Source organism: Eumetopias jubatus, unplaced genomic scaffold (genome assembly GCF_037043125.1).
Source record: "Eumetopias jubatus isolate StellerSeaLion01/CBP00866 unplaced genomic scaffold, mEumJub1_p1.0 scaffold_15, whole genome shotgun sequence".
NCBI classification, from domain to species: Eukaryota; Metazoa; Chordata; class Mammalia; order Carnivora; family Otariidae; genus Eumetopias; species Eumetopias jubatus.
In genome coordinates, this window is record NW_028274821.1 from 65,910,915 (window position 1) to 65,983,003 (window position 72,089).

A 72,089-nucleotide genomic window follows, 5' to 3' on the forward strand; every position below is an offset into this window, starting at 1 on the left:
TGTGTTCTGTTTTAGAACACTAGGTTTGTGGTAATTTGTTATATAGCAATAGAAAACTAATGCAAGTTTATTATAAAAAGATCATTAGCTCATGAGATCTTAATAGATCACACACACTTAAGACGACAATGAGGGCAAGAGGTCATGGTGCAGAAGGCAAGCATTGCCAGCTGCCCAGTCATGATTTGGATCCTACTACATGTTGACAGAAGAAAGGCTTTGGGTACATATACTTTCATAAATGAGGTATATATTATGAAATACTAAACAAAATATTATAGATTTAGAAATCATATGTTGTTTGCTAAGACATCACTTTGCAGGAAAATGTCAGCATTAATAGTGTTAAGTCAGTGGATAACGAAGCAATTAAATCAGAGAAACCTGAATTACTAAATCACCTTAAGGAAACCTCCTACTCAACCACTCTACAACTTACTATGGTCTGAGACCTGAGACTAAAACTATCACTGAGTTAAAACCACTGAGATTTTTGTAGTTGATCTCCTACAGGAGCTGAAGTTTAATGAAACTATTCCTTAAGGGAAAAAAGAAAATCAGCTGAAATTCCCAAAAGGAGCTAGATAATGGCAGTATGTTCAAATATTACTCTATATAGTATTTGCATTCATCTGTTAGTGGGTTGGAGTGGTGGGTGTAGTAAAAATTATCTAACTCAGATCCATCAGTAAATTGATAATTTTAATAAGCACCTAGACTTCTTTAAAATTTTATTATCTGTGAGCAACACATGTGCTTAAGATGGGAAACTGTAAAAGGCACAAAGTTATGCAAAGGATTTAACAGACACATGAATATCAGATTACAACTGATTTTAATAGATGCTTAGATTCATCTTTTTGTTATATTAGTCAATAAATCATAAGTATGTGAAAAAAATCAAACAAGTTTTTTATTAATATGTAAAGCCAACTGTTATTTTTAAGCCACCAGTTGTATTTTGTCAATAATGAATGAAAGAAAACGCAAGTTTTAGACTAAATATTAGAGAACATTGAATACAAATAAAAGTGATTCCTCTTGTCTTCCCCTTTAACTCCCAGTGCTCTTGGCCTCTTTATGATGTCACCTCTCAACATCATTAATTTGAACTTACAGTGCTTAAGTCCTGGCAAATCATAGGTGGGGGAAATGTCTGTACCAAGATTGTAAGTCCTCTTGTCAAATTTTATGTTTTAAAATAACTGAAATGCTATAGCTAGCTTTATATTTACCCTCTTTAGTGTAAAGAGATGTTTGTTATATTATTATCATTCGTTATAAACAAGAGAGTATGTGTTTAGCAGACAAACATTCTCAAGCAGTATCAGAGGTTGTTTTGATATAAAAATTAACTAGTTTATTCACTTCAGTAAAATATAAAACATAGCTTTGGATAAGGCTTTTTCAATGTGATCCTTACCTCATGTATTTTTATCATACGGTATTTTTTTTTTTTACTTTTTTTACTTTTATTATGTTATGTTAATCACCATATACTACATCATTAGTTTTTGATGTAGTGTTCCATGAGTCATTGTTTGCGTATAACACCCAGTGCTCCATTCAGTACATCCCCTCTTTAATACCCATTACCAGGCTAACCCATCCCCCTACCTGCCCCCCTAGAACTCTCATACTGTATTTTCTAATATACAGAAGAAAATAATTCATGGTTCTCATTCATGGGAACTACCACCTCCTTAGAGATCATTTGGAAATTTATGAGCATTTTTTTTTTAAATGTCACAGTGACTGAGAAGTCTACTGACCTTTAGAGGGCATGGGTCAAGGGTGATAAACCTTCGGTAATAATTTCTTCTTCAGAAATACTGAGTAAGCAAAAGTACTTTGCAATGAAAAGCAGATTATCCAGACAAGGGAAGTTTGATGATAGTAGTTTCCTAATGCTTAATTTATGTTGTGTTGAAATGAAGTAGGGAAAGAAGACCTTCAATTATGTAAGCCTTTTTACCATGTAGGCTTAGAACAAAGGTGAAGGGATAGAACTGTGAAATAGAAAGGAAAGTGTCACTGGTTTTTCTTTGGACAGTACTTTTAAAGGAAAGATAAAGCACAAATCTTGAAAATAAACAAAATGGCCTTTATAGGCACTGGTGCCTACTTCATTATAATGCAATCAGTACTTTAAAGGACAATCATCAGTAAAAGGATTCAATGCATTTGTAATGATTAAAGCTGAAGGACTTGCTGGTAATTACAAAACAATCTGTACTCTGGCATACAGCATGACAGAATTATACTATATACTAATTACTTTAAAATGTACACATTTTATGTGTACATTTTAAGCACAATAAAATATTGATGGCATTACTATTATCATGAGCACTGCACGGCTTTCAGAGAAATTCACCAAGAGTTAAAAATTTATTTTTGGTTCTATGACTATTTCTTTATGTTGTTTTCTGGTATAATTCTAAAACTCTCATTTTATCATAGAAGGAAACTGGGTTAAATTCATAATCAAATGGCCTCAAGCATACACAAAAAAATTCTAATAACAAATTCTCATATTTATTTGGATTCAAGTGGCAACTTCCAGTTCACTTAACAGAGAATCTGAGATGAATAATTTCCTACTTTGTTTTTCCTCTGAATTCTATGACAGGACCTTAATTTTAGACTTAAATTTCTATGTCATGGCTATCAACTTAGAGTTGATAAAGAAAATGTCCCTCTTTTAGTTCAGTTTTCCCCCTCCCCACTTATTGCTCTTTAATACCCTTGTTCATCCAAATCTCAACAACTCCATTCCAGTGTTTCATCTCTTGCCTTTTCCTCCAACTCAGGTTGTGTCAGTCAACTCAATCCTTCTTTTTCTAATAGTGAATAGATCTAAGGTTTCTGAGGAAGTGGGAGAGGTTTTCACAAACACTGGGTTATCTAAAAATCAGAACTTTTTAAACTTCCAGTATGAGCTTCTGGATCTCATATCCACTGTAAATTTTTTTTTTTTTTGGTCCTTTGAGTTAATAAAGTCCTCTCTTACTATCTTGCCTAGGAATTCACCTTGATATAGAATAAGGTTTATGAGCCTTAGCACTACTGACTTTTTAGAAAGAGTAACTCCTTACTGGAGTTGAGGACTATGGAGAGGGCAGGGAAGTCCTCTGCCTTGTAAGTAGTTAGCAGCATCCTGGGTCTCTACCCACTAGATGCCACTATCAGCACTTGCGTGTGTGTACACCATCCCCTCCACACACACGAACACCCCAAAACATACACACAATTGTGATAAAATATCTCAGGCACTGCAAATGTCTACTGGGGTAAGGGATTCATAACAAGCCCAGGTTGAGAAACACTGCTCTAGAAAATGTTAGAAAAAGACAGGAAATCTCACCATACTACACATAAAGCCATCCCTCACCAAGACAATAACCATATGGCAGTTGACCTTTGCCTTAAAAAAGAGACCTCTACAGCAAATATGAATGACTCAGGCCCCAGTCAGTCCCTGGAAAATTTTCTGCCAAGTACTTTACGGCCTTATTTGACATATATCTGATGCAGAATCCAAAAATCCAAAATCAGCTGGCAGGATATCTATTATGATTTGTCTGTAGCAATTTTACTATTAAAATTAAACTTAATTGTGGAATGTTGGCTATCTTTCTGGTTTCTAAACCAGAAACAAGGCAAAAATGTTCATTATTTCTATTCAGCCTTGTACTCCAGACCCTATTTTGTTCCATAAGGCAATAAAACATTAAGATTGGAAAGGAAGAAGTAAAATTACCTTTATTCAGAGAGGATATGATTGAGTGGAATATCCAGTGACATCTACAAAAAATTATTTGAAACTACTAAGTGAATGTAACAAGATTATATGATACAGAATCTAATTATATAAATTTTATTTCTATAACTGGAAAATTAGAAAATATAAATTTAAGAAAACAGCACAATTTTCAATAACATAAAAAACTTTAGAAGTAAGTTTACTGAAATATATGCAAGACATATATAAGAAAACTAAAAATTTTCCTCAGGGAATTTTTTGAAGAAAATTGTTTTTCTTTTCTTTTCTTTTCTTAGATTTTATTTATTTATTTGACAGAGAGAGAGAGAACACAAGCAGGAGGAGTGGGAGAGGGAGAAGCAGGCTCCGTCTGAGCAGAGAGCCTGATGATGCTGATGCGGGGCCAAATCCCAAGACCCTGGGATCATGACCTGGGCTGAAGGCAGATGCTTAACCAACTGAGCCACTCAGGCGCCCCATAGAAAGTTTTATATACATATATATAAACATATATAGGTATAAACTGATATTTTTAACATCTGCAATAAATATACATCCTCTGATTCAATTTATACCCTTTTATAACTACTAAAACAGCTAAAATTAAAGATTAATGACACCAACAGTCAGCAACAGTGTAGGGCATCTGACATGTTCACCACTGGTGATGGGTGTAAAATGGTACAACCACGTTAGAATATCACTTGCTATTTTAAAAATAAAGTTGCACATACACATGTTATATGTATGATTCAGCATTTCCACTATAGCTTACCCAAGAGAAGTTCACAAAAAGACTGGACAAGGGGGGTGGAGCAAGATGGCGGAGGTATAGGAGACCTGGATTTTGTCTGGTCCCAGGAATTCAGCTGGATAGGGATCAAACCATTCTGAACACCTACGAACTCAACAGGAGACCGAAGAAAAGAATAGCAACAACTCTCTGAACAGAAAAGCGACCACTTTCTGGAAGGTAGGACGTGCGGAGAAGTGAATCCGAGGCGATATTCGGGAGGATAGATGACGGGGGAGGGGGCCTCCGTCGGCTGCTTCTGGCAAGTGATAGAGCCGTGGAGCACAAAATTGGAACTTTTAGAAGTCGGCTCCACTGAGGGACATCGCCCCAGTGGCTAAGTGGGGGGTGTAGGGTGGTGGAACCCTCAGGAGACAGTGTGGTCTCAGGACCCTCAGGGTCACAGAAAGACCAGGGATGCCTGAGGGCAGCAGAGCTCCCAGGTATCAGAGCAGGGAAGCTGGCTGCAGAGACAGAGCGGAGGAGTGGGCTCTCAGCGTGGGGATGCCATAAACCGTGATCCACGGCACAGTTGGGCCACTGCTCTTCCAGCAGGGACCCAACAAGTGGCAGATCCAGGGAGACTCCCCTTCCTCCCCCAGGAGGAGCAGCGCAGGAGCGCACTGCAGGGATCGACTGGGTTTGGAGACTCCATATGGGGTCATATGCCCGAGATAGAAACGCTCGGTCACAGGCTGGGTGAGCACAGAGTGCAGCCAGAGACCAGGGGGATGGGAGTAACTGACTGATTTTCTCTGGGGGCTCACTGAGGAGCGGGGCCGCTAGTTCTCGGCTCCTCCAGGGCAGAGATTGGGAGGCTGCCATTTTCACTCTTATCCTCCAAGGCTGTGCCAAAAGCTTGCAGGGTAACAAAAGCTCCCGAGAGCAAACCTGAGCAGATTACTTAGCCCGGACCCCGCAAGGGGCAGAGCAATTCCGCCTCCAGCAAAGACATTTGGGAACCATGGCAACAGTCCCCTCCACCAGAAGATCAGCAAGAACAGCCAGCCAAGACCAAGTTTACCAATAGGAGAACAGCAGAACTCCAGCGCTACGGAAATACTGCATATAGAATTCATGGCTTTCTTACCATGATTCTTTAGTCGTTCAAAGTTAATTTTTTTTAACTCTTTTTTTTTTGAATTTTTCTTTTTCCCTTTTTCAACCAACATCTTATCAATCCCTTTTTTAAAAAACATTTTTCTTTTTCATTTTTAGAGTCATATTCTATCCCTTCATAGTAGCTACCCTTATTTTTGCTATATATATATATATATATATATACATGTTGTTCTCTCTTTAAAATTTTGAGATACAGTTTCTTCTAACAGATCAAAATATACCCTAAATCTCTAGTGTATGGCTTTGTTCTAGTATCCTGCCTGATCACAGTCTCTCCTTTTTTTCTTTTTTTTTTAAATCCTCTTCTTTGTTCAAACAACTTTGTATCTTATCAATTCTTTTTATAAAATCTTTTACAATTTTCACTTTACAGTCATATTCCATCCCTTCATATTAACCTTTATTTTTGTACATTATAAGTTTTTCTATCTTTAAAATTGTGGGAGGCACTTTCTTCTAACAGACCAAAATACACCCAAAATCTAGTGTGTGGCACTGATCTATGCACCAGACTGATCATATTTGATCATATTCTGGTTTTTTTTTGTTTTGTTCTGTTTTTGTTTGTTTTTATCTTTTTCTATTTTTTTCTTTTTTTCTTTCTTTCCCTTTCTTTCCCCCCGGTTTCAGGTCTTTTTTGATTTGTTTAGAGTATATTTTCTGGGGACGTTTTTACCCTGTTAGCATTTTGTTCTCTCATTCATCTATTCTTCTCTGGATAAAATGATAAGATGGAAAAAATCACCTAAAAAAAAAGAACAAGAGGCAGTACCAACTGCCAGGGACCTACTCAATATGAACATTAGTATGATGCCGTAACTAGAGTTCAGAATGATGATTTTAAAGATACTAGCTGGGCTTGAAAAAAGCATGGAAGTTATTAGAGAAACCCAATCTGGTTAAATAAAAGAAATAAAATCTAACCAAGTTGAAATCAAAAAGGCTATTAATGAGGTGCAATCAAAATTGGGGGCGCTAACTGCTAGGATAAATGAGTCAGAAGAGAGAATTAGTGATATAGAAGACCAAATGATGGAAAATAAAGAAGACGAGAAAAAGAGATAAACAACTACTCGATCACGAGGGCAGAATTCGAGAGATAAGTGATACCGTAAGATGAAACAACGTGAGAATCATTGGGATCCCAGAAGAAGAGGAAAGAGAGGGGCAGAAGGTATATTGGAGCAAATTATAACAGAGAACTTCCCTAATGTGGGGAAGGAAACAGGCATCAAAATCCAGGAGGCACAGAGAACCCCTCTCAAAATCAATAAAAATAGGTCAACAACCCGAAATCTAATGGTAAAACTTACGAGTCTCAGAGACAAAGAGAAAATCCTGAAAGCAGCTTGGGAGAAGAGATATGTAACCTACAATGGTGGATACATTAGATTGGCAACAGACCTATCCACAGAGACCTGGCAGGCCAGAAAGGACTAGCATGATATATTCAGAGCACCAAACGAGAAAAATATGCAGCCACGAATACTATATCCAGCTAGGCTGTCATTGAAAATAGAAGGAGAGATAAAAACTTCCCAGCACAAACAAAAACTAAAGGAATTTGCAAACATGAAACGAGCCCTACAAGAAATACGAAAGGGGTCCTCTAAGCAAAGAGAGAGCCTAAAAGCAACACAGACCAAGAAGGAACACAGACAATATACAGCATCAGTCACCTTACAGGCAATGCAATGGCACTAAATTCATATCTTTCAATAGTTACCCTGAATGTAAATGGGCTAAATGCCCCAATCAAAAGACACAGGGTATAAGATTGGATAAAAAAAACAAGACCCATAGATATGCTGTCTGCAAAGGAATCATTTTAGACCCAAAGACACCTACAGATTAAAAGTGAGAGGGTGGAAAACCATTTACCATGCTAATGGACGCCAAAGGAAAGCTGGGGTGGCAATCCTTTTATCAGACAAATTAGATTTTAAACCAAAGACTGTAATAAGAGATGAGGAAGGACACTATATCCTACTTAAAGGGTCGATCCATCAAGAAGATCTAACAATTGTGAATATCTATGCCCCTAACATGGGAGCAGCCAATTATATAAGCCAATTAATAACAAAAGCAAAGACACAAATCGACAACAATACAATAACAGTGGGGGACTTAACACCTCCCTCACTGAAATGGACAGATCATCTAAGCAAAAGATCAACAAGGAAATAAAGACTTTAAATGACACACTGGACCAAATGGACTTCAAAGATATATTCAGAACATTCCATCCCAAAGCAACAGAATACACATTCTTCTCTAGTGCCCATGGAACATTCTCCAGAACAGATCACATCCTAGGTAACAAATAAGGTCTCAACCAGTACCAAAAGATTGGGATTATTCCCAGCATATTTTTAGACCATAACGCTTTGAAATTAGAACTCAATCGCAAGAGGAAAGTAGGAAAGAAATCAAATACATGGAGGCTAAAGAGCATCCTACTAAAGAATGAATCGGTCAACCAGGAAATTAAAGAAGAATTAAAAAAATTCAGGGAAACCAATGAAAATGAAAACACAACTGTTTAAAATCTTTGGGATGCAACAAAGGCAGTCCTAAGAGGAAAGTATATAGCAAATACAAGCCTTTCTCAAGAAACAAGAAAGGTCTCAAATACATAACTTAACCTTACACCTAAAGGAGCTGGAGAACAGCAAATAAAGCCTAAACCCAGCAGGAGAAGAGAAATAATAAAGATCAAAGCAGAAATCAATGAACTAGAAACCAAAAGAGTAGTAGAACAGATCAACGAAACTAGGAGCTGGTTCCTTGAAAGAATTAACAACATTGATAAACCTCTGGCCAGACTTATCAAAAAGAAGGAGAAATGACCCAAATAAACAAAATTATGAATGAAAGAGGAGCGATCACAACCAACACCAAAGAAATACAAACAATTACAAGAACATATTATGAGCAACTCTATGTCAGCAAATTAGATAATCTGGAAGAAATGGATGCATTCCTAGAGATGTATCAACCATCAAAATTGAACCAGGAAGAAATAGAAAACCTGAACAGACCTATAACCACTAAGGAAATTGAAGCAGTCATCAAAAATCTCCCAACAAACAAAAGCCCAGGGCCAGATGGCTTCCCAGGGGAATTCTATGAAACATTTCAAGAAGAATTAATACCTATTCTCCTGGAAACTGTTCCAAAAAATAGAAATGGAAGGAAAACGTCCAAACTCGTTTTATGAGGCCACCATTACCTTGATCCCAAAACCAGACAAAGACCCCATCAAAAAGGAGAATTACAAAACAATATCCTTGACGAACACGATGCAAAAATTCTCACCAAAATACTAGCCAATAGGATCTAATAGTACATTAAAAGGATTATTCACCGCGATCAAGTGGGATTTATCGCTGGGCTGTAAGGTTGGTTCAACATCCGCAAATCAATCAATGTGATACAATACATTAACAAAAGAAAGAACAAGAATCAAATGATCCTCTCAATAGATGCAGAAAAAGCATTTGACAAAGTACAGCATGCTTTCTTTCTCTTTTTTTTAAAGATTTTATTTATTTATTTGAGAGACAGAGAGCACGAGAGGGGAGAGGGTCAGAGGGAGAAGTAGAATCCCTGCTGAGCAGGGAGCCCGATGCGGGACTCGATCCTGGGACTCCAGGATCATAACCTGAGCCGAAGGCAGTCGCTTAACCAACTGAGCCACCCAGGCGCCCTACAGCATGCTTTCTTGATCAAAACTCCATATCATAAAAGCGATCTATGAAAACCCCACAGCGAATATCATTCTCAATGGGGAAAAACTGAGAGCTTGCCCCCTAAGGTCAGGAACATGGCAGGGCTGTCCACTATCACCACTGCTACTCAACATAGTATTAGAAGTCCTAGCCACAGCAATCAGACAACAAAAAGAAGTCAAAGGCATCCAAATTGGCAAAGAAGAAGTCAAACTCTCACTGTTTGCAGATGATATGATACTTTATGTGGAAAACCCAAAAGACTCCACCCCAAAACTGCTAGAACTCATACAGGAATTCAGTAAAGTGGCAGGATATAAAATCAATGCATAGAAATCAGTGGCATTCCTAAACACCAACAAGACAGAAGACAGAGAAATTAAGGAGTCGATCCCATTTACAATTGCACCCAAAACCGTAAGATACCTAGGAATAAATCTAACCAAAGAGGCAAAGGATCTGTACTCAGAAAACTATAAAATACTCAGGAAAGAAATCGAGGAAGACACAAGGAAATGGAAAAACGTTCCATGCTCATGGATTGGAAGAACAAACATTGTGAAGATGTCAATGCTATCTAGAGCAATCTACACATTCAATGCAATCCCCATCAAAATACCATCCACTTTTTCCAAAGAAATGGAACAAATAATCCTAAAATTTGTATGGCACCAGAAAAGACCCTGAATAGCCAGAGGAATGTTGAAAAAGAAAAACAAAGCTGGTGGCATCACAATTCCGGACTTCCAGCTCTATTACAAAGCTGTCATCAAGACAGTATGGTACTGGTACAAAAACAGACATATAGCTCAATGGAACAGAATAGAGAGCCCAGAAATGGACCCTCAACTCTATGGTCAACAAGTCTTTGACAAAGCAGGACAGAATGTCCAATGGAGAAAAAGTCTCTTCAACAAATGGTGTTGGGAAAATTGGACAGCCACATGCAGAAGAATGAAACTGGACCATTTCCTTACATCACACACAAAAATATACTCCAAATGGTTGAAAGACCTAAATGTGAGACAGGAGTCTATCAACATCCTAAAGGAGAACACAGGCAGAAACCTCTTTGACCTTAGCCGCAGGAACTTCTTCCTAGAAACATCGCCAAAGGCAAGGGAAGCAAGGGTATAAATGAACTATTGGGATTTCATCAAGATAAAAAGCTTTTGCACAGCAAAAGAAATAGTCAACAAAACCAAAAGGCAACCAACAGAATGGGAGAAGGTATTTGTAAATGACATATCAGATAAAGGGCTAGTATCCAAAATCTATAAAGAACTTCTTAACCTCAACACCCAAAGAACAAATGATCCAATCAAGAGATGGGCAGAAAACATGAACAGACATTTTTCCAAAGAAGACATTCAAATGGCCAAGAGACACATGAAAATGTTTTCAACATCGCTCGGCATGAGGGAAATCCAAATCAAAACCTCAATGAGATACCACCTCACACCAGTCAGAATGGCTAAAATTAACAAGTCACGAAATGACAGATGTTGGCAGGGATGAGGGAAAAGGGGAACCCTCCTACACTTTTGATGGGAATGCAAGCTGGTGCAGCCACTCTGGAAAACATTATGGAGGTTCTTCAAAAAGCTGAAAATAGAGCTACCATACGATTCAACAATTGCACTACTATTTACCCCAAAGATACAAATGTAGGGATCCGAAGGGGTACGTGCACTCCGATGTTTATAGCAGCAATGTCCACAATAGCCAAACTGTGGAAAGAGCCAAGATGTCCATTGACAGATGAATGGATAAAGAATAAGTGGCATATGTGTATACACACACACACACACACACACACACACACACACACACACACACAATGGAATATCATGCAGCCATCAAAAGAATGAGATCTTGCCATTTGCAATGACGTGGATGGAACTGGAGGGTATTAAGCTGAGCAAAATAAGTCAATCAGAGAAAGACATGTATCATATGACCTCACTGATAGGAGGAATTCTTAATCTCAGAAACAAACTGAGGGTTGCTGGAGTCGGGGTGGGGTGGGAGGGATGGGGTGGCTGCGTGATAGACATTGGGGAGGGTATGTGCTATGGTGAGCGCTGTCAATTGTGCAAGACTGTTGAATCACAGATCTGTACCTCTGAAGCAAATAATACAGTATATGTTAAAAAAAAAAGTAGAAGAAGATAGCAGGAGGGGAATAATGAAGGGGGGAAATCGGAGTGGGGAGATGAACCATGAGAGATGATGGACTCTGAAAAACATACTGAGGGTTCTATGGGGGAGAGGTGGGAGGTTGGGTTAGCCTGGTGATGGGTATTAAAGAGGACACGTTCTACATTAAGCACTGTGTGTTATATGCAAACAATGAATCATGGAACACTACATCAAAAACTAATGATGTAATATATGGTGATTAACATAAAAAAAAAACTCAGGAGGAAAAAAAAAAGACTGGATAAAATGTGTATAGTAGCTTTATTCACAATAAGCCAAAACTAAAATAACTCAAATGTCCATCAACAGGAGGATGGAAAAACTCAGTGTAGTGTATATCATGTAAAGGAATACTGCTCTGCAATTTAAAGGAATAAACTTTTCATATATGTAACATGGATGAATAAAAAAAAATCACAGTGAAAAAATCCAGGAACACAAAAGCATATACTGTATAATGTGATTTGTATGAATTTCAAGCATAGGCAAAGCTGTCTGTGGTAAATTAACGGCCCTTTGTGGGGGAGGGGCAGAGTGGATTGACTGAAAACTGGTACAGTGTAACCTATTACTGTGGTTGAAAATTCCTGTACTTCTTAAGGTTGGTTAGGTTAGGGTTAGAGACAAATAAATTTAGTTCTCTTTCATTTTCACTGGGAAGAGTTTATAGGACCCCAAAATAGCCATAATCTGAATACTCTAGTTCTCACTCCCTATGTATATTTACATGTCATAAGCAATTCAATACATTTAACCTTTTGGGAACAGATGGCATTTTTCCACTCTTTCACCTAAATTTGGTTCTGCTGGTGACAGACCTTTACCTCTCCAGGACAATCAAGAAATTTTCTAGACCAGGCTACATTTAGATTCAATTTTTGAAGTTTCTCATGAAAAATAACAACAACAACAACAAAAACATTGTCAGCATATGTTTTAATTTTTCTTTTAAGACTATTGTCTAATCTAATTATCTAAAAAAAAAACCTATAACAAGTCAAAAAGGTTGTTCTTTCTTGATATAACTAGTTTTTGAATTAAGGTTTCTGGATATATATATATATATAAGGAAACCTAATAACTAGTACTTCACCTTAACTAAGGTGAAATGGAAAACAGATTCCACACAATCTGCCTTCACTTCAGGTGCTGTGCACACATCCAGTCATTTCAATACCAATCTCAGTATCTCTGAGCCTTTTTTTTTTTTTAATCTTGGGATTCCTTTTTATTCTTTTAAAAATTTATTTTATTTGAGCATAGTTGTCAATGTTAAACTACTTTCAGGTGTACAACATAATGATTGGATAAGCTTATACATTAAGCTTTGCCCCCAACAAGTATAGCTGCCATCTGTCACCATAGAATGAATGGTATTATAGCACCAACTATATTTCCTATCCTATGGCTGTTATTCCATGTGACTTATTTATTCCTTAACTGGCTTGTATGTTCCACTCCCCTTCACCCATTTTGCCCATCCCCTCAATCCTCCTCCCCTCTGACAGTATCAGTTTGTGCCCTGTATTTATAGGTCTGATTCTGCATTTTGTTTTAGATTCCACATATGTGTGAACTTTACGTAACAAGTACCCATTGTTAACATTGTGGAATGTCATGTATTCATGACATAGAAAGGGAGCTGGGTTTAGGTTTTCCTAAATAAAAAGTTCAGATCCTAATGTAGGGAGACATGGAGGACTTTATTTTCTAGGACAAAAATCTATTTTTTTATTACCACTGGAAAAGGTTTTTTTTTCCTTTAAAGGAGTAAACATATAACTGCAGTTGTGGGTTTTTTTCTTCTTAGTCTGAAAAAATTTAATCTTATTACAGAATACATCTGCCCTTACTCTTGCTTTTAACTATATCTCTGGTACATTTTAAAATGTATAATAAATTTAAAGGCTAAAGACTCTCAACAATGTGGTATCTCCTTCAGTTTCACTTGAAATGGAGCAAGTATTGCCTGAAGACATTATATCCATTTGAGGACGATGTCTTTTATCCCTAGTTTTCTGAGTTTTTAATTATGAATGTTATTTTTTCAAAAATTCTTTTGCATATCTTGAAATGACCAGATGAATGTTATTTGTTATTTGGAATAATTACGTGGGTTGATTTTACATATGTTAAACTAATTTTACATTCCAGAAAGTAAATCTCAATAACTATGATGTCTTTGCCATTTTATATTATTGTTCAGTAAGATTACTTAACAAGTTGTTAAGGAATTTTTGTCTGTGTTAATGCAAGGTATTGGTCTATAATACTCATATCTGGTAACGTCTTTAAGAAGTTTTGGTGTCAGGATTATTTATACTGGTCTCAAAAATGAGTTGAAACATCCTCCTCTTCCTTGTTTCTGAAAAATTTGTGTAGAGTTAGTGTTTTTCCTTAATTTTTAAAAAAATTATTGGTAAAACTATCTGGGTCTGTGCTTTTCTTTCTCGGAAGGTTTTTGATAATGGATTCATTTTATTTAATAATTATGAGCCTAGTCACATATTTATTATTTAATCATGTGTCTGTTTTGCTAAATTAGTTTTACATGGAGCTCATCTATTTCACTTAAATAAATGCTGAATTTATTGCCATAAAGTTGTTAATAATATTCCCCATTATCCTTTAAAATCTATATAATTATAAAACTTGCATCAGTCCTGATAATGGTAATTTGTGTTTTCTCTTTATTTATCAGTCCTTCTAGGAGTTAATCAATTTTAATAATCTTTACAAAAAATCAAATTTGGGATTTTTTGCTCTAATTTATTTTCACTTTGACTCTGTCTTAAAGCTTTATTATTTATTCTAACTTTGAATTTATTTTGATATTTTCCTAATTTTAAAGCAAGGATTTAAAACACTGTTTTAGTGGCTCAGTTGGTTAAGTATCTGCCTTTGGCTCGGGTCATGATTTGGGGATCCTAGAATCAAACCCCACCTCAGGCTCCCTGCTCCGCCAGGAGTGTGCTTCTCCCTCTCTCTCTACCCCTACCCCCTGCTCGTCCTCTCTCTCTTTCTCAAATAAATAAGTAAAATAAAAAAAAACTTTTAATTTTTTTTTCTAATATAAGACATTAAAGTTATAAATTCTCTGAACTTTTTGCAGTATTCCATAATTTTAAATACTATGTTATTGTTTAGTTGCTTTTTTATAAGTGTGAATTGTGATTTCTGTTTGACCATTGGTTATTTAGAAAGAACTATTTTAAAAAATATTTGTGTATTTTCTATATAATTTTGTTTTTGATTTCTAATTCAATTGTTTGGTGATTAAAGAACATGCCCTAGGGATTATGCAAGGAATTAATGGATCATGCCTATGTACAATTTTTTAAATCTCAAATTTAATAATATTGTTTCATGAACCTGAAATATTTCCTCTTTCAGAGTATTTAAAATAGAAATGTTCATAACTATGGTTGAACATCAAAATTCTTCAGGAATGTATAAATGTACATTGGCTAGACCCAAACCTAGAGATTTAGATATGGTGAGGCAAGTAATTTTAATGAATGTTCTCAGTTAAAAAACAACAACTATGTGGATGGAGCTAGAAAGTATTATGCTAAGTGAAATGAGTTACGCAGAGAAAGACAAATACCATTATGATTTCACTCATATGTGGAATTTAAGGAAAAAAAAAACAAGTAAAGTTTAAAAAAAAGAGAGAGAGAGAAAGAGAGGCAAACCAAGAAACAGACACTTAACTACAGGGAACAAACTGATGGTTACCAGAGGTGAGGTGGGTGGGGGAATGGGTTAAATAGGTGATGGGGATTAAGGAGGGCACTTGTAATGAGCACCGGGTGTTACATGGAAGTGTGGAATCATTATATTGTACACATGAAACTAATATTACACTGTATGTTAACTAACTGGAATTTAAATAAAAACTTTTTTTTAAAGATTTTATTTATTTATTTGACAGAGAGAGAGGGAGAGAGGGAGCACAGCAGGGGGAATGGGAGAGGGTGAAGCAGGCTTCCTGCTGAGCAGGTAGCCCAATGCAGGACTCGATCCCAGGACCCTAGGACCATGACCTGAGCCGAGGGCAGATGCTTAACCAACTGAGCCACCCAGGCACCCCTTAAATAAAAACTTTTTAAAAAAACCACTGGACTAGACAACTTTTTAATCAATATATCCTAAATTTTATTCAATTAAAATCTTTTAATTTTTAAAAAAATATTTATTTACTTGAGAGAGAAAGAGAAAATGAGTGGGGGGGTGGTCTGAGGGTTGAGCTGGGAGCCCAACACAGGGCTTGATGCCAGGATCCCAAGATCATGACCCCAGTGGAAATCAAGAGCCAGATGCTCAACCGACTGAGTCACCCAGACACTCCCTATTTTTTTTTAAGATTTATTTATTTGTTTGAGAGACAGAGAGAGGGCAGGGCCAGAGGGAAATGGAGATACAGTTCTAAGCAGTCTCTGCACTGAGCATGGAGCCCGATGTGGGGCTGGATCCCATGACCCTGAGATCACTACCTTAGCTGAAACCAAGATTCTGGAGGCCTAACTGACAGTGCCACCCAGGTGTCCCAAAATCATTTAAATTTTTATAGAGTGACAAAAATGTGCCAAGTTTTGTGCTGGGAAATAGAGCCTAAATAATCAAGATATTTATTTTAATGTACTATATTCCTCAATTTTTTTTCAACTTGAGTATAGTTGACTTACAATGTTACACTAATTTCAGGTGTACAACATAGTGAATAGACTTCTCTATACATTATGCTATGCTCATCACAAGTGTAGCTACCATTTGTCACCATACGACACTATTACAGGGTCAATGCCTATACTCCCTATGCTTTGCCTTTTATTCTCATGCCTTAGTCATTCCATAACTTCAAGCCTCTATCTTTCACTCCCCTTCACATAATTTGCACCCCCACTTCTCTCTGTTTATGGATCTGGTTCTGCTTTTTGTTCGTTTATTCACTTGGGTTTTCTTTATTTAGATTCTACAATGGTAGAATCTAAATATGTCCAGCAACATAAAGGTGTTATGTTAGAAAGGAAAGAAGTAAGTAAAGAAAAGTAAGTAAAGTAAAGTAAGTAAAGAAAAAAGTACTTTTTTCTTAATAATTATGTAATGTCAAATAAGTAAAATACGATGTGAGCATGTGTGTTTGTATGTGTGTATAAGCCCAAAACTCACATGAGATCAACAATGGCTTTATTTCTGTAATGTAATAGGATGTTGTAAAATAATATTTCTCTATCAGATCTTAATATATGTCTCCATTACAAATAAATAAAATGGGATTATAAAATTCCTCTTTGTGAGAATAAACATGTTCACATAGTACTCAAACAAATGGAAACTTTTAAATGAAAAATACTTTACAACACAGTTTTGTCAGGTGTTCCCTAAAGAACAAAACATTTTAAAAAATTAAAATCCATATCAATACTTACAGTGCACACTGACACACACACACACACACACACACACACTTTCAGTCACAGACATACAAGTATGCCATTGAATGATTTGGACTTGCTTAAGTTTGAGAGTATTTTGAGGATCTGATTTTGCTTAAGCAGTGCTTTTAAAGTGATGTCTTTGCTAAAATTCAATTGTAAGAGAATCTGGAGCATGAGATAGAGAAAAATAATGCAACCACGAATTCACAATTTTTAAAAAAGTCTATTTCAGATATGGCAATTTGGTAATTTTTAAAATGTTTCTATCTACTTTAGTTATGCTTAAGTTTGTGCTAAAAACACATTTACTCAACTCTATTTCTTCTAGGATTAAGTAATCTTACATAATAGTAGAGAACTGAGAGTGCAAAATATTTCTCTAGGTGATGGCAAGTGCTTACACATAATAATGATCATTAAATACAGTGATTTTATATAAATTAATTAAAATCTTTCCCTCTTATTTTAATAGCCAAAAAATAAGCTTTGGAACATATGATAATTACATTCCAGGTAAGAAAGAATTCAATATTTATTTTTGAAATATGATTTTTAGGATTATGATTATTTTTAAGGATAAATGATTATTATCCTCTATTCAAGGTGATAAAGCAGTAGGTCATGGAATATAATTAAAAGTTAACTTTCTCATGGACTTGGCAACCACTTTCTAAAGATACTTTTTAAAAAATTTTTTTATTGTTATATTAATCACCATACATTACATCATTAGTTTTTGATGTAGTATTCCATGATTCATTGTTTGTGCATAAGACCCAGTGTTCCATGCAGAACATGCCCTCTTTAATACCCATCACCAGTCTAATCCATCCTCCTACCTCCCTCCCTTCTAGAACCCTCAGTTTGTTTTTCAGAGTCCATCATCTCTCATGGTTCGTCTCCCCCTCCGATTTCCCCCCTTCAATTTCCCCTTCCTGCTATCTTCTTCTTCTTCTTCTTCTTTTTTCTTAAAATATATTGCATTATTTGTTTCAGAGGTACAGATCTGTGATTCAACAGTCTTGCACAATTCACAGCGCTCACCATAGTACATACCCTCCCCAATGTCTATCACCCAGCCACCCCATCCCTCCCACCCACCCCCCACTCCAGCAACCCTCAGTTTGTTTCCTGAGATTAAAAATTCCTCCCATCAGTGAGGTCATATGATCCATGTCTTTCTCTGATTGACTTATTTCACTCAGCATAACACCCTCCAGTTCCATCCACATCATTGCAAATGGCAAGAATTCATTCCTTTGGATGGCTGCATAATATTCCATTGTATATATATACCACATCTTCTTTATCCCTTCATCTGTCAATGGACATCTTGGCTCTTTCTACAGTTTGGCTATTGTGGACATTGCTGCTATAAACATCGGGGTGCAAGTACCCCTTCGGATCCCTACATTTGTATTAAAGATACTTTGCTTTTGAATCCAACAAAGTTTAAGCAAATATGTCCAGCAACATAAAGGTGTTATGTTAGAAATCATACAATCAGATAATCTTACAGTTGAAAAGTAGTGTAGAAACTGGATAAACAATTCACCCATGTCCGCAATGACTTTTACTATATCTACCTTATAAATGGCCAAAAATTCACCAATCTGATGTTGAAGGACTTCATATACCGAACGATTTTCCCTCAAATATTGAGCTTAAATATGCCTTTCTGTATATTTTCTCATTGATACTGTTTTAGGAGATACACAAGAAAGTGTATTTTCTCTTACATGAAGTATTATACTGCACATGTTTAAATGAAATGAAAATCTCTCTCACTCCCATTGGTGCCCCAAACATCTTTAAACATTTCTCTTATAGTTTCCAGGTAACCTTTCCCTCTCAGTCACAATTCTGTAGGTACTCTTTATTTGTAGTTTACTTCATTAATATGCCACTTATCACAACAATGCAGTTCTTATGTGTATAACATTTACTCTTGTAGCTTGGAAAATTATTACTAACTAAATGAATCTTAAGCATTAGCATTTAGATTCAATCATATATTTACTGAATATTTTATAACAAGTACTGTCTGTGCTAAGTACTTTGGAGGCTACAGAAGTCGTTATCATATTTTCTGATCTCAAAAGAATTGTATTCTAACCAAAAGAATTTAAAGCAAAAGTCTAGACTGGGAAAGATAGAAGATTAAAAGAAAGCAGTCAAGATCTTTTTTGCATTTATATTACAGACCATATTAGTTTCACAATGACTGTATAGTTTTCTGTAAAACTGATCAAAATAGAAAATAAATTTTTATTTTATTTTCATATATTGATAGCAGAGAATTTCAAACATAACTAAATAAATGAAGCCATAATTTGTATCATCTGTTCATTCATGAAATCTATTATCTTTTTTCTGTAAAACTGATCAAAATAGAAAATAAATTTTTATTTTATTTTCATATATTGATAGCAGAGAATTTCAAACATAACTAAATAAATGAAGCCATAATTTGTATCATCTGTTCATTCATGAAATCTATTATCTTACTGACATTTAAGTTCTGATGAAATATTACTTACTCTAAAACATTTAATGTCTTCTTATTTTAGTCAGTGAATTAAGCAAAAAATCATGGAATCAGCAACACTTTGCCCTGGGATTTCCCAAACCACCAAGGCCAGGAAAAAAAAGGAGATCAAAACCATCCCAACTGCGAGACAATGTAATTCCTGTGAGTATTGGAAAGATCATATAATTTTACTAGTGCTAAACTTGTGAAATCATGTATAGTTATATGTGTTACAGATCAGCGCTGACCAATGGGATTTCTGTGATGATGGAAATATTTTATGTCTTTGCATTCCAATGTGGCTATTGAACATTTAAAATGAGGCTAGTGCAACTGAGGAATTGAATTTTACATCTCAATTCAATTCAATTCAATTCAATTCACTTGTGGCTTTTAAATACCATATTGGACAGCACAGTTAAAGGCAATTCAAATTCTACTACATGAAGGAAGTAGATCTGTTTTATTTGCATTTCACTATATAAATATTGTTCCCTTATTTCATATTAACTATTTCTTTAGCAACCCCACACTATAGAAAATATGTGTCCAAGAAGCACAAAAATCTGGAGATCCTAATGTGACAGTTAGTATGAACATTCAGAAAATGTCCTCCAGCTGGGGAAACTCCCTCATTAGAATCATGGCATTATATTATACCTTGATAAAGTGCTTCCTCATTTTCTGTAATGTAGCATTCAGGATTCTAAATATTAGAAGATAAGTATTTCTCAATGTTTCTAGAGTCATCATGGGATATGAAATGTTTTTTAAAAAGTTTTACAAGATAAAAATATCATTAACTCTTGTTTATTTTAGGGAGTATTTCCAATCAGTAGTGATCCTAGCTTATTCTGTCATCTCACACTCTGCCTTTCCTTTCTTTCTTTATTCTATTTATTTTTCCATTGTTTGTTAACATCACTTCCAAAGTTTGCTACTTTTCCAATTAAGATTTTGCAAATACTTGGTTAGGAGTTGAAAACAAAATGCATCATTCTGCACAAATTTATGTGCACCGAATGTTACAACTTTTATCATTGTAGTTTCCTATCTGATAATATTCAATTTACATCTTGCTAAGCAAGAGTTTCAGGTTTTTACTTTTAACTACAGGTGGCATTCCAAATTCCAGAGACTTTGAATGTGATAATAGAGACCAGGATATGCCTGAACATGAAACTATTACATATTAGAGAACAATTAGTTTCTGTGTTAGCCTAGGAATGGAAAGTGCTCCATGCAGAACGTGCCCTCTAAGAATTCTTGAGAACATTGAGAGACGGGGCGAAAAAGCCCTCTCCAGAATCAGAAGAGAGATTCTGGTATGTCATTAGTCAGTGAGGTTTCTACCAATTTTAACATAATATCTTGAGGGAATTATGAAGATCCTCTAAATTGAAATAAGGCCCACAATGAGACATGACTATCCATTTGTCCAAAAAAGAATTAAACTGGAAAAGCAGAATAAACTATGGCATCTACAAATTATCCACTATTTATCAAAACCTAAAATCTTTTAATGGTTGAAGTTAAAATGCATTTGGTATGTGGTAATAAAAGCTGTGTAACATACAAATTGTTCATTATTATTCTAACCAATATTCCAGATATATGATTCAGACAAAATAAAAGAAGGTCCCAAACGACCGTTATGGATGCACAGTTCTTTAATGAGAATTTCTGAGAGACCATCTGAATATTTAGCTGCCAGGAGGCAACCTCAATATAAAGCAACCCATCGCCCAAAGGAAGATGCTAAGGTAGCAGATGTAGAAAAACGTTTATCTCCAGAAACAGCTAAGAAAGGTAAAGAAGATAAGCAAGCAGACAAGAAGGACATATCGGAATCAGAAATAGTACCCACAGTTTTAAAGGAGCCAAAAATAACTAAGAGAGAGCCAAAGAAAGATAAGGATATAGAAACAGGAACTAAAGATGAAAAAGAGGCAAAAACAGATGCCAAAAAAGAAAGAAAAGATTCAAACAAAGGCAAAGAGTCAGGTACAGAATCTGAAGATGAAAAGAAAGATGCCAAGAAAGATGCCAAGAAAGAGAAGAAAGCTCCAAAGAAGGGCAAGGGGTCAGGTACAGAATCTGAAGATGAAAAGAAAGACATCAAGAAAGAGAAGAAAGCTTCAAAGAAGGACAAGGAGTCAGGTAAAGAATCTGAAGATGAAAAGAAAGATGCCAAGAAAGAGAAGAAAGCTTCAAAGAAGAGCACAGTGTCTGCTACAGAATCTGAAGATGAAAAGAAAGATGCCAAGAAAGATGCCAAGAAAGACAAGAAAGCTTCAAAGAAGGGCAAGGAATCTGCTACAGAATCTGAAGATGAAAAGAAAGATGCCAAGAAAGATGCCAAAAAGGACAAGAAAGGTTCAAAGAGGGGCAAAGGGTCTACAGAATCTGAAGATGCAAAGAAGGATAAGGATGGGAAAAAAGATACAAAGAAACCAGAGGAGAATGATGATCAATCAAAAGACAAGAAAGATGCAAAGAGAAAGGGGAGTAAAAAAGGTAAGAAAGAAGAAAAGAAGGCCAGTGGGACAGATATTGAATCAAAGGATGATGCTAAGAAGGATGCCAAGAAGGATGCCAAGAAGGATGCCAAGAAGGATGCCAAGAAGGATGCCAAGAAGGGCAAGTAAGCCTTGAATAATAATTCAAAAGCATTTGATAAACAATTTTAGGAGTCTGAAACTGAATATAAGTGACAAGGGGATTCAAAGAATTAATCAAATAATTTTTAAAATGGGGCAAAGAAGAATACAAAGAAAGATTCAGAAAAGCATCATAAAAATATAAGAAAGTTATGAAAAATTAAGAGATAATTCATTGAAGAACTTGGAGGATACTTATGCTAAGTTTGGGGATATGAAAGATTCAATGAAAGATCCTTAGAAAGGTTGAAAGAAGAATATTCAATTCAGGTTGTAGAAGTTAATGACACTGGATCTATGGATACAAAACAAATAATAAATAAATAAATAAAGGCTTAAAAAAAAATCCAAGGAGGCAGATGTTCAATCTATAGAATCAAACAGTCTGAAGCTGCATCCACAGGAGTAATGAGAGGCAGTCAAAAAAATTTCAGAAACTGTACTTTCAAATAAATGCAAATACAAATTAAAGGTAGTGTTCCTTAAAAAGAAAGAAAGAAAGAAAGAAAGAAAAAGAAAGAAAAAGAAAGAAAGAAAGAAAGAAAGAAAGAAAGAAAGAAAGAAAGAAAGAAAGAAAGAAAGAAAGAAAGAAAAAAGAAAGAAAGAAAAAAGAATGGAAGGAAGGAAGAAAAAAGAACGGAAGGAAGGAAGAAAATAAGAAAATATGATTTCCTTGTGAAACTATACCACCATCCCTGAAGTGTAAATAGCCACAACCAGGTTGATGGATGTTGAATGTTCCACTTCTGAGCTAAGATAAACATACCGTGGTAAGTTAGTTTTGTTTTATATTAAGTCAAATTGGATTAAACAATAATTGAGTCAATTTAAAGTTTGAATTGAAATCTACCATTCTTATAAAAGTCTGTGGAATCTGCTATGTTTTTACTGGAATTTGGCAGAATTTAGTAGCATTTACTTTGGGCTTTCTCATTAATAAGAAATTACTGATGAATTTGGCAAGAATACCACAGAATGAAGACTTTAAAAGTATCAGTGAAAAAGTTAAGTAGAATTATTTATCATGAGAGAGGAGACTGGCTTATGATACATGATAACTTTAACAATTACTTAAGAGGTTTTTTTTTTTCTTCAAACAGAAAATAGTAGCCAACTTCTCTCCATTTAAGATAGGATGAAAATCAAAATTTTCCAAACTACCAACATACATAAATAAATAAGGCATATTAAAGAGATGCCTGATAAACTGCTAATACATATACAAAACCAGATTCACCAGAATTCAAGAGTCTAACAGAGTGAAAACATCTATAAGTTATTTAGATGTGAAAACAAAAATTTTAAATCTTTACAACCATATTAAACTCCCTTGTGATCCTTAAGTCCTATTAATGTGAAGAAAAATAAAGAGCAACATAAAGCAAAATGCAAAACTCTTCAAATATCCAACTAGTAGCAATTAAATCTCTTCAACATTCTCTCAGGTAAACTCAACATTGTTGCAGAACTTGCTAAGTGATTTTCTCTCCTTTTTATCCCTCCCAATATAAATTCTGGATGCAAAATAAAGCTTCTCCTTGATACTCCTAGTTCCACATGTTTTCAAGAACTAGTTTTCTATGAATAATGAGGTATTGTCTTACCTGCTCTTTAAACACTGGCCCCTGTTACCCTACAACATCTACTGAAGGATTCATGGCCATTTGTAACTTGTGGTCTTCCAGGTGGCCTTATCTTGCATATCTGAATCAGCTGTAATGATGAAAAGTCAAATCCTGCCCCAATTTTCTCTCCCTCTTCCAAGAACTCATTCTTCCTCTCCCTCTGCTTATAAGTAAAATTCTATATTCAGATTTTCAAAATTTTCTGGAAATGTTAGCATCTCTCTGAGGATTTAGGGAATCATTTAAAATCCTCTATTCCTCTAAAATGAAGCCCTTAGATTATTTTCTAACATGGTATTCAAAAATCATGTTTGAGATTAAAATTTAATATGTATAGTGTAAGAATAATTGAGCTCCTACCTTTACTATTCTACTGAAATGCATGAAGGTCCCCCAACCTCTTGAAGTTCCAATTGCAGTGCCTTTTTATCCTAACCCCTCTCTTCTATGTATTTCTTTAAAATTAGTCCATTCCATTCCCGTGGCTTTAAACATCATTTGTATTCTGTTAAAAGCTACATTTTAAATCCAGTACTGATTTTTCCACTCAGTTCCAAAATCATGTGTCCAAATATTAAGTTAAAGCATCTGCTTGACTGTCTTCCAGACATCTCAAAATTAACATGTCCCAAAGAAAACTCAATATTTCTCCACCCAAACCTATTTTCCCCAGGTTTTCACCAACTCAGTAAATGATGATGACATCTAACTTGTGATTCAATCAGAAATTGGTGGGTCATTCATAATTCTCCTTTCTTTTTTTCTTTTTCACCAGGCTTATCTATTATTAAGTCCTGCCTGGCTACCACTGAAATATTTGAATTGGTCTACCTCACTCCATTTCTATCACTTCTACACTAGAAGTCTAATCAGCCATTATATTTCACTTGGAAATCCCAAAGCCCCCTAAATGCAGGGAAAGCCGCCTGCTTCATCTCTCACCACCATCCAACGTCCCATTCTCAACACAGAAATCATGTTCCTCTATTACTCTAAATCTTCTAGTGTACTGATGTTACATTTAACATAAGCTTTTCTTTGGCTCTAGCTTTAATAATCTGGCTTCTGACTACTTATCTGCCTTCATGTGGTAGCAAAATTGTCTACCATGCTCTTGTCACACTGGATTTCTTTCTATATTTAACTATACAGATCATAACAGTTTCAAGGCTTCAACCTGTTTCTTCTGCCTATAACCCAGTTCTAGGACTTCATATTGCTAGCTCCAAATTATTTATTTTCAGCTTAAATTTTGCCTTTCCAGACGTAATTTATATTTAGAGCATTTTTAGGTTCACAGAAAAATTGATGAGAAGGTGCAGAGATTTCCCACTTATGGTATGTACAGCCACACATGCATAGCTTTCTTCCCATTTATCAATATCGGCCACCAGAGTAGTATATTTGTTACAATTAATAAGCCTGCATTGATGTATCATTATCACCCAAAACACATAATTTATATTAGGTTTCACTCTTGGTGGTGTACATTCAATTTTTTTTAAATGTATGATGACATATATCAACTCTTACAGTATCATAGAGAGTAATTTCATTGCCCTAAAAATCCTTTGTGCTTTACTGTTTCATTCTATCCTTCCCTTTTATGTCTGGCAACCACTGATCTTTTTACTGTCTCCAGAGTCATATAACTGAAATCATAGAATAGGTAGCTTTTCCAGGCAGACTTCTTTCATTTAGTTATATGCATTTAATAGTCCTCTACATCTTTTCATGTCTTGATAGCTCATTTCTTTTTAGCACTGAATAATATTACATTGTCTAGATGTACCATAGATTATTTATCCATTCACCTACCAAAAGACACCTTGGTTAACTGTAAATTTTGGCAATAATGAATAAAGATGCTATAAACATTCATGTGCAGCTTTTTGCAAGGACATATGTTTTCAACTTATTTTGAGAAAATACCATGAAGTGCAATGGCTGGATTATATGATAAGAATATGTTTAGTTGTCTGACAAGTATTTTGTGCTTAAAAAATTGCTAAGAGGGGATCTTATGTTAAGTTTTTATCACACAAATGATGATAATACATTAAAAGGGTAGAGGGAAACTCTTGGAGGTTATGGATATCTTTATGGTATAGATTGTGGGGATGGTTTCACAGGTGTATATGTGTATACTTAGCTCCAAAATCATCACGTCATCAGGTTGCATACATTAAATTTGCACAGCTTTTTGAGTGTGACATCATATAATTATAGGTATAGATATAGCACACACATATAAAATAAGCTTTTAAAACTGTCTTTTATAATGGCTCTACCATTTTGTATTCCCACTAGCAATGAATAAGAGTTCCTATAGCTCCATACCTTCCCCAGCATTTTTTCTTTAATTTTTTATGTTAATCACCATATATTACATCATGAGTTTTTGATGTAGTGTTCCATGATTCATTGTTTGTGCATAAGACCCAGTGCTCCACGCAGAACCTGCCCTCTCTAATACCCATCACCAGGCTAACCCATCCCTCCACCCCTCTCCCCTCTAGAACCCTCAGTTTGTTTTTCAGAGTCCATCGTCTCTCATGGTTCGTCTCCCTCTCCGATTTGCCCCCCTTCATTCTTCCCCTCCTGCTATCTTTTTTTTTAACATATATTGCATTATTTCTTTCAGGGGTACAGATCTGTGATTCAACAGCCTTGCACAATTCACAGCACTCACCATAGCACATACCCTCCCCAATGTCTATCACCCAGCCACCCCATCCCTCCCAAGCCCCCACTCCAGCAACCCTCAGTTTGTTTCCTGAGATTAATAATTCCTCATATCTGTGAGGTCATATGATACATGTCTTTCTCTGATTGATTTATTTCACTCAACATAACATTCTCCAGTTCCATCCACGTCATTGCAAATGCCAATATCTCATTCCTTTGGATGGCTGTATAATATTCCATTGTATATATATACCACCTATTCTTTATCCATTCATCTGTCGATGGACATTTGGCTCTTTCCACAGTTTGGCTATTGTGGACATTGCTGCTATAAACATGGGGATGCACATGCCCCTTTGGGTCCCTACATTTTTTATCTTTGGGGTAAATACACAGTAGTGCAATTGCTGGATCGTATGGTAGCTCTATTTTCAACTTTTTGAGGAACCTCCATACTGTTTTCCAGAGTGGCTGCACCAGCTTGCATTCCCACCAACAGTGTAGGAGGGTTCCCCTTTCTCCACATCCCCGCCAACATCTGTCATTTCCTGACTTGTTAATTTTAGCCATTCTGACTGGTGTGAGGTGGTATCTCACTGGAGGTTTTGATTTGGATTTCCCTTATGCTGAATGATGTTGAGCACTTTTTCATGTGCCTGTTGGCCATTTGGATGTTTTCTTTGGAAAAATGTCTGTTCATGTCTTCTGCCCATTTCTTGATTGGATCATTTGTTCTTTAGATGTTGAGTTTGATAAGTACTTTATAGATTTTGGATACTACCCCTTTATCTGATATATCATTTGCAATTATCTTCTCCCATTCTGTCGGTTGTCTTTTCGTTTTGTAGACTGTTTCTTTGGCTGTGCAAAAGCTTTTTATCTTGATGAATCCCAAAAGTTCATTTTTGCCCTTGCTTCCCTTGCCTTTGGCGATGTTTCTAGGAAGAAGTTCCTGCGGCTGAGGTCGAAGAGGTTGCTGCCTGTCTTCTCCTTTAGGATTTTGATGGACTTCTGTCTCACACTTAGGTCTTTCAACCATTTTGAGTCTATTTTTGTGTGTGGTGTAAGGAAATGGTCCAGTTTCATTCTTCTGCATGTGGCTGGCCAAATTTCCCAACACCATTTGTTGAAGAGACTGTCTTTTTTCCATTGGACATTCTTTCCTGCTTTGTCAAAGATGAGTTGACCATAGAGTTGAGGGTCCATTTCTGGGCTCTCTATTCTGTTCCATTGATCTATGTGTCTGTTTTTGTGCCAGTACCATACTGTCTTGATGATGACAGCTTTGTAATAGAGCTTGAAGTCTGGAATTGTGATGCCGCCAGCTTTGCTTTTCTTTTTCAACATTCCTCTGTCTATTCAGGGTCTTTTCTGGTGCCATACAAATTTTAGGATTATTTGTTCCATTTCTTTGAAAAAAGTGGATGGTATTTTGATGGGGATTGCATTGAATGTGTAGATTGCTCTAGGTAGCACTGACATCTTCACAATGTTTGTTCTTCCAATCCATGAGCATGGAACGTTTTTCCATTTCCTTGTGTCTTCCTCGATTTCTTTCCTGAGTATTTTATAGTTTTCTGAGTACAGATCCTTTGCCTCTTTGGTTAGATTTATTCCTAGGTATCTTATGGTTTGGGTGCAACTGTAAATGGGATTGACTCCTTAATTTCTCTCTCTTCTGTCAAGTTGTTGGTGTATAGGAATGCCACTGATTTCTGTGCATTGATTTTATGTCCTGCCACTTTACTGAATTCCTGTATGAGTTCTAGCAGTTTTGAGGTGGAGTCTTTTGGGTTTTCCACATAAAGTATCATATCATCTGCAAACAGTGAGAGTTTGACTTCTTCTTTGCCGATTTGGATGCCTTTGATTTCTTTTTGTTGTCTGATTGCTGTGGCTAGGACTTCTAATAATATGCGAGTAGCAGTGGTGATAGTGGACATCCCTGCCATGTTCCTGACCTTAGGGGGAAAGCTCTCAGCTTTTCACCATTGAGAATATTTGCTGTAGGTTTTTCATAGATGGCTTTTCTGATATTGAGGTATGTACCCTCTATCCCTATACTCTGAAGAGTTTTGATCAAGAAAGGATGCTGTACTTTGTCCAATGCTTTTTCTGCATCTATTGAGAGGATCATATGATTCTTGTTCTTTCTTTTGTTAATGTATTGTATCACGTTGATTGATTTGCAGATGTTGAACCAACCTTGCAGCCCAGGGATAAATCCCACTTGGTAGTGGTGAATAATCCTTTGAATGTACTGTTGGATCCTATTAGCTAGTATTTTGGTGGGAATTTTTGCATCCATGTTCATCAAGGACATTGGTCTGTAATTCTCCTTTTTGATGGGGTCTTTGTCTGGTTTGGGGATCAAGGTAATGGTGGCCTCATAAAACAAGTTTGGACGTTTTCCTTCCATTTCTATTTTTTGGAACAGTTTCTGGAGAATAGGTATTAATTCTTCTTGAAATGTTTGGTAGAATTCCCCTGGTAAGCCATCTGGCCCTGGGCTTTTGTTTGTTGGGAGATTTTTGATGACTGCTTCAATTTCCTTAGTGGTTATAGGTCTGTTCAGGTTTTCTATTTCTTCCTGGTCCAGTTTTGGTAGTTGATACATCTCTAGGAATGCATCCATTTCTTCCAGATTATCTAATTTGCTGGCATAGAGTTACTCATAGTATGTTCTTGTAATTGTTTGTATTTCTTTGGTGTTGGTTGTGATCTCTCCTCTTTCATTCATGATTTTGTTGATTTGGGTCATTTCTCTTTTCCTTTGGATACGTCTGGCCAGGGGTTTATCAATCTTGGTAATTGTTTCAAAGAACCAGCTTCTAGTTTCGTTGATCTATTCTACTGTTCTTTGGTTTCTATTTCATTGATTTCTGCTCTGATCTTTATTAATTCTCTTCTTCTGCTGGGTTTAGGCTTTATTTGCTGTTTTTTTTCTCCAGCTCCTTTAGGTGTAGGGTTAGGTTGTGTATTTGAGACCTTTCTTGTTTCTTGAGAAAGGCTTGTATTGCTATGCACTTTTTCTTAGGACTGCCTTTGCTGCATCCCAAAGATTTTGAACAGTTGTATTTTTATTTTCATTTGTTTCCATGAATTTTTTAATTCTTCTTTAATTTCCTGGTTGACCGATTCATTCTTTAGCGGGATGCTCTTTAGCCTCCATGTATTTGAGTTATTTCCGACTTTCCTCTTGTGACTGAGTTCTAGTTTCAAAGCATTGTGGTCTGAAAATATGCAGTGAATAATCCCAATCTTTTGGTACTGGTTGAGACCTGATTTGTGACCTAGGATGTAAACTATTCTGGAGAATATTCCATGGGCATTAGAGAAGAATGTGTATCCTCTCCCAGCATTTTGTGTTACCACTGTTTCAGATTTTGGTCATTCTAATGGGCATGTAGTGGTATCTCACTGTTATTTTGATTTGCATTTCCCTGATGGCATATAATGTGGAACATTTTTTCATATGCTTATTTGCCAGCTGACTATCTTCTTTGGTGAGGTATCTGTTAAGGTGTTTGGTTTATTTTTTAATCAGGTGGGTTGTTTCCCTGATTATTGAATTTTAAGAGCTCTTCGTATATTTTAGATAACAGTCCTTTATCAGGTATGTCTTTTCCAAGTCTTTTCTATGATTGTGTGGCTTTTCCTTTGTTCTATAAACAGTGTCTTTCACAGAGCAGATTTTTTATTTTAATGAAGTTTAGCTAATCATTTTTTTCTTTCACGGATTGTGCATTTGCTGTTTTATCTACAAAGTCATCGACAAACCCACAGTTATATAGATTTTCTCCTATATTCTAGGAATTTTATAGTTTTGCATTTTACATTAAGGTCTGTAGTCCTTTTGATATAGACATATTTCACTTCCTGTTCTCTCATTATTCATTTCCCTATTACCAGTAACTTCTATCTTCTACCATGCTTTATTCTATGTAACATACACAACCACCTGTGTGTCTGTATCTATTTATCTATCATCTAAATCATGTATTGCATATTGCCTCTCTTTCCCACAAGAATAAAAGTTCCACTGGGAAAGGAAAATTATGTGACTTATTTACTGCTTGTACCTTCAGTATACAGAACTATCTCAAGCATGTAGGACAGAGTCATTAAGTATAGATTAGGTAAATGAATAAATACAATTTGGAGTATCTAGTGAAAAGTATGACTTAGTTGGATTGAGCCCTTCCAAAATCCCAACCTGAAACATACCACTCTCAGTAAAGTCAAACTAAAATAATTATTTAAAAAGGGGAAAGTCCCAAAGAAGGTAATTTTGATGGTTGGTGGCAATTTGGACAGCAGGCTGCAGTGTTCTCTTAATGTGATGATGTATGGGAAATTTTATGAACTATGTAGTGATTTTATGAACTATATGTATATATAGGCTACCAGAACTTCTTGTTTTTTGTTTGTTTGTTTGTTTTTATTCCTGATCAATCATGCTTGCTCGTTTGTTTTTGCACAGTTTAATTTCTGAAAATTGCAAGATTTCTAATCATGGGATGAGGATTTATTTATATTCTTTATTAAGGTGAGAACATGGATTTCTACATGTTATACTGTTTTATTTTCTTTAGAAACTTATTGTGGCTTTTTCAAATTTTTATAATTTGTAATGAGGACTTTTATAGTACTCATGCTGATGGGTTTGAATACTTTTTAAGAACTCTGTTTTATGTAGGGGGAACAAACATCACTTTATGCCCAATATAAAACAGACACTGATTTTGTAAAATTGTAAGAACGTTTAGATATTATCAGTTTCAGTACTTCTAATAAAACCACTATCAACAATAATTTTAACTACAAATAATAAATACTAATGTGAATAACAATTTGTTTTGCACTCAAAACAGTATTTCCCACCTGTGTTTCACAGAGCTAAAAGTGCCACTACTCTCTTTTATAGATGGGAATAGTTCAAACCTTGTCCTAGACTTTTGCTACTCCAGTTGAAAAAAGTCAGTGATGGCCTAAATGGGCGATATTAAGGAGGGCACTAGTGATGAGCACTAGGTGTTGTATGTAAGTGACGAATCATTGGATTCTACTCCTCAAACCAATATTGTACTGTGTGTTGACCAACTAGAATTTAAGTAAAAGTCTGAAGAAGAAAAAAATATATACTCATGGCTGTATTACAATCCACACTACAGCATGAAGTAGACATCTGGAGACTTACCTGATCTCTTATGCCATTCATTGTCTCCTTTCAGTTGTTAGTATTCATGAGATTCTTTCAAAGAGTCACACATTATCTTTCTACCTCCTCAGTGATATCCACGTTGCAGTATACATATTAGCTCCTTAAGAAAGGTTACTTTAAAAACTAATTGGATTATAAGCATTTTCTCCCATTCCATAAATTGCCTTTCAATCTGTTGATTGTTTTCTTTGCTGTGAAAGTATCTTTTGAAGTAGTACCACTGGTCTATTTTTGCTTTTATTGCTTGTTCTTTTGTTGTTAGACTCAAGAAAAGCATTGTTTACACCAAAGTCATAAATATTTTCCCCTAAATTTTCTTCTAGGTTTACAGTTTTAGGTCTTATATTTTAGACTTTAATCCATCTTAAGTTGATTTTTGTGTAGAGGGTAAGATAAGGTAATTGCCCATTTTCATTCTTTTGCATGTGAATATTATTTTTCTAATACCATTTGTTGAAGAGACCATTTTTTTTCCCAGTTGTGTACTCCTGACACCCCTTTCAAAGTTCAGTTGACTATATATGTTTGGATATATTTCTGGGCTCTCTATTCTGTTCTAATTGTCTATATGTCTGTTTCTAAGCAAGTACCATATTGTTTTAATTACTGTAGCTTTGTAATATATTTTGAAATCTGAAGGTTGATTTCTTCAGGTTTGTTCTTCATTAAAGTGGTTTTGGCTCTTTGGGGTCTTTTATGGTTACATATAAATATTAAAATTGTTTTTTCTATTTTAGTAAACAATGTCATTGAAATTTTGATAGGGGTTGCACTGAACCTGGAGACTGCTTGGGGTAGTATAGACATCTTAACAATGTTAAGTCTAATCCATGAACACAGAATGATTTCCATTTGCTTTTTTAATTTCTTTCATCAATGTTTTATAGTTTTCAGTATACATAATCTTTCTCCTCCTTGGTTATGTTTAAGTATTTTATTTTTTGATGCTATTATAAAGAGATCATTTTCTTCATTTCCTTTTTCAGATAGTTCGCTATTACAGAACACAACTGATTTTTTTTTTTTTTACTGAAGTATAATTGACATACAATGTTATATTAGTTTCAGGTGTACAACATATTGATTCAACAATTCCCTACATCACTCAGTGCTCACCATGATAAATGTAGTTACTATCTGTCACCAAAATTATTATAATATTATTGACCAAATTTCCTACGCTGTACTTCTCATCTCCATGACTATTTATTGTATAATTGCAAGTTACATCTCTTAATCCTCTTTATCTAGTTCATCCAACCTCCTACCCACCTCCCCTTGGACAACCATCAGTTTGTTCTCTGTATTAAAGAGCCTGTGTGATATATCTAAATATCTCATATAAATTTCACTTATATGTGGAATTTAAAAAAACAAATGAAGAAACAATAACACAACTGATTTTTATACGCTCATTTTATATCTCATGAATTTACTGAATTTGTTCATTAGTTCTTTTTTTCTGAGTTTACAATAAGTTTACAACAACAATGTAGTGTATTTATTACTACATGTAAATTGTATGGTACACATTCTATATGTAAAATTTATAATAACTTTATGTGTGGAACACATTTTTTTCCAGAGAGACAGTTATTAAACACTTATCAGCAAACCACTGCCTGTGCCTCACTCATATAGGGAGAGCAGGGGATTGGTCCTTTTTTTGTTAGTTTTGTTTTTACTCTTAGAGAGCACAGTTCTCTCTTTTTATTGAAAAATATCCAATTTCAGAACTCTGCCTATTGGCCCTTTGTTGTTATCTACAGTGCAAAGGAGCTTGGCTTAAGGGCTACTGCAAGGAAAAGAAGGCAGTGATCACCTATTTTCTTTACAATTAAAAGTGGCCTTTAAAGATGAATACAGTTGATGCTTGAACTGTGTGGACCACTTATATGCAGATTTTTTACAACACAGTTCTGTAAATATATTTTCACTTCCTTATGTTTTTTTCTAGCTTACTTTAAGAATACAGTATGTAACACAAATAACATACAAAAATATATTATAATTGACTGGTTTATGTTACTGGTAAGGTTTCCAGTCAACAGTAAGCTACGACTAGGTAAGTTTTGGGGAAGTCAAAAGTTATATGCAGATTTTCCACTGTGCAGGGGGGTCAGTGCCCCTACCCCCTATGTTGTTCAAGGGTCAACTATATGTATACACTGCATTATCTGTGCTAATAATCAAACTGACCCAAAACATTTTAGTTGTGCCTTTGAAATTGCTTTTATGAGTTTAAAAACGATTTATGTTTGTGATGTTTGGAAAGAAAATGACAACTTAATTTTTTTTCACTTTTTAAGAAACCAGTATGTACCCTGAGAACCAGAGTACCTACATTTTTAAATCCAGATCTGCAACCTACGAACTTTGTTATCTGCTTAGATAACCTTTCTACTTCAGTTTCCCCATCTGTGAAATGAACTTGATAATAGAATTTACTGCATAGGGTTGTTGTGATAATTAGATTAGTTAATGTGTATAAAGTATTTAAAACAGAAGGCTTGCCATTATAATTTCCACTGGTTTTACTACTACCGTTGCTCCTGCTGCACAAAGGAGTCAACATGTTTTGGGTTCTAATACTACAAGTTGTATGATCTTTAGTAAGTCACTTTTTCTGCACCAGCATGAATCTAAGGTCAGGACTCTTTACAGTTTACATTTAATATCTGTAAGTCAATGAGTTGACTACTTTGTTCATTAGTTCTATTAATATTTTTGTGGAATCTTTTAGGTTTTCTACTTAAAAGTGCATTACTATCTACAAAGATAATTTTGTTTCTTCCACTCTGATTTAAATGCCTTTTATTTTTCTTGCCTAATTTCTCTAGACTTGTAGTACAATGTTGAATAGGAGTTGCTAGAGTGGGCATCCTTGCCTTGATAGAGATCTTAGAGGAAAAGCTTTAGGTTTTCAGGGTTGAATATGATGTCAGCCACGGGCTTTTCATATATGGCTTTTATTATATTGAGGTAAATTCCTTCTATGTCCAGAGTTTTTATCATGAAAACATGTTTATTGTTGTCAGATGATATTTCTGCAGCTGTAGAATTGATCATATGATTTTTGTCTTTCATTCTGTTAGTGTGTGTATCACATTACTTGTTTGTATATGTTGAACTATCCTTGCATTAAACCCACTTAATCATGGTGTATGATCCTTTTAATGTGTTGTTGAATTCAGTTTACTAGCATTTTGTTGAGGAATTTTTCATCAATACCCATCAGGGATAGTGGCCTATAGTTTTCTCTTCTTGTAGTGTTTTTACCTGGTTTTGGTATCAGAGTAATGGTGGCTTCATAAAATGAGTTTGCAAGTGTTCCTTCCTTTTCTAATTTTTGGGAAAACTTTGGGAAGAATCGATGTTAGTTCTTCTTTAAATGTTTGTTATAACTTACCAGACAAGCCATCTGGTCCTGGACTTTCTTTGCTGGGACGTTATTGATTACTGATTCAAACTCCTAACTCATTATTAATCCCTTCAGATTTTCTATTTCTTCATGATGTAGTCTTGGTAGGCTGTATATTTCTAGGAATATAACCATTCTTCGGGGTTATCTAATATGTTGATATATAACTGTTCATAGTAGTCCCTTATGATCCTTTTTTATTTCTGAAGCATTCCTTGTAAATGTCTCTTGTTCCATTTATTTTGTTTGTATTTTGTTTTCTTAGTCTAGTAAAAGGTTTTTCAAGTTTGTTTATCTTTTCAAAAAGCAAGTCAGTTTTGATTTTTTCTACTGTACTTTTTGTTCTATATTTCATTTATTTCTGCTCTAGCCTTTATCATTTCTTTCTTCCGCTAGCTTTGGGCTTAGAATGTTCTTTTTCTAATTCCTTGAGTTGTAAAGTTAGGTTGTTTATTTAAGATCTTTCATCTTTTCTAATGTACGTGTTTACTGCTACAAGCTTTCCTCTTAGTACTGCTTTTACTCTGTACCATATGTTTTGGCATTTTGTGTTTTTGTTTATCTTGAGACATTTTCTAATTTCCCTTTTGATTTCTTCTTCGACCCACTGGCTGGTTAAGAGTGTGCTGTTAAATTTCCACACATTTGTGAATAAACCCATGCATGTACAGTCAATTGATCTTTAACAAAGGTACCAAAAATACACATTAGGAAATGACAGATTCTCCAATAAATTGTGTTTTAAAAACTGGATATCCACATTCAAAAGAATGAAATTAGACACCTATTTTATACCATATACAAAAATGAGCTCAAAATGGATTAAAGACCTAAATATAAGACCTGAAAGTGTGAAACTCCTAAAAGAAAATATAGGGAAAAACATCATGACATTATTCTTGACAGTAATCCTTAGATTTATCATCAAAACAGTCAACAAAAGCAAAATCAAACAAAAAACAAAACAAAACAAAAATCCAGACTATTTCAAAAACTCCTACAAGTCAGCAACAAAATGGTCCAAGGACTTGAATAGACATCTCTCCAAAGAAAATATATAATGGCCAACAAACATATGAAAATATGCTTGGCAACCCTAATCATTATCCCTAATCTCCTCACGCATGTTATCACAAAAACAAAAGATAGTAAGTGTGAGTGAGAATGTGGGGAAATTGGAACCCGTGTATATTGTTGATTTGAATGTAAGATAGTGCTAGCACTATGGAAGACAGTATGAAGATTCCTCAAAAAATTAAAAATAGAACTACCAAATGATCTAGTCTTCCCACTCCTGGGTATATATCCAAAAGAATTGATAACAGGATCTCAAAGAGACAGCTGCACTCTCACATTCACTGCAGAATTATTTGAATAGCCAAAATATGAAAACAACCTACATGTCCACCAACAAGTGAATGGATGAAGAAAATGGATAAATGCATACAACAGAACACTATTTGACCTTAAAAAAGAAGGAAATCCTTTCACATGCAACTACATGATTGAATCTGGAGAACATCACACTAAGTGAAATAAATATGTCCCAGGACAAATACTACATGATTCCACTTATCTGAGACATCTAAAGTAGTCAAGCTCATAGAAACAGAGTATAATAGTGGTTTCGGGGATAGAGGGAGGGGGAAATGGGGATTTGCTCTTCAACAGGTACAAAATTTCAGTTATATAAGGTTAACAAGTTAGAGAGATCTGCTGTACATCATGTATTAGTTAACAATACTATACTGTGTACCTAAAAAGTTTTTAAGATCACAGATCTCATGTTAAGTGTTCTCACCATAATGAAAAAAAAGGATTAGTATCTAGGATTAGATGGCTAACCTTGGAAGTGTTACCTACTCTACTAAAGAATCTCTTATTTGTACCTTTTTCTTGGAAAAGTACTTTTCTTGGCTTTTCAATCTTAAAATACCTTTTCTAGATGTATCAAATTTTCTAAACTTTCTAAAATTTGGATTTTCCACACTATGTAGATATTTTAACAGGTGAAATCTGAGAGATTATCCCTAATACTCATTAATAAAGAGACTGAGGTCAAATGAGATTAAGTAATATTTCAACTTTTTATTTTATCTCAGTGACAGAATTTGGGTGAGAATGCTGGTCTTCAAAGTCCCATTCCACTGCTTCTAATTCTGCCTACTAAGCAAAAATTTTGATTACTAAATTTATGTCTCTATTCACCCTTCTAACAAAGTTATCTCCAATCTAAGTTTTATTTGGTGGCTCTACTTAAAAGGAGAAATGGAATCAGTATTATCAGGCTTTCTTGGAGATAGAAAAAAAATTAATGTTCTAATCAAAACCATAGAAATATACGTATTTTAATTATCAGGAAAAATATATTTGACGTGTAAAATATAGAATTTCCTGGTAATAATGAATGTTTTTTAATTTCATCATTAACACAGGTTTAAATGTCCAAGAAAACTGACCTTATTCTTTTTTTTGCTTCATATACAGCTCATTTTTAGTCCTAAATATAAAAATTCTCATGAATATACTTAGAGATAGGGTCAGTATATTTTCACATAGACTGTAAGCAAAATGCATAAATTTAAATGAAGATTAAAACAATTTTAATTATAACAAATTGATCTCTAAATTTCAAGAGAAATAAGATTTTCTTGCAACAAATATGGATGAATGATACACTTTCTTGTTACCTGCATTTAAAATTTCTAGTTTTAAGGTAAAATGTTTTAGGTAATTAGGTTTGATAGGGGTTATCTGCTACCAAAGAAGAAAAATTAAGTCTAGTATTGTAACATTTCTGAAGACTGAAATTATGACAAAATAAAAAGGTTAAAATAAGCTACTGAAAACTAAAATGTTCTAACTTAGGCATCATCACTACTAAAATATTACATTCTTTGTATTTGAAAAAAAACTTGACAAAATTAAGCACTATCTCATATATACATATAATCTCAGTTATATATCTGTGTGCTAATGTATATGTGTGTGTGCAATCAAATTAATTCTTTCTTCATTTTTATGAATTTTTGCAGATATACTTCATAAATTACTCATGATGCATGGATATCCTATGACAAGGCCCTTAATTAAAAAAATTAAAAGTATTGTTATAGATCCAGGAACTTTCATTATATATTTATATATAAAACAATCATACAGAATAATTATTGGAATAAAATTGGCTTCAAATTCCTAAGTTCTAGAGTCAATAAATTATTTTCTTTTCACTAAATTGAAATGATTTTTGTATTACATAGACAATACTGTGAAAGAAAACATTTGCAGTAGAGACATTGTTTAGAAAGAGTAAAGTAATAAATACCCAAGGTACATCAAGTTCTAAATTTAGAAACAGAGATGTAGTTCCGGAGTTATAAATTTTTATTCCATTAACACTGGCTATAAACTCACCCCCAAAGGCAGTCCTTAATTCTATCTCTAAAATGCTCTATCATGTAGAAAATGTTATAAGAAAAGAAGATGCTAAACAGCATAGAGATAATTGAAAACATGAGCATGGGAAAACTAAAAAGGAAAGACATACATACAGAAAAAGGAAATCTTAAATATCCTACTGGAAGTACAACAGAACCTTGTAAATGAAGACTTTTCAAGGTTTTATTATTTAAGGTCTTATGATATGTACTGAATTTTAATTTTGATGAATTTTTATAATGTTTAATAGCAGGAGGGTATATGAGAAACTATCACTTAGCTCATATGTGATCCTTGCCTTCTGGGCATTCAAATTTCATCAAAATGTTCTCCGTCCAATCTTTGTGGACTATGCATTAGCTTTTGCAGTAAGTTAAAATGTCTTTAAATTATCAATTCAGTTTTCTAGATTTAGAAACATTTGTTATTATTGGTACTACAAATATTAATTAAAATGGTGAACTTATTTGCATGGAAAAATTTAATAGATTTTCCATTCTGGCTGTAATTAATTCATGCAACTATGCAGAGTAAAGATGGTCACATCATCTACCCATAAATATCTTGTATAGTCTACAGAAAGTAGAAGTAGCACAGATATTAATAAATCTAGATTTTATTACTAGATAATTGTCAGAATTTATGTTCCACTAATAAAAGGGGATTGACTCATATTTTCAGCCATTTTCAATTGCATATATAATTACATTTCCTAAAAAAAAAAAAAATGCATGAGTTCCCTTTAGCCACCCAAGTACTAATTAAACTTTATTTGTGCCTTTTGGTGGGATGTATGTCACATGGAGAAAAACAGAATTATTTAGATTCTAATTGTTATTCTATATTTTAAAATTTCTATTTCTCACACTATTATACCATACAAGAAGTATTAATTTATCAAAAGACTGCATTTAGTAATAAAACAAAATATTTTTCTCTATATGTTCAGTGTTGAACTTAATGTGAATCATTAAAAAGTATTATTAGGTATGAAGACAAAATTTCACATTCTGGAGGTGTGAATAAATGTCATAATCTAGTTGTTTGAAAAGCCCATTTATTTGTGCTTTATTAATTGAGTGCTAGTAAAAATTTAGGAAATCTATTTTTATATCTATGTCCTAATTCCATATCAGAAACAAATAATAATAATAAAATAAAGTTTAAAAATTAAAAAAACTGTTAGATATATTTAAAATATAAATCACTACTTATGCATGTATTCAATTTTATTTCTAGGAGGTATCAAGTACTATTAATGAAAAAAGCAAATAGCAATCACTGAAAAGAGACAGAAAAGTTAGAAGTCATCTACTAAGTGAGAAGTCATAGATCACATTACTGTACAACCAGGAAAATTCTGTAAAAGCAATGGCAAAATCCAAAAAATATTTCAATATTATAATCATGTTTCAAATCACTAATGAAATGCTTAATCTACAAAACCTTTCTAAATTGAAATAACAGCAATAGCAAAATCAACTAATATTTATTGGCCACTATTTGCTAAACACTTTTCTTGCATTGTCATTTAATCTTCATAAAAATCCAAATATGTCATCTCTGTTTAACTAAAGCAGAGAGGTTAAGTAACAGGAGTAAATTTTCACACTTAATGGTAAAACCAAGATTTCAATCTGAATTCAATCTGAATTTAAATCTCATTGGACACGACGATTTAGACCATGATTTTGTGGCTTAACTGTTCTGAGATTTGGGGGAATTTTCTTTAACACCGCAGCCTCAGTTTCTTCATAGCATCATTTTTGTTATCTGCAAAAATGTATAGTTATGCTAAAATTACATCATATGTGTAAAGTCCCCACTATATAATTTCTTAAGAAAGGCAATTGTTCAATGAATAATTGCTTGGCTCCATTAGTCTCAAAGGAATCTGTCCTGCTACTACTCTTCCCACTCCCTATATCCTTTAGTGTGTCTCTTCATAAATATTGCACTCTAATTAGTAAGTTACATGAAGTGTATTTGCAGGAATATACTACAGAGAAAAATATGGAAACTGAAAACTTGCATTTGAATCCTAGCTCATCCATTATGTAATCATGAAGGAGGGACAAGAAAAAGAATATAAAATACTAAACCCAGAGCAGAATGGAAAAATACTATCTCACATCCAAATAGCACTGATTCTAAAAAGCATGATAAAAAAATGAACTATGACTGAAGAAAAGGTAAAGGTAAAGCATCTATTTATCTCTCTACAATATTATTAAGGAGTCAGCTCTAACAGGATATTTTCCAGAATATCTCATGTTTTCCCCTTATCTTTATATGTCATCAAGAAGTACTTCTGTAATTCCTATTTTTTTACATTTCAATTAATCAGTTTACATTGCCTTAAATTCTACTAAGAATTGAATAGAATAAGGGAAAACTGATGTATCTAGTGTCATATAAACCATATAATGGTGAGTATAGATATAAAGGCCACTAGAAAACTGTTTCATGTATGATTTCTGAAAGTAGTGAATATTGATAACAGGCTAAATTGTTTTTGCATTTTTTTACTTTAACACTGATATATTTTTTAAAGATTTATTTATTTTAGAGAGAGAACACACCCTAACATGCAAACAAGGGGAAGGACAGAGAGAGGGGAAATACCCTAGTCTAAATTAGAAGGACTTTAGGCTGGTTAACTAGTCATCAGGAGAATGGAGTTTAAGTCTAAAGTTAATCTAGACAAGTAATTTGAATATTATTGGACTTCGTTTTTTTTTCCCTTTTCTTTAAGATTTTATTTATTTGAGAGAGAGAGTGAGAGTGAGAGAGAGAGAGAGCAAGCAAGCATGAGAGGGGGAGGGGCAGAGGGAGAAGCAGACTCCCCACTGAGCAGGGAGCCCAATGTGGGGCTCCATCCCAGGACCCAGGGATCACAACCTGAGATGAAGGCAGATGCTTAACCAACTGAGCCACCCAGGCGCCTCTGGGCTTCAGGTTTTCTTAGTAGTATAAAGGCACTGAAAGAAATTTTAATTTCCCAATAAATTAAATTGTATGGTTTTAAAACTCATTAATAAACTGAAAACAAATATTTTTTTATAAATGGCAAGTCATATCGACCAAAGTCAATCCTGCACTGTATGTGCTATTTTAATCCATAGTAATATAAAATATTACATGCCAGAGATATAAACAAAGAAAGAAAAGTGATTGCTTGTAATTCTTCATAATATCCATGTCAAACACTGGGAATTATAAAACAATAAGAAACACAATATTTCCAAAAAAGAAATGTTTCAAATACCAGATACTCAGATACTCTGCTGCTCTGACATTTTAGAAATGATACCCAAGATTTTATTTTTAAATGCCAGCATGCTATGTAAACCAGTTACATGCATTCAAAAAAAAAAAAGATGGAATTTAGCTTATCTTAAAGCAGAGCATAATGAAATAATTACAAGTTAAAATTAAATTAAGAGAAGCCTATGACTGTCTCATTTTACTACAAATATAGGGAAATATATTTTTCATCCATAATAATTTTATTACTTTAAAATATTTTCAATTCAGATGGTTTTACTCTTATTCAATACATGTTTTTTAATGCACTTTGTCTTCTCATTGTGAAGGCTATACATTTGAGGGCAATAGAAAGTCAGAAGTCAAGTGTTAATTATAGAAAAATAACTAATAAACTAAATTTCCTGTAGTAAATTCAACTATTTACAATGAGAAATATTAACAATTCTAAGAAATTTTAATGATAGTCACTAAAATCTCAATCTAAAAAATTGTATATTTGATTTGAAAAATAAACTGTAGATTTCAATATTATGCTTCTAAAATTTTATGAAATTAAGAAAATTTATGATGGATTTAACACACAGGAGTCATTATACACAGAAATACTTATTAAATAATTACTACATTGAACTTATCTTTTATTGTAAAAGGATATGAAACTAGTATTTTGTTCTACTTTTATGCAATGTAACTTTCATTAAAACTGATGGCATATGCAATGAAAAACATAAAATTTAGGTGATTCTATGTAAATATAGAGTATGTATGTAAGTATATGTTTGTGTATGTATATGTGAATGTATGTGTACATATGTGTGTTCTATTTCAGAAATGCTACATTAGAATTTTAGGTTGATTCCTTGGAATTCTTTATTCTAGACATATATAAGCTTCTCTAAAAAATTAAAAGCATATTTAAATCGACTTCTGAATGTGGGGGTAAACCCTGGCAGTAAGCTAGTAAGCTCTTACAGAGCAGATAAACCCATCACTCCAATATAAGACAGAATTACTCGGAATAAATTGTGTTTAAGTACTGTCCATAACTTCTTTAGAAATCCATGATGTGACAAGTTTAACCTCATTTGTTTCTGCAGTCTAGTTACTTTTCTCAGGACACGTGTGTTGAAATAATTCAAGACAAGTTGACAAACTAGGAAGTCTAACAAACATTAAAAATACTTTATGTAAAATTCTCTCTCCCTCTGTGTGTGTGTGTGTGTGTGTGTGTTTCTAGCTCTCTCTCCAACCCCCATTGTTCTTTCTATATTTATAATAGTTGTTATGGAATTATGGATTGGTAAAGACAGGGCAATCAATGTCTTTGGGTAGTTTGCTATACTTAGCAAATTAGAACCTTGAACTCCAAAAGAATGAGGGTGACACATCTGAATCCCAGGAGCACATTCTTGTTTTCCCTGCAATTATCAAATATAGTTTATGTAAACAAATAATCCAAAACTCATGAAAAATAGACACATTATATACCTCCATATTATTTCATATAAATGTTATGTTTTACACTAAACAATAAGCAGCCTATTATAAGTATTTTCCATATCAATAAAAACATATCAGTAAAATTTTATGAATAAAAATTAAAAATAATTATACAATAACAGATTTTAAAAACTGTAGATTAATACCAAAAGATCGTTGGTATTGACATTTTGAAATAAATCAAAAGAATCAGTAATGGAGAAATAAAAGTTTGAAATGAAAGAAGAGTCACTACCAATAACATGTTTCAGTTCACCAGGGAAATATGATTCTAATCTTTTATGCAACTAATAAAAGTATCTTAAAAATATAAAGCAAAAATTGACTGAATTAAAAGGAGACAGATCCAACATCCTATTGGGAAAATTTAATTCATCTCTCTCTGGAAATGATAGACAATAAATATCAGTAAGAATTTTGAAAATTCAATATAATGAACACCTAAATATACTAGATAAATATATAACTTTATACCTAATAACTAAGAAAACATATGCCTTTTTCTCCAGTTTGCAAGGTCCACTTATGAAAACTGATCTCATTCAAAGCTCTAAGGCAAGACTCAAAAAATGAAAAAATAAAATCTGGTCACAAATTAAGTTAAAAATCAAGAGTACATATAATTTAGGAAGATTATAATTGTTTGGAAATTAATAACTATCCTTATACAAATCAAGGAATAACTATCCTTATATAAATCAAGGAATCCTTATATAAATCTGCTTTAATAAAAGCAGAAAGAAAAAGTAATGACAAAACTGTATAATAAAACTTGTGGATCTAATTAAAATTGCAGTAGAGGGGTGCCTGGGTGGCTGAGTCAGTTAAGCATCTGACTTTGGCTCAGGTCATGATCTCAGGGCCCTGGGACGGAGCCCAGTGTTGGGCTCTGCTATTGGCAGGTATTCTGCTTCTCCCTCTCCCTCTGCACCGTACCCCACTCCCCACCCCCACCCCCCTTCCTCATGCTCTTTCTCTCTCTCTCAAATAAATAAATAAAATAAAACCTTTTAAAAAATTGCAGTAGAGACTTTTTTTAAAAAAGATCTGAGACTTTCTACAATGCAACTTAACAAATTAGAAAAACTGAAACACAATATAATTAAATATCAAAGAACAAAAAGAAATTACAAATACCTTTAAAAATACAGATTCAACTTATCAACAAAAGTGAGCTTCTTAAAAATATAAGATTCATAAGGCTTTAAGATTTACAAACTAACATTGATGAAGAAAGAGAGAAGCAAAAAACAGACCATATTAGGAAAGTAAAACATGTATGAAAACAGTGGACACCAGTATTTTAAAACTGTGAAATCTTTATCCCAATAAATTTGAAAACTTTTACTTCTCAAAAGATAAAATATTTGTCAAAGCTGACTCAAAGCAAAAAAAAACCTTAATACTACTCTAATCATGACAAAACCTGATATGATTTTTAAAAATCATCCTACAAAAAAGGGCAGGTCCAAGTAGTATTACCTACTAACATTCAAGGAACAAATAAATCAAATTTACCACAATTATTATCACATCCAGAAAGAGAACATATCTATATTACTTTACCAAATCTCCTAAACTTGGTATCAACTCTAACAAAGACAATATTATAAATAGAATTATAAGCAAATCTCACATTAAACATAGATGCAAATATCTTAATTATCCTAAGCCTAATTAAGAACCAATTAAGGTAATAATACATCTTGAATAATTTAAACTTTAAACTTTCCACACGAATTTATTTTTTAGTATTTTTTAGTATTACAAAAAAGTAATATAAACTAACTTGTATATGAAAAAAATCAAGTAATCATCCCAATCATCCTAACAGCTACAAAAATGGGGATTAAGGAATCACAATCTGTTTATTATTGTAAAAAAAATCTTACCAAGAAAAGCAGAAAATAAAATGTTCTTAACCTGATAATCCTTAACTATTGTAAAACTTGAAACAAATACAAAACATGAAATATTTGAAGTATTTATTTTATGACCAGAAATAAGTAAAAGGCATCCATTCTTACTGATGTTATTTCATATTCTTCTGGAGACACTGTCTAGGGCAATAAATCAAGAAAACAGATGAGATAGGAAAAAATAAGTCAGATCCTTTATTTTTACAGATGATATAGAAAAACGAATCTTCAAGTAGACTGTAAAAATTGTAGATTATACAAAATTATTAAAATTAACAATGGAACATTTTTTTAAAGATTTTATTTATTTATTTGACAGAGAGAGAGAGAGAGACAGTGAGAGAGGGAACACAAGCAGGGGGAGTGGGAGAGGGAGAAGCAGGCTTCCTGCTGAGCAAGGAGAGCAATGCGGGGCTTGATCCCAGGACCCTGGGATCATGACCCGAGCCGAAGGGAGATGCTTAATGACTGAGCCAACCAGGCACCCCGACAATGGAACATTTGTATACAAATTAATATTTGAAATTTTATTATACTTTTATATTAAAATTACAAGCATTTCTAATAACTAATTAAAATATATCACTTAACATAGCACCAAAAATTCTAATGTACCTAAGGAGTAAAATCTAAGAAAATGTGGGCAAAATTTCTACAGGAAAAAAAAAGCATCTATAACATTTATATATAATTTATACATTTTATCTATAATTTATATTTAGTATACATAAAAGTCACTGATATTATTGAAAGAGATTAATAAATCAAGAGATATCATATACTCATAAATTAGAAAACAGTACCACAAGATCCCACATTTATCAAAAATGATATATAAAATCAATTTAATTCTAATCAAAATCCCAGCAGGATTTGGTGGAAATTAATAAACATATTATAAATTTTAAGTGGTAAAAGGCCAAGAATAGTCAAGGAATTCCCAAAGAGCAAGATTTACCTGCCAGATAACTATCAAGTATTATTTCCAAAGATGCCATAATTATCAGTGTCCTATGACAGGGCTTTAAACCAATCAATGATATTTCCAACACATATGACTGCACAATTTAGGACTGAGATTATATATAGGATTCCTATAAACTTACAAAAAACAAAGTATCCAGAAGATAAATGGACATACATAGAGGCAATTTACAGAAAATGAAATATGAAAGCCCAAAAATTATAGTATATCATGTATTTAGATGTCAAATACATATAACTTAAAATATAGTTTTCAGGAATTCACACATATTGATGACATTCTAAACACAGACAAAAGATAAAACAAAATTGAGGCTAGCAGTCCTTTAGAAAAGAGAAGAGGGAAAAAAAATAGAAGAGGAGGGGATTGGTTTTTGTCACAAAAAGTCCACTGGGGACTCAATGAAGACCGGAAAATTTTATACTGAAGCTGATTTGTGGGCTCAGAGATATTTTTTTCTTTTTCTTTATGTGTCACATACATGTTTCATATATGTTTTACTGATATATTTCATATAAAACTGCACAATTTAAGGAACATCATAGTAAATTATATATATTAAAAAAGTTAAAAAGATGAAAATACAACATAAAAAGTTTCCAGAGAAAGCTGAATGCTTCAGCAGCACATAACACTAAAACTGGAATGGCACAGAGATTAGCATGGCCCCTGCACAAGGATGACACAAAAAATGTTTCCAGAGAGAACATCTTCACTCATAGCAACACAATAGTATCACAAGATTATCTAAAAAGGAATAAAAATCTGACTGACATCAGACTTACCTGGCAGAATTCTCTAGAGGTCAATAAATCAGTATTAACCAAAATAGTCAGAACCTAGATTCATACTCAAACACAGTAGTATATACTACTAAGAGCTAAATAAAAACAGTTTCAGAAATGTAAGCACTCAAAATCTACTACCCAATGACCTTCTAAGAGTGAATTACTATTAAATGTATTCTTGCACACTAATAAATTCATCAGTGAAGAATCAAGAAATATAATAATGATGAGAAAGAAAGCTGGCAAAATGTATAGTTAATTCTAATAATTATTAACGAAAAACAAAACCCAACAAAACAAAATTGAGCCTTTCTCTGATTTTTTTGTTCGGAATGGCAGTAAGTTTGATTCAAGAAAGAGTTAGGTGATTCCATTTTAGTCTATGGCACAAGATGTATTTTTCACTTCAGGTTCTACCAGAGTCTTTCACTGGTGATATAGGAATATTGTTCAAATTAAACACACACATCTCTATGTAGATACCAACTGTGTGTGTGTGCCTGTGGGCACACACTGTACATCCAACAAATCCTAGAGAGAAGAGAGCATAAGTTGAACACACTCTATACTTTACACAAAGGTGCTCTGGCTAAGCTTCAGTAAGTATATACAATATTTTTAATATTTGGCATCTAAATGCCACATGGAAAGATGAAGGGCTCTGTTGCTAAAATTCCATATCATCATTTTAATCATCCTCTCTCCTGCTTGGCTTTAGTATACAAAGGTAGATTATTAACATAGTTTTGACTGTTGTTGTGCTTACACATAAGATCACAACTGTGGTTAAAAAGAATAAGAATCATTGTGAGATTCAAAATGTGCATATCTGGAACCTCAGAGGGTAAAGATCTATTTATGGGTAGAGGTACATAGATTACTATCCTGAGATGAAGAAATTTTCTCCTCAAGAAATTAGAATAAAGAACTTTATTTTTTTCAGAAATTTCAAAGTATTATTTTGAGAATTCAGGCCTTTTCTAGGGTCAAGTAAGATGTATCTGACATCAACTTTATCTCACATTTGGCTTTCAGCATTAAAGGGAAGATACTAGCAAGTCCATTGTGTGAGATTTCCTTTGAAGTATTAGGTATCGATAAATGGAAACCTGATTTATATTTCTAGATGGTTTTTCTTTAATTCTTTCCCTCATGAAATGCTAGGGGTCTGTTATTTAAAACTGCAACATGAAAATAAGAGCCAAAAATATATTCTGGTTGTTTTTGGAGCAATGAAGTTAACTAAGACCCAGTTTATGAAAAATTTGATGGATAAAAATTGTGAGAAAGAACATAAAGCACACTTTTCATTGAAATTCTGAAGGCTGAGGGAATGTGCCAACTAGAAGCGATTTCATACCATAGAATAAATGTTGCTGAATATCTGCTTATATATGTGTATCTTGTAAATATAATATTGCTGCCATGCAACTATGGAGATGTTTAATAAAAAATCATTCCACCTGGAAGATGACTAAGTATGGAGCTGCTGCAGATAGAGGCTAGGGGGTAAATTGACACAAAGAAAGGGGTTATAAAATTTAAATGTGAGGTGAAAAGAAGGAAAGTTCTCTTCTGCCATCAGCCTTTGCCATGTTTTCTATTGATATTTCTTTTCAAATTCTTGCCAAAATTAATTTAAATTGATATTTGATTTCTATATCTAGTGAGCTATGCATGTAATGCTTACTGATCATAACCTTGTAGAAGAGGAAGGGCCAGTGGCAGAATACATTAATTCCGAGAAATGTGCTCTAGAAAAATTTTCCAGGGGCACCTGGGTGGCTCAGTCGGTTAAACGTCATCTGCCTTTGGCTCAGGTCATGATCCCAGGGTCCTGGGATCAAGCCCCACGTTGGGCTCCCTGCTTAGTGGGGAGCCTGCTTCTCCCTCTCCCTCCACCTGTCGCTCACTCTGCTTGTGCTCACTCTCTCTCCCCCAAATAAATAAAATCTTTAAAAAAAATTTTTTTCCCAATTTTTCTCTGGCCATGATATCACCACTACTGTTGATTACACCATAAAGAAATCCACTCTGCAAGCCCAGCAACTCTTTGTTTATGACCCCTGCTATATCTACCCTGCTCTATTATCTTGAAGAAAGGGCATGGTTCTCTGTATATCTAAAGGATGAGTCTTCATTCCTCATGGTTCTCCCCAGGAGACAGCATCTTAAACTCTGCTAGGCTAGTCCTTTGACACTGATTCCAATTTAGAATTTTTCAAAAATAGGATGATTTTATGCTTTTTGATTCAGTGATGTGGCCAGAATTTGTTTCTGCCACTTATCCCAGAAGAAAGAAAAGGATAGTGTTACCACTTATTTCTCATTTCTATTCTGACATATATGCCCAGGGGCATATCACTCTCCCTCCTCACTGGAATTGCTTATGACTTTATACTTCCATGAAATCTGGATTGATATAGCAGAAGATGTCTACTCTTGTAGTCCAAATGTTTGCTTCATATTCTGCTCTATTTTCCATTATGATTAAGAGAAGGGACATCCATTTTCTTCAGCTGAAAATCCTTTATCCCCAAGTTTCAGCCATTTCCAAAATTCAATGGGGGAAAATAAGTACATTTCTCATGCAAATTTCATAAGAAGTCCAGTCTATTTTTGTCAGGAAATATCTTGTATTAAGTATATATTCAAATTAGCTTAGATCAATAAAAATGACAATTATTGGAAGGGTTTAGAGATATTGTTCAGAACTCAAGGATAGAAATGTAGCAAGAATCCATGAGACTCTGGATCCAGGAAAGAGAATGATGAGAACTCAGGCTATAATATAATGACAGCTTTGAGAAATTATAGCTTTGGAGAGTAGAACCTCAGTACTGCATCATGAATAGGTCAGTTCCTAGTGAACTAGAAAATAATACATAACTGAGGTGAGTATGTCATATAGGATAACACATTAGATGAAAGCACAGAAATAAGACTATCTTTTAATCATCAAGAATGTTCTCTAACCCCTTCTATATGAAGATTTCCTTGTTATACATATAATAAAGGATTGATAGTTAATGCCCATACTATCCACACATACACATACACACCCCTACTATAACTAATTGACTGGGTTATTCATTTTTCTGCTCACTGATTTTGCATCATAAATATAGCCTGCATTTTTTCTGTAACTTTTGCTTCGATAAAGTTGAAAGTTGCTTGGGTTTTCTTCTTTTAAGTTCCTATATAACTTTGATAATGCAGGCTTTCCAAGTACTACAAGACATGAAATAGTTATATTTTTTCTCAAAAAAATGCTTCATGTTTGACATTGTCACATAGGTTTGATGGCTAAGTCACTTACTATTGAACTTTGTACTTCAGGTTAAGGGAATTTAAGTTATTTCTGTAGAAGTGGTGAGAGTCATTCTGTAATGGTTCTTGAAACCTGATGAAACCACCTATGTGACAAAAATGAGGTCTGAATGAAGTTAACCTATTTTGATAACTGGGCGGAAAGGAAGCTGGCTAAGTAGATAAAGCATTATTAATACAGTTCTAAGTTATGGCTCAGTTTCACAAGAGATGGCAGAAATCTAAAACCACTACTCTGTGAGTTTACAGAGTAAAGTTTACTAGAGTTTCTTCATGAAGTACACAAAAAGTTTGCCTCCCAAGGAGAAGGTATTAACCTAACGCCTGTAAAAAATTCAAAACTTATATGCAAGTTTTATAGACATTTGCATTATTTTTTACACAAAGTTTGGACTCATTAAGAAAGTGATAGTCCAGAGTTTATATGAAAGCAATTCTAAAGAAACATTATTTATGGGACTTCATCAAGATAAAAAGCTTTGGCACAGCAAAGAAAACAGTCAACAAAACCAAAAGACAATGACAGAATGGGAGAAGATATTTGCAAATGACATATCAGATAAAGGGCTAGTATCCAAAATCTATAAAGAACTTCTCAAACTCAACACCCAAAGAACAAATGATCCAATCAAGAAATGGGCAGAAGACATGAACAGACACTTCTGCAAAGAAGACTTCCAAATGGCCAACAGACACATGAAAGTGTTTAACATCACTCGGCATCAGGAAAATCCAAATCAAAACCTCAGTTAGATACCACCTCACACCAGTCAGAATGGCTAAAATTAAGAAGTCAGGAAACAACAGATGTTGGCAGGGATGCAGAGAAAGGGGAACCCTCCTACACTGTTGGTGGGAATGCAAGCTGGTGCAGCCACTCTGGAAAACAGTATGGAAGTTCCTCCAAAAGTTGAAAATAGAACTACCATACGATCCAGCAATTGCACTACTGGGTATTTACCCCAAAGTTACAAATGTAGTGATTCAAAGGGGTATATGCATCCCAATGTTTATAGCAGCAATGTCCACAATAGCCAAACTATGGAAAGAGCCTAGATGTCCACCAACAGATGAATGGATAAAGAAGATGTGGTGTATATATACAATGGAATATTATGCAGCCATCAAAAACAATGAAATGTTGCCATTTGCAACGACGTGGATGGAACTAGAGGGTATTAGGCTAAGCAAAATAAGTCAATTATAGAAAGACAAGTATCATATGATCTCACTGACATGAGGAATTTGAGAAACAAGACAGAGGATCAGAAAGGAAGGGAGGGAAAAATGAAACAAGATGAAACCAGAGAGGCAGACAAACCGTAAGAGACTCTTAATCTCAGGAAACAAACTGAGGTTGCTGGAGTAGAGGGGGGTGGGAGGGATGGGGTGGCTGGGTGATGGACACTGGGGAGGGTATGTACCATGGTGAGCGCTGTAAATTGTGTAAGACTGATGAATCACAGACCTGTACCCCTGAAACAAGTAATACATTATATGTTAATAAAAAAAAAGAAAGAAACATCATTTAAATTCCCTTGGCCTTTGTCAAGTATGAAGGAATAACTTGCTAAATCCTAGATTATTCTCTTTTAAAATGAGAGGGGAGAAATCATTTTAAGATAAAGAAATGCTCAGAATCTTATTAATAATGTGGAATATCCATCTCTCTCTCCTGGTCTTTTTTCAGTAATTTCAGTATTTTTGCATTGTGCTCTTTCAGAATTATTTTTAATCCATCAGACAATAATTCATTAGAAGTTTCACTGGACAGAAGAATTCTGGTGTTTTGATCATTCAATATGGCATCTGGAGAGATCTAATAATTTTAAAAAAGCACAGCTTCCATATCAAGCTTTTCTTTGTTAAATGATTTAAATAATACTTGTGCCTTCAGCCTAATCTGGAACACATGATAAAAACAAAATTGTCTGTGGACATAAAGTATAATATGTTACAAATGAAAAATATTTTTAGGAGAAAATGGGGGGGGCAGATATCCAGAGAATAACTCCTAGTTTTTTTTATTAGATGAAAGTATTAGGAAATCTAATCAAGGAACAGGAAATCTAATCTAATCAAGGTGCTAAATCTGTTCAAGAATTAGTTTTATGGTTTTCAAAAAGTTATATACTAAATTTTTACATTTCCCAAGTTATTGCATGCAAACAGAAATAGTTGCCACAGTAATTATATTTGTAATTCCTATAGTTGGCAATAATAAAAGAAAGATGTTTCATGGTGTATACGGAGGGTAAAAGAACATGGAATGGTGCAGTTCAGCCTTGGGATAAAGGAAGTAAAGGAAGTTAAATAAAAAATATGCCTGGGCATCAGAATTACATTTTTGTAGAGAAAAAAAGGTAAAGGTGTGGTTTTTATTAATACCAAGATTAAGCACCACACAATGTTTGGAAATATAATGATATATTTAAATAAAAGAATCCTTAAGACATTTTAACATAAATCATACCTAAAACATTTCTCTTGAATGTTCCTTGGAATGTCTATTGAGCGTGTCAAGTGTCTTTCAGAGTAGGGCTTTTTTTTTTTTTAATTGAAGTATACTTCACACAATTTTAGTTTCAGGTGTACAACATATTGATTTGACACAGAGTAGGGCATTTTTGTCTTTGACTACCTTTAACTTTTAGAAGATCTTCTTACATCCAGGATTTCACAAATATCAGTATCTTTTCAACTTCAGATATATGCAAAACCAGAAAAAAAATGGAAAGATGAAAATTAGTATCAACTGCTGATTCAAAATTCAAGCTCAGTTCTGGAAATATAAATGAATGCATATTAAAAGCTGACAAAGAGGGATTCCTGGGTGGCTCAGTCAGTTAAGCACCTGCCTTCAGCTCGATTCCAGGGTCCTGGGATCGAGCCCTGTGTCGGTGGCGGGCTCCCTGCTCAGGGACGGGCCTGCTTCTCCCTCTCCCTCTGCGTGCTGCTCCCCCTGCTTGTGCGCTTGCAATTGCTCTCTCTCTCTCACACACACTCTTTCTGTAAAATAAATATAGTCTTAAAAAATAAAAGCTGATAAAGAACTGAAAAACTAGGAAAAGAGAGTGGCCTAAGATTGAGGAAAAGCAGGCAACCTTTGGTAGCAGTTGTTTACCACCATGGTCCAAAAATAAGCTATGGGACAGCTTTTTTCTTTAACACATTGCCATGGAAAGATCATTGCCACCTGCTGTTCTTTCTGGGCAGAAAAAAAGATACAGCAGTATCATCATGCTGGGACCAGAGTTGTCACATACAGGTAGCTATCAGTGTAGGATGATTATTCTTCCCCTGATCTTTATTCAAGGATTACAACCAAACAAGCAGAACAGCTTTAATGGGAATGATTCCCTAAATCATCTAATGGGAGTGAAGCAAAAGAGAAGGACCAAAATTATGACTATGTGAACAGTCTCCCACCCATCAGAAGCCCTCCTGTGAACTGCATGTAGGTGAAGTGTATTAAGAATTTTAAAACACTGCATTTTTATTTATAAATTATTTTTTTATTTTTATTCATGTCATTGCTTTATTCTTTTCTTTAGCATTTTAATAGACTTTGTGTGTGTATGCACACCAGTTATCCCATCATTGCTACATTTTCTATATTTACTACTACTAAGGACATTATATTCTAGTATAGTTTTTTTGGTTTAAATTCTCTTATCTTTGATAGTTCCCTATTAATTTCATATTGTTGTCTTAGCTTCTCATTAATCATTCCTTGTAAAAAAGTAACAAAAAAGAAAAAGCTATATACCAATTTATTCAGTTGATTTACCAGAGAAAGTAGCTTCCTCTTAGGAAGAGAAATTCTTTGTCTCAGGTAAAGTACCTTAACAGAAAAATGGGATAGTTGATCATGAAAGATGAGGTCTTCTAAGCATAACCCAGATAGAAGGTGTTTACTTTACAAAAAGTCAATTTCTCTACATAAGAAACAAACGGATTATTTTTTTCTTTTTCTTTTCTTTTCTTTTTTTTTTTTATGGGGAGAGTGAAGCTGACAGTTGGTGCTGGGGAAAGTTACCCTAAGAGGCAAGGGCAAAACAGCAATAAAGGGCATAAGAAAGCCAGGGAGAGGGGCACCTAGGTAGCTCAGCTGACTGGGTGTCCAGCTCTTGATCTCAGCTCAGGTCTCACTCTCATGGTCATGAGTTTGGGGCCCCATGCTGGGTATGGAGCCTACTGGGGAAAAAAAAAAAGAGAAGAGGAAAGAGAAGACAAAAAGGAAGGAAAGGAAAAGCAAGTGAAAGCCAGGAAGAAATTCTCTTTTATGTGTAATGGACATCTAATTTTAGGATAGTGATGTTTGATATGTGTTTTCTTGCCTCATCTATTATTATCATCGACTGCCCTATACCTGCAAAGAAAAACATTTGCACCACTAGTTTTGTTTAATGGTATTTATGGAGAATAAATGATATATTAGTTGGGAAAATGGTAATAATAAAGAGGACAGAGAAGGAATTTCAAAAGGGGATTTAAGGTGGGCAGCACTTGTGAAACCAGCTTATAAATGAACCAACCATTAATATATATCTCCAATTAATACCGAATCCTCCTGAAATTCAAAATAATATTAGGTAGTTGGAAAGTCTCAAAGATGATTTGATTATAGCTAAAGTGTTCTTATTTAGACATAAAGGGCATCCACAGAATGCTGAAGGATTAGAATCATCTGAAATACATTTCATAAAAGAGCTCTTTAATTTTCAAGGAAATAGAGTTATTTGTTGCCGCTAATTTACTTTAATAAATGACTTGATCTGAAAAAAAGAAGTATGGCCATCAACTGTATTCAGTATGTTCTGTTTATGTCTTCAGAAACTTCTCTTTCAAGGAATTCCCTTCTATCTATACTTACCGTAGCCCCCCCATTCAAAGTTTTACTTCCCATGGTTTTAAGTCACCCGTGATCAGCCATGGTCCAGAAGCAGATTATCCTCCTTCTGACTTATTATTAGAAGGTCATTAGTAGCCTAATGCTATGTCACTCGCCTACATCATTCACCTCATTTCATTCCACTATGTAGGCAGTTTTTCATCTCATATCATCATAAGAAGGGTGAGTATAGTACAATAAAATATTTGTGGGGAGAGACCACATCCACATAACTTTTATTACAGCATACTATTTTAATTGTTCTATTTTATTATTAGTATTGCCGTTAATATCTTACTGTGCCTGATTTATAAATTAAACTTTATCATAGGGATGTATGTATAGGAAAAACCACAGTATATATGATTCTGTACTATCTGTAGTTTCAGGCATCCACTGGAGTCTTGGAATGTATCCCCACAGATAAGGGGGTTCCCTTGAAGAAGAAATTATGTTTCTATTCCCTTACTTGAATGTAAGTAAGTATATTCAAAACACATATTTTCTTAAACCTAGTATAACTGGATATCAATTGGACAGCCTTTAACCTTTTGTAGTTATAGTTAATAAGTCTTTCTTAGAATTTAGGAGGGGTGTGTTTGTTTTTTAGAGATTCCATAATAAAGTATCATAGACTGAATGGCCTAAACAACAAATTTATTTTCTCATACTTCTGGAAGATAGAAGTCTAAGATCAAGATGTCTGTAGAGTTGATTTCTTCTGAGACATCTGTCCTTGGCTTCCAGATAACATTTCCCTCTTCACCTGTTTCTCCTCTGTGTGTCTGTGTCCTAATCTCTTATAGGAACATCAGTCATCTTGGATTGGGGCCCAATTTAATGACCTCAGTTAACCAAAATCACCTATTTAATGTCCTTATCTCCAAATACAGAAATATTCTGAGATACTGGGGGTTAGAATTTTAACATTTGAAATTTTGGGGACACAATTCTGCCCATGAAAGGAGGCATATGAAATTACTTTATTTCACAGATTTAATCACTCAGAATCCTAAAGTGGTGAGTTTGGAACTCACAGCTTCAGTAGAGGAAGAGAGGAACTTTTAGCATCTGATGCGACTCTGGTCTGATTATATTCTAGGACCACCGTGAAGATACACTGAAAATCTAGCACCCTGGAGGAGTATAAAATCCTATTCAGTTGCTAATCTTCCTGTCATGGAAGTTGCTTGCCAGCTCTAATTTTGAGTGAACACATTAAGCACAATGGTGAAAATGTCAATTAAAAGTCTACTCTCCATACCATGTGTGTCTCTTTCCGTGTGTGTTCTGACCTAACTCACGTCCCACCTACACATAGCTGTTTGTGGGTTCTGTTTTGTCAAACTGTTAAGACAGTTTTAGTTAAAATTATCTATTTTTTTCTACTATCCTACCTTGACCTTGCCTTCAGCTCTTGCTCCTTAAAGACTGGAATATGGAGCAACGCTTCTCTCCTTTACCACATAACTCTTTGGTCAGGAATTTCAGGATTTCCTCAAAGTTTGCAGTTATATGTTTGACATTATTCTCTAATTTCCACAGTGACTTTTTTTCATTTTATATTCTTATACTTTCGGAATTTGGTTTGGTTCTTATATGGATTGGAAAATTTACACTTACACGAGGCTATTATTCCCCAGAATTCCCCCTTTACAAGGCTTATTTCTACCTGGATGTTCTAAAGATCACAAAAATGCTAACATTCAGGTTCCTAATTCCTAGTTTTCCCCATTTACAACACAGTTCTCCTCGACAGACTGAAATTTAGCAAATAAACTTTGTGAACATGCAGTTGTTTTGAGTAAACTCAAAACCATCATCAGGGAACAAAATTCCTATCAATAAAATTAAAATCTATATCAATCAATACCAGTCCACATCACTTCCCTTTAATGGATTGCTTTTCAATTTCACATATTTTTTTCAATTTAAATGTAAAGCATTTACAATTGGCTACTAACTTATTTTCAATCTTACTCCCACTATTTTCCCACCTTTCTCCTTTAATCCAACAATATATATCAACATTCTTTTTTTTTTCCAAAATATATTTTATCCTTCCCCTTCCTGGTATTTTTATCATACTCTTTACTTGATCTAGAATATCATTTTCTTCCATTGTATCTGTCAAACATTTTTATATCCCCCAGTGTCCCTATTTAGGCAGCTAGCCTCATGGCAAGTTTCCAGTCCATCTTCTATAATCTGAGCCTAAGGCCCCAGTGGGCATCTACCAGAGAAATGCTGAGTCTCCTTATATTCCATGAGCAAGAATCAGCATTAACTATGGACAGCAGTGTAATTCTTCCAAAGGAATTTTATTTGAAGTCTCTATCAATTCTTCTAATCAGGTTGGCTCTAATGATCAGTGAAGTTGCACAGTGCCCAGCACTTAAAAATGCCCTGCACTTACATTTCATGTTCTGTTGTCATCATTTTAAAATTATCTTTGAATTTGTGTTTTATAAATGAAGTGGATAGGGTCAGATTCAACTGAGAGGCTTGCAGCATCTGGATCTGGGGCTGGGCAAGGTGGCAGGCTCCCTGACTGTGGCAGGCAACTCAGTGGTGGCTTCCAAAGGGACTTGATGTGGAACTCTCACCTACTCCCCATCCAGATACTGAGTGCATCCCAGCATGGAAGTTGCAATCCCTTGAAGGTCTCTATGGGCCAGGGTGGTAGGCTCTGGAGAAAAAGAAACTGATTTCCTGCCCCAAACCAGCACCCTGCATTTTCATTTTGTACTGGGCCCCTTAAACTATTTAGCCAACCATGCCTCAAATGAATCATCCAGCAAAGAATCACTCTACAAATTGTTCTAAAATAATAGGGAAAAAAAGGAAAAAAATAAAGTAATAGGAGCTCCTTTTCTCCCATCTACTCACACAGCTCAACATTTAAAATTAACTAAGAATAGGGCGCCTGGGTGGCTCAGTTGGTTAAGCAACTGCCTTCGGCTCAGGTCATGATCCTGGAGTCCCGGGATCGAGTCCCACATCGGGCTCCCTGCTCAGCAGGGAGTCTGCTTCTCCCTCTGATCCTCCCCCCTCTCATGTGCTCTCTCTATCTCATTCTCTCTCTCAAATAAATAAATAAATAAAATATTTAAAAAAAATTAACTAAGAATAATAGGGGAAAGGCACTCCACAGCCACTGTTTGTATTTTTTTCTCTTGAATGGTCTCAATAAATAGTATTATTATGTTAAATTGAAATATAGTTCTGAAGGTAAGATCTGTACATATCTGAATAATCGGAAAGTACATATAAGTGTAATCTGACTAAAAAAAAGTTCTCTATATAAAAGTTGAGAAGAGACATTTCAACATAGTGTGGTACACAGAACATGTGTCCAGATTCTGGACCTGCCATTTTCTAGATACATATTCTTCCAACATTCTTTCATTTCCAAATATCATATGTTTGTTTTTTTTAATTTGTTTAAACCTAAAAATATACCTGAAATAAAATAGATGCTCAATAATTTTTAATTACTTCCTTACAATTATTCTCTATTATTAGGAAAGTACATTGGGCTATTAATTAGGTCCTAAAATATATTGCCTAGGGCACTGCCCAGAAATAAAAACAATGACACAAAAGAGCAAAATTAACTTTTATAATTAAGTGAGAAATTTGGAATTTCCAGGAAGATCTGAGGAAAGGGTAGTTGGGGACTTACAGAGAGAGAAAAAAAAGCAGATGATGTAACTGGCATATCATTAGGTGTTGATCATTAGTGAGAATTAATGGAAGACTTTTTAAGAATATGGCTGAAGTCTTTGTTATATAGTAATGATATTCAGAAAATACCTCCCAGTACTCAATAAAAGCCACAACTACATGCAGCCTTGAGCAGTAATTTTGTGAAGAGTGACAAAGGGGGATCTACTGAAGTAGTGCACTACAGTGCAGACAAGTGATAGATAACCCATGAACCTGGCAGAGTCCAACAACTGTATTAGTTCACCAAGACTAAGAATTCAATCCAAATATGTGAGCTTTCTATACGACTTTTGCTGGAGAGAATGGGGTAATAATGAACTATCACCAAAAATAAGGGCAAACACTTAGATATAATTAAATATGTTATTGACACATATACAACATAAAAACCATTCTGAGACAGATACTATTAACATACAGATTAGGAATCTAAGGGACAGAGAGGTGATTTGCATACTGCCAAAGAGATTACAAGTGGAAGAGCCAGGATTTGACCTATGATTCTTCATGTCCAGAATTTATGCCCTTAACCTCTTTATCACATTATCTCTCTGTATTGATTTTTTAGTTTCCTAATATAGATAAATGTAATTTCCGTTTTCCTCAGATAACATCTGATTTATAATAACTTGGATCTTTTGTCTCTTTGTCTCAGTCACAGGGGGAAATAGGTAGCCAGAAATGCAAAACCATTATAATACACTTTTTTTCGGGCGCCTGGGTGGCTCAGTTGGTTAAGCGACTGCCTTCGGCTCAGGTCATGATCCTGGAGTCCCGGGATCGAGTCCCGCATCGGGCTCCCTGCTCAGCGGGGAGTCTGCTTCTCCCTCTGACCCTCTTCCCTCTCGTGCTCTCTATCTCTCATTCTCTCTCAAATAAATAAATAAAATCTTTAAAAAAAAATACAATGCACTTTTTTTCTCCACAACAGGTTAGAAGTCATTCCTTTTTTTTTCTTCTCAATCGCTTGGAATGGTGTAGTCATATTTCTGATGGCCCAGCAGGAATAAGATGGTAGATTTTTGAAACCGTTTATACTATATTTACTTTATGCTTGTTTCAGTCTGCAATTTGTGTCTTTTCAAGCGATATGTTAAGTGATGGTATTTGTTCAGGACTGGTCAATATATTTTCCAATTAGATAATTTTTTAACTTCTACACCATATTTCATAGTATGTTGTATAAAAATGGGTAAAAGTATTTTAGATTAGACTTTACAATTACTATTGCTTTACTGAGACTGTACTGAGGACTCCACAGCATACCATCTGACAGGTGGTATTTATTTGATAGATGACATTACAGAAAGAAAAAAAGCAAAGGCAGAGATAGACGTGGCAAAGATGTCTGTATTTCACCTATGAATTTTAGTTTTCAGTGACTTTGACAGTTAAAATAATGCAAGGCTATTGTCACTGCTGAAATTCTTTTTTTAGTTGTTCAGAAATTCATTTTATTTACCTTGGAACTAATGAGTCAGTGTTTCTAGCCAAGAGAGACAATAACAGGGTCACACAAGGTATAGGAAACTGCAGAAAATGTAAATTACTTTATATCTATGACTAAATATAAAAACATAGATTTCCATATTGGCATATATTTTAAAAAACTAAAATTTATTAAACATATATTATATGTCAGGAAATATGAGCCTTAACACTGTACTCTATTTCTCTGCTTAAATTGCCTTAATATATTTTCTTGATCTACCCTAAAAATACATTCCATCACTCTGTTCTTTATTTTTTCTGCTCTGACTTCATTAACATAATCATATGCTCCTTTTCTTTGACTTTGTTTTCACAAAAACAAATGATAGTTAATTAATCACGCCTTTCTCCCTACTTCTCAGGAGTCAACCTGCCTTAGCACTCAACCAAGCTTCCTCCTCTAGACTGAATTCAGTAAGAGGAGCTCTGCTTCTCTTTGCATCAGGGGCCTAAAACTTCAACTGAGGTGTGCATTGCTGAAACATATTTAAATAGCCTGGGGATCTCACTGCTGGATTTAAATACATAGTAGTAGCCTTGGCAGTATGAGATCTTGATATTTTATTGCATATATTTAGCTTTACCTTTTATTGCAGGAGATGATGAAGCTGAATACAATCCTTCTTATGCAATGTTGAACAAAATAACATGTTCTTATTTTAAAGCTGCTGATTTCAGTAAGTCCCCCAAAGCAATTATGTGTGAGATTCTAGCTTTAACTTGTTACTGCTCCTAGGTAGGCACTACTGGATAGACTACACCCACTTCCATTTGGGATTAGAAGTGAGAAAGAGAATAGTAAATATTCAACCTTAGATGTATGTGGTTGTCCCCAGACATAAGAATCAGGGTCATATATGGTCTCACATGAATTCTAGGTTCATAAATTATGTATGAGACCCAAACATAAGTTTTCCCATGAAAAAGTGTTAGATTTTATTTGAACACAAATAAAAAGTAATGATGGCTCTCTTGTCATTGTGAAAATACACCAATTTCTTAAGTTGAGTTAGTTAAAAAAAAATATTCATGAAATCATTAGAAAACCCAAAGGATAAGAAAGCAACTTAAAAGGCCTGAGATTAAAACACTGCCCCCTGGAAAACAAGTTTGCAAATAAATCAACAGGAAACTAGAGCGGATTCTGTCTTGCTGTCAGAATGAAAACAAAAAGGAACACAGAAGATACATACGCTAGAAGTGGAGAGAGGTTTCCTTAAGAGAGAGGAGAAAATACTAGGAGACAGATAGGATACACATGAAATGAAAAATGAGATACTGATAGCGAAATAAGTAAATATACAGGAAAAGGTAGGCTTAGCTTATTCACATTTTTTTTAAAAGATTTTATTTATTTATTTGACAGAGAGAGACACAGCGAAAGAGGGAACACAAGCAGGGGGAGTGGGAGAGGGAGAAGCAGGCTTCCCACTGAGCAGGGAGCCCTATGCAGGGCTCCATCCCAGGACCCTGGGATCATGATCTGAGCCGAAGGCAGATGCTTAACAACTGAGCCACCCAGGTGCCCCTAGCTTATTCACATTTAACTGTTTAAGGAAGACATTAGACAGTATGTCTTAATCAGTAATGGGGTCTGGGATGTGGAAAGCAGCACATTTCTCAGGGCAGCTCTCATTTGGCACAAATGTGGGATGCAAAAGAAAAACTGAAATTAAGTGGTTTGATTACTTTCACTTTCCAAGAGATAATTTGCACATGTGGATATTTTCCCTCTAGATATTTTATTTTTTTATTTTTATTTTTATTTTTTTTTAAGATTTTATTTATTTGACAGAGACACAGCGAGAGAGGGAACACAAGCAGGGGGAGTGGGAGAGGGAGAAGCAGGCTTCCCGCTGAGCAGGGAGCCTGATGTGGGGCTTGATCCCAGGACTCTGGGACCATGACCTGAGCCAAAGGCAGAAGCTTAACAACTGAGCCACCCAGGTGCCCATCCCTCTAGATATTTTAAAGTATCATAGTAAACACCAACTGTTTAAGTCAACTTAATTTAAGTACAAAAGCCATGAATTCTGAAAGACTACTGTTTTGATGATGATAAATATTAGATTTTTTTCCCTATTCATAATCCATCACTTGGATACCATTTAGTCTCTGATATGATCCTCAATACCACCACATTTATATTCTGGAATATAATTTTCCTGGGAAGCTTGTTGAGGGCTAAGATTTAGCTTGTTTTTATTTGTTTATGTTTTTTAGAATTTGGTAGCATGGGGCTGGTGCTATGGTAATTTTATTTCATATTAAACTCTTTAAAAGTGATATTCATGAGAGAATTGTCATTGGATCTAAATAATTTCTGATGTCCTAAACTCTTTAGCACCACTCCACAGAGAAAGACCTAAGACTAAAACTTCCATTTGGACCCCGACTTTACCTATGCTCTGATCCAAGTTAATCATATTAGAAAATAAAAGCTAGAACTTGGCCTATTAGGCTCTAACATCATCAATTCAGTCTACCAGCCATTTGGTGAAGCTCCAGAAGCTTGTATTTTTATTGAGGCTTTCGGCACTTGATGCCAATGCCAGAACTGCTCAGTTTAGCTGACGCCAAATTCTTCCACAGAAATTGTGAGATGATAAATATTCGCTGAGTTTGAACCCATTAAAATTTGGTGGTATACTTTGTTATTCAGCAATAGTAAGTGATGTACACAGCAAAGAACTTCATAAAAAGCTCTGGCTTACAAACTTAATATTCTGCTTTGTCGAGAGAGCTTGAACCATGTTGTGAATTATTTTACCCATTCTTGAGGTCCTTGATTCTAATACAATGCAGTAAAAAGGCCCGCTATGATTCTAATCCTTCATATTGGTCCTAGATCTTAAAATCTACATAAATTTAGACAGGGAGAAAAAACAAACTGAAACAAACCATTCCACTCAGAATCTATCCTTGTTCAATCCCAATATAAGGTTTTTGTTTTGTTTTATTTTTTACACTTTTCTCACTGCTGTGAACAAGATGTTTTATTCCACATCATTATCCTTACTATCACTCTGGTACATAAAGAAATCCATGATATTTGTGTATCTACTTCACAACAAAGACTTCACTAAAACACTTATTTCTGATACCCTGTTTAGTTGATTTTCAGATTTATTTACTTCTTTATAGACCTACTATGACCACCCTTAGTCCATGGGGACCAACACAGGACACATGAATTATAAAAAAACAGCCTTCATCCTCCTGATTATGCTCTAGTCCCTTTCCACACTATTCTCCCCAGTGGTAGGCAGAAATGTGGTGGATTTTTAGTATAAATCTAATTGTTGCCTTCATAATTAAATTACATAATGACTTAATTTTTATAGGCTGAAAAAAATATGACTTTCAAGACCTCAAGTTCTTGCACCTACATCTCTCAACAAACTCTTCACTGATTCACTACAATTCAGCTATGACAGACCACTTTTTACTTCCTGAATGCAGCTATTTTCCCTCAGGGTTAAGATGTGTTACCAAGGTGACCTCCCATTTAACGCTCATTGTTTCCTGTGTACTTTATTTGGCTTTTTATTTCTCTCTCTTTGTCATTAATTAGACTTCATTCTACTACAGTTTTAAGCATTCAACTTAATTTCACCCTTACTATAGTTACAATTGAGTTCCAGTCTTCAAAAACACTTTTGTAATTATTTTCTTTTCTTTTTTAAATTTTTTTTATTATTATGTTATGTTAATCACCATACATTACATCATTAGTTTTTGATGTAGTGTTCCATGATTCACCGCTTGCGGATAATACCCAGTGCTCCATGCAGAACGTACCCTCTTGAATACCCATCACCAGGCTAACCCATCCCCTCACCTCCCCTCCCCTCTAGAACCCTCAGTTTGTTTCTCAGAGTCCATAGTCCCTCATGGTTCGTCTCCCCCTCCGATTTCCCCCCTTCATTCTTCCCCTCCTGCTATCTTTTTTTTTTTCCTTAACATATATTGCATTATTTGTTTCAGAGGTACAGATCTGTGATTCAACAGTCTTGCACAATTCACAGCGCTCACCATAGCACATACCCTCCCCAATGTCTATCACCCAGCCAGCCCATCCCTCCCACCCCCCAACACTCCAGCAACCCTCAGTTTGTTTCCTGAGATTAAAAATTCCTCATATCAGTGAGGTCATATGATCCATGTCTTTCTCTGATTGACTTATTTCACTCAGCATAATACCCTCCAGTTCCATCCATGTCATTGCAAATGGCAAGATTTCATTCCTTTTGATGGCTGTATAATATTCCATGCATACACACACACACACACACACACACACACACACACACACACACACACACCACATCTTTATCCATTCATCTGTCGATGGACATCTTGGCTCTTTCCACAGTTTGGCTATTGTGGACATTGCTGCTATAAACATCGGGGTACATGACACTTTTGTAATTATTATTCTCACATACAACAATATGTACAGACACTCACTCCAATATGGCTTCAGAGACATTCCCATTTTAAGCCTTTATTACAATTGTTTCTTATGGCTTATACCAGTTTTTACAATAATATAGACCAAAATTAATAGCTGGATTCTAATCACTATAAATAGAATGATTCCTTGCCAAAATGCAAACTATTTTCTATGTTTAATGAGAACATCTCACAAATGGCTCTGTTCACTCAGTTGCCTGAGGGAAGCAGTAAACATCATGATGTTATTTTTCATTATTATCATCTTTATCTCCTTTCCTTTAAATGTTATGAGGTATTTTTAGCTATTTTCTTGTCCTTAGAATCATTTTTTTTTTGTTGTTATAAGATATATTTAATTCATCTGCTGGTGGAGCTGTAGGCATTTGTTAAACATTAAAGTTGGGCTAGTGCCAGAACCTTAGGCATTATTTGCCATTTACATCTCCAAGTCCATGGGGATTAGATGCAGCCATCAGTATGGGAAATATTAATATACTAAAGTTCTCACATTTCAGAAGGCATCTTCGAATCTCTAGAATACTTCAATGTCCCAAATCTATATTCTGCTCCAAAGTTTTGGAAATTTGTCACTCTCTCTTTCAGGTTATACTAACATGGGGGGGGAGCATAGTAGGCTCCTAACATTTCAGAGACGTTCTTCCAAAATAGTCCTGTCACTGTTATGTGTGTGGGGTGTGTGTGTGTGTGTGTGTGTGTGTGTGTGTGTGTACACACATGTGCACATATGTTAATGTAACTACTCACATTACTATTTTTCAAATGCTTGACTGAAAATCCTATGAAGAGGTAAGGCTTCCAGAATGATAGTCTGAGGAACTTGGGAAAACCTCTTATTATTATAAATAATAATTCTGTATGTTCAAAAAAGTATCATTCATAATAACCAAAAAGTGAAAACAGCTCAAACGGCCATCAACTGATGAATAAACAAAATATATTATATCCACACAATGGATTATTTGACAATAAAAAGGAATGAAGTATTGATACATGCTACAACATGGATGGTAAGTGCAAGGATCAAGTCACAAAGGGCTATATATTGTATGACACCATTTATATAAATTGTCCCATATAAGTAAATCTATAGAGACAGAAGTAGATTAGTAGTTGTTTAGGACTGGGGTAGGAGTGAAAGTTTGTGGAAATGGGGAGTGAAAGTTAATGGGTACTGGTTTTCTTTTGGGGGTTATAAAAATACTAAAATTGATTGTGGTGATATATACACAACTTAGAAATATACTAAAACATTAAAATGTACACTTAAATGAATAAATTGCATGGTATTTGAAATATGTATCAATAAAACAAAAACAGAAATATTATATTTTTACTTTATGACATATATATCTGTTTGAATTTCCCATATTTAGGATATATTACAGAATTTTTAGGCACAATTTTATAGTATAATCAGCACACATTCAAATTTGATTTTATACCACTTAAATAATAATCTCCTTCCTCATTTGCATTATCAAATTTTACTTTGTTGTCTAGAATTTTAATTAAAATTGATATGTGAGCCACAGACTACTTTTGTTTTCACTTATACTGTTTTTCAGAACTCACTGTTGCATATCCCATATTGCTAAGTAGTTGTTTTGTCTTCCAATATCAGAAAACATGTAATTGATTATATCTGCTATTTATTTCTGAAATATGAACTTTAATAGTTTAATACATGTATACTTATTGTCCCCACACATCTTTCTTACTATATTTTTATATTTCTCTACCTTTCCTCTTCTTCCCCTACCATCATCTTCTACTTTTACTACTCCTGCTCCTCCTGCTACCCTTCCTCTTTTTCATCTTTGCCTCCTTCTACAATTCCTGCAGGGTTTGTGTGTGTGTGTGTGTGTGTGTGTGTGTGTGTGTGTGTGTGTGTGTGTGTGTTTTACATTTTTAAAAAATAAGGTAGTGGTCAGGGCACCTGGGTGGCTCAGTCTGTTAAGCATCTGCCTTTGGCTCAGGTCATGATCTCAGGATCCTGGGATAGAGCCCCAGGTCAGGCTCCCTGCTCAGTGGGGAGTCTGCTTCTCCCTCTCCCTCCAGTGCTCCCCCTGCCTGTGCTCTCTCTCTCCCTCTGTCAAATAAATAAATAAAATATTAAAAAAATAAAAAATAAGGTATTTGTCAAGAGAGATCCTTATTTTTGTTCAGTATTTTAACAATCTGGAAGCCATACAGTGATTCATTACTTCTGTCCACTACACTTGAAGCCATCTATTCACACTTGAATCTCTACTTCTCTAACTCATTTTTTTTTTTCTATTGCCTTCTATCCTGGCGAAATAAAAAAACTGGCACAATAGTATACTTCTAGTGCCCTCCTGCATTGTTTCTGGTTGGTTAACTCTGCGATGGCTAAATTTCTACACATTTTCTCCTATTTATTCTCTTCCATTTATTTTTCTTATGGCAATTATTATTATAATAGTTTACATAGATTACCTAACACAAATATTTTGAATCTAATTTATTAGGATTCTTATTTAAACATAGTTTTGAGAGTCCATAATTTTTCTTCTCAGTATCTGTCATTTAACTAAATTTTGATTTTTCATTTGTTTTTATTCATTTCTTTATTGGCTTGTAAGCTCTTCTTTAGATAGATTTTCAGGGAAGTCATTTTTGGTGGCACCCACTATTTCAGTTCAGTGATGTTGCTGTTCCCTTTACAAATAAATAAAATATAGCATTTTAGATCTATCTCTCTTCTCATCCCTCTCATTCCCCCCTTACTGTCCCCACCCCCTGATGAATTGCTTGGTAGATCACACTCTATTGAACTGTGGCTCTGATATTAATATGTTCACTGGAGCAATTTTACAGAATATTCCATTGGAAGACAGTACTAAGAGTGGACAATTAAAGGTATAAGGTTAAAAACAAAAGCAAAAACAAACCTTAAAAACACAAAAAAACTAATTTCCTCAGAACAGTCTTTTTTTTTAAGATTTTATTTATTTATTCATGAAAGACAGAGAGAGAGAGAGAGAGAGGCAGAGGGAGAAGCAGGCTCCCAAGGAGCAGGGAGCCCGATGCAGGACCCGATCCCAGGACTCTGGGATCATGACCTGAGCTGAAGGCAGACGCTTAACCATCTGAGCCACCCAGGTGCCCAACAGTCTTTTTCTTAGTATATGTCTGAAAGTTTGACTATTTCAATTAAGGTATTTATTTAATCCAAGAAATGTTTCATATGATAAAACCTTTATTACTTCTTTTCTAAATATTCTTGAATTAAATACAGTGATACTAAGTTTCTATGCTTTAGATCTGATCTTTCTCTTACAAATTTGTTTCTTCTCTAAACGCTTTAGATTTTTGCCATATTAATTTGCAATCTGATAGAGTGGCTTCTTGTACTAAGTATCAGTGAAAATTTTTTGTAGTGTTAATTTTTCTATTCAGGGTTATTACTTAGGATGTAAATATATTATTGAATTCACAGACTCCTATATTATTTCATTCAGATCAATTTATTCTACTTTTTTATGCAGGCCATATCTTTAATATCTCTTATCTTATTTTTTAAATCACTGATTTCCTCATGCAACAATATAAAATACAATACATACGCTACCTTAAATTTATTTTTTATACTAATATAAGTTCTTAGAAGCACATTCTTTTACCTCTCAAGTGTTACATTTCATTTTTCTATATAGTAAATTACCTCAACAGTTCTCACTTAGTATTGCTTTCTGTTTGCCAATATTAACTGAGAAAGGCATAGCTATACTTGTAAGTAGATTCTCCTCTGTCCCTGCACTTTTACCTCAATAATAGTGTGCTAAAAAACCAAAAACTAAACTAAAACAATTTCTTTCCAATACTAATACTGAAGGCTGGTGGCTATAAAAACATATTGACAAGTTAGAGATCTGGAAGACTAAGAGGAAAAAAGGATTTAGAACCTAAAGTAAACCCAGAAATATCTTTGCTCTATGTTTTCCTGGTACTTAGTTTATTGGCTACACTAGAAGTTCACTATATATACTCATATATTTATTTAGTCTGATAAATAAATGAGTTTCTAATCTTCTTCCTAATTTTGCCAAAGTTTTATCATTTAAATGGGGAGATATTAAGAGATTTTTAGACAGTCACCTGATCATGAGTTTCGCAGAATGCAGTATATTGGTTCAAAAAGAATCAGTCTATTTTTAATATATTGTGTTTATATAAGAAGACTAAATCGTGCCTGTTATTTTTCCCCTATAAAGTTATTAGTATTCTGCCCATCAAAACAAATAAATGAAATATATGATTCAATATTCACACACACACAATCACTTTTAAGAAAGATGCTTCATTCAACATCACCCACAATAGTACTGCATAATTTATGACAAGTTTGCTCCAAAGATATTACTCCGATCCTCTCTCACTCATGAACAGCCCAAATATCAATAGATAAAATGAGTTATAAAAATATATACAGACTTTTGGTTTCATCTGTGACAATAAAGAACCTGGAAGCAGTCATTTCAAATTGTTCAGAAAAAGCTGTACAAACTAAAATTCAATAACTTTTCTTGGATCCATCAGAATACTGAGCTTACAGGATACACCATCCACCCAAAATCAGGTGACAAAGATGATTCTAGAGAGGCTCAGCTGAGATCCACTTAGCTGGAGCAAAAGCCTATGAAACCATAAAATGGCAGGAACATTTAAAAGTAACTTTGATATGAATTACTGAGTATTGATTAGTAGGAGTGTGAGAAACTTCTAGAATTTCTTGAAGACTGCAATCTTATGTCAGTCCCTAAACTTTCATGGACTTTATCTCCAGGAACTTCACTGGGTACTCATAATAAGAACTGTGGAGAGACTGACCTCATGTTGCTGGCAGGTATAAGAAGAGATTAATCATTGTGAAATATGCCCAGAGCCTTTTCTGTAAGATAGGCTTACTCTCCAGGGAAAAGTCTTTTCCAAAGTCTTATCAAGAATTGTGGGGAAAGGGCATTCCTCCCACTCTAGCACTCTCTAGGTTTCTTATCTCAGATGGGGGGGGGGAGGGAGAGGTAATATGCAAGAAGAATCACTTTTGAAGTTCACAGACAAGAAATACAGGCCCACTAAAAGGCTGAAATTTAATTGGAAAATTATGGAATCCTCCATCTCCCCTACACCATACTACTAAACCAACAGACCTCCAGTAAAAAAATAGTGGATTATTACCTGAAAGAGCTGAAAGACACAGACACAGCTGAAAGAAACTGTGTATGGAGGAGTACTCAGGGAAGCCCAGCAAGATGGAAGACAAAAACAGGACACTAGAGGAATATGAAGCCTCTGACAACTCTGCCACAGCAAACTTTTAACATAGCCTAACTCCTAGCCACATATTTAACTCAGTTACAATTACCAAAAATGGCATGCCTGAATTTCAACCAAAATTTACAAATGTCAAGAAAAAAACAGCTGAAGAGACAAAGCAAGCATCATGACCAGACACAGATAAAACACAGATTTTAGAATTATTAGGCCAGGAATTTAAAATAACTTTGATTGATATGTTAATAGCTCTAATGGAAAAATAACGCAACCTACAAAAATAGGTCAGTAATATAATCAGAAAGATGGAAATTTTATATAAAAATCAGAAGGGGATATTAGAAATAAAAAACACTGCCAAAGAAATATTTTTGATGTGCTCATTATTCAACTTAAAATGGCCAAAAAAAGAATAAGTGAGCTTGAAATTATGTTAACAGAAACTTTCCCACATGAAATTTAAAGAGGAAAAAGAATAAACAACAAAACAAAACATCCAAGAACTGTGACACAATTACAAAGGTGTGACATATGCATAACTGGAATAACAGGAAAAAAAACAAGAAATATTTGAGGTACTTTGACATAATAATGTCCAAAGACTTTCAGAATTTAATGATGTACACCAAACCATAGATCAAGAAAAATCAGAGAATACCAAGTACCAACACCACAACCTAGTCAGTCATATCATCATCTTATCATGCAGAATACCAAAGACCAAGAGAAAATCTTGGAAAAATACAGAGTATGTATATCAGTGGGTGGGGGCATCTTATCTGTATAGAAACAAGGAGAATAATTGCAGTGGACTTTTCATCAGAAACTAAGCAAGTAATAAGAGAATAGGAAAAACATGTAAAGTATTATAAGAAAATGCAACCAAACCAAAATTCCTTTTTTTAAAGATTTTATTTATTTGAGAGAAAGGGGGAGAACAAGCACGAGAGAGAGCGCGAGTGAGAGAGAGAGAGAGAAAGAGAGAGCACGCACCCGTGGGGGGGGAGAGGCAGAGGTAGAGGGAGAAGCAGAATCCCCGCTGAGCAGGGAGCCCAATATGGGGCTTGATCACAGGACTCCGGAATCATGACCTGAGCTGAAGGCAGATGCTTAACTAACTGAGCTACTCAGGCACCCCCCAACCCAGAATTCTATATCCAAAGAAATTATCCTCCAAAGTGAAGGAGAAATGACTTTCTCAGAAAACCAAAACTAATATTATTCATTGACAGGAGATTTGCCCTGCATGATAGGTTAAACAATTTTTTTTTTTTTTTAGGCAGAATGAAAATTATATAGGTCAGAAACTGGTTTTACATAAAGAAAGGAAGTCTGTCAGAAAAGAAATAAAATAAGGTAAAATATCAATTATTATTTGTAATCTAAAAGTAATAATAGTAACAGTGCATTGGGTGATAACAGCATTTAAGGGTGAAATAACTGATTGCTATGTCATGAGGGATAGGAGGATGAAACTGGGAATGTTCTAAAATATCTCCACCACATATGAAGCAGTATAAAATTATTTGAGAGTGAAGTTTATTTAGTTCAATTGTTTATTGTAAACCATAAGGAAAACACTATGTTGTTTAAGGAAGCATAGTTGGTATGTTAAGAAAAGAGATAATATGGAATCATATAAAATGTTCAATCAAAACCAGAGAGAAAAATCTCTGGAAAAACAGTTGCAAATCTAGTTTACATTAACCTAAATGTAGCAGTGATCATCTTATTTGCAAATTGACTATACCAATTAAAAGCCAGAGAC

General features: G+C 34.5%; 1 protein-coding gene and 1 pseudogene across 1 annotated transcript; both read left to right on the forward strand.

Moving 5' to 3' along the window:
* The first annotated feature begins 15,035 nt into the window (after positions 1-15,035).
* CYLC2 (cylicin 2) lies at positions 15,036-22,233 on the forward strand. The gene is made up of 4 exons (XM_088018816.1): positions 15,036-15,115; positions 17,528-17,568; positions 19,626-19,747; positions 21,196-22,233. The coding sequence occupies exons 1-4, from the start codon at positions 15,036-15,038 to the stop codon at positions 22,231-22,233; spliced, it is 1,281 nt and encodes a 426-aa protein (XP_087874942.1).
* Positions 22,234-46,928: 24,695 nt separating this feature from the next.
* LOC114213610 (U6 spliceosomal RNA) lies at positions 46,929-47,029 on the forward strand (annotated as a pseudogene).
* The last annotated feature ends 25,060 nt before the right edge of the window (positions 47,030-72,089 follow it).

What these genes read in the sequence shown, in the direction of transcription:
- CYLC2 (XM_088018816.1), top strand. Translation starts at nt 15,036, where the DNA reads ATGGTTGAACATCAAAATTCTTCAGGAATGTATAAATGTACATTGGCT. An exon ending in AGAGATTTAGATATGGTGAG is followed by an intron (nt 15,116 to 17,527) that starts GCAAGTAATTTT and finishes TTATTTTAATAG; the next exon opens with CCAAAAAATAAGCTTTGGAA. An exon ending in ATATGATAATTACATTCCAG is followed by an intron (nt 17,569 to 19,625) that starts GTAAGAAAGAAT and finishes TTCTTATTTTAG; the next exon opens with TCAGTGAATTAAGCAAAAAA.